This window comes from Lycorma delicatula, chromosome 3 (genome assembly GCF_047948215.1).
Source record: "Lycorma delicatula isolate Av1 chromosome 3, ASM4794821v1, whole genome shotgun sequence".
Lineage (NCBI taxonomy): Eukaryota > Metazoa > Arthropoda > Insecta > Hemiptera > Fulgoridae > Lycorma > Lycorma delicatula.
In genome coordinates, this window is record NC_134457.1 from 16,073,535 (window position 1) to 16,145,623 (window position 72,089).

Consider the following 72,089-nt stretch of genomic DNA (forward strand, 5'->3'; position numbering starts at 1 on the left):
ATGATAAATTCTGCTAGGACTTTTTATTTGTAACAAAATCTTAAATGAAGTGCTAAGATATAATTATAAGATATTTATTATCTACATACATTCCCATCCAAAATATATCTTGGGACTCGTTAAAAATGTGACAGTTTTTGGAATACAAAATACCGGATTTCTAATCACTCTGAGGCACCTAAGAATCAGGAAGACTGAATTTAGGAAATTTTAATTTTCTCACATAATTATATTTTAATTACAAATTTTATGAAAATGCTTCTTTGCCACAAAAACATTTGTGTCAAACCAGATTACAAAATTATTTTTATGCAGCACATTGCTTCAACCTGTTAGGTGCTTCACTTTTAATCTTTATTAAATTACTAACCCATCAAAATGATCTTTCGCAGAATCATTTAAAACTAAATTAAAGAATCTTCTTTTACAAAATTAACTTTATTTTTTTGGTGTATTTTAAATAATACTACAAAAAACTGAATTTTCTGTATCCTTATTTTAAAACTTGCAAGTAGTACAGACTGAACTAATTAATTCCTCCTAGATTTCATTTTGTACTGCTTTTACTTTTTATCTTCACATATTTACTTAAAAATTATTTCATACATTTATTAGTTTTAAAGATTAATAAAAATTTTACCCACTTTTTACAAAAAATTTTGTATTTTGTGATAATATTCTGATCAAGGTTTTTCCATGACTTTTCTCCATCATTCTAGGTAAATTAGAATAGTTATTTTTATTATCAATGAATTAGCATACTTATCCTTTCCAGAAGTGATTAATATAATGTATAATTGTGAATTTGAATAAAATATTTTTTTAACATCTTTTACACAAAACCTTTCATCCCTGTACTTGCATACTTAAGTTTACAGTTTGGAAAATGTATTCACCTTATATGTTTGGTTTATAAAATTATATTACCATCAGTAATCGCAAACATTAATATATTAAATGTGAGCCAAAAAAATACAGTAACAGTAATTTCATTGGTTTGTTAAACAATGTCAGTAGTATTTAATCAGGTTTATGTCAGTGTGTGCAGGTTATAATAAATAACATAAACCAGTAAACAATTTTATACTACTACAGTGGTCGGCCTAGCCTTGTGACTCATGAACTGACGATGAAAATCAACGATAAAATTTGTGAAAATCGCCGCATTACAGTTACAGAACTCTTGCTGCATTTCCCCCAGACTTGCATGAAATTGTATCAGGGAAGCTTGGTTATCACAAGTTACGTGCAAGGTGGGTGCCAAAAATCTAAGGCGGCAGATTTCTACAGAGAAGGAATTGAAAAGCTTGTGCTTTTCATAACATAAGTTACTTTGGACAGCCCTCGTATATATATAATATCTACCACCTGCCAAAATAGTGGTAGTATAGTACAAGTTCCTATTTCTACAAGCATGTAATCCACTGACAATAATTTCTCATAAATAATAACAAAAAACTGCCTTGGAAGATAAAAAAAGGATATATATATTGTATTTTTTATAATCAAAAACCAACTTGAACAACTCGAGTACAGAATTACAAAGTAAATTAAATGACACTTACCTTATTTTTCTTTTCTTTATTTCAATAGCTCTTTCACAGGATCCTGCATATCAGTTGTACATAAATTATATAAAATTATAATCAAAACAACAATTTTTTTAGAAAAAATCAAAATTAAAATTATTATCATATACAGAAAACATTAAGTCAATAAAATAAATAATTACATACATTTAAATATGACATCAATTAAGAATTAAAATTTAAAATTAACTTTAAAAATAAAATAATTATAAGATTCATACCATGTAACCTAAGACTACATAAGGTAACATTGGTAAGGTTACATGGTATAAATCTCGTAATTATTCTATTTTTATAGTTAATTTTAATTCTTAATTGACGTAATATTTAAATATATGTAATTATTTAATTGACTTCATGTTTTCTATATATGATAGTAATTTCAATTTTAATTTTTTCTAAAAAAATTGTTATGTTTTGATATGTAATTTTATATAATTTATAAATACAACTGATGTTGCAGGATCCCACAAAAGTGCTATTGGAATAAGGAAAAGAAAAATAAGGTAAATGTCATTTTGTTTACTTTGTAATTTTGTACTTGGGTTGTTCAAATTGGTTTTTGATTATAAAAAATACAATATATTGGTACAGAGGAATATGGGTCTTGTAATATTGACTTTATAAAAATTATATATATATCTCTCTGTGTGTGTGTGTGTGCACTCACACACACACACACACACACACACACACACACACACACACACACACACCACACACACACACACACACAGACAGACAGACAGAGAGCGAGAGGAAAAACTATTTTATTAAGCATTAGACAAAATTTAAATCAAATTAATAAAATGGAATTGAAAAAAAAACAATTATATAGATAAAAATATTTATTTAATATTACAATATTTTAGATAAAATGTATCTATCCATCCATAACATAATGCATTAACCATAAAATATAAAACAAATAGTAATAAAATAAATAAGTTATACAGCATTCTGTGGTTGACTTAAATTATTTTAATTACACTACTGCACTACACCTTTCAACAAAATAACTTCTGCCCACAAAATTTTTTTAAACTTTTTGCACCACAAATTTTATTTTTTTTTTTGTATTTATTAATAACTAATAAGTATTACATTTCATAATTTGTTTTCTTCTTTACCTTTTAATGACCTCTGATATCTGTAATAAAAAATTATATTAATTTTATAAAAAAATAAATAAATAGTTTTATCTAAGTATTTTTCAACACGATACTAATCACTAAGCAAATGTTTTTCTCTGAAGGTTACATCTGTAAAACATTATGAATTCTATATATTTCATACCGAAATTGATAGTTGTTCCTACTGTTATTGTTATTAAGTATTAAAATTTACTGAAGAAAATCTCCACAAAATACAGAAATTATATATACCTTTTCTTTTAATTAATACCTTTGCTTTGAAATTATATACCTTGCTTTTCTTCATTATTATAATTGAAATGTTCTATAACTTTCTTTAGAGGTTTTAATACAAGAAGTAACACTTCAGAATTAAAAATATTATAATAAAAACAAAAATTATTATAATAAAACAATTTATGATCAATTTCAACATGAGAACTATCTGCTTAGTGCTATTTCAGCTCTCATTAAAGTAATTATTTTTGTTGCAGGATACGTTTAAAAATACTATCATGATATACAGTATGAAAATAGTTTTAAAGAATTAAGCAAGAATTATATCATAGGAATTGATGAAATACATCTGAATTACCTGTTGGTATATGAAGAAGTAAAACTGGAATTTATAGATTTTAATAAGAATGCAATAGCAAAATAAAAAACAGGAGCAAATACAGGTGAGAACTATCACACAATCACTTTAATGTGCTTATAAATCATGTGAAGGTGTATTAGTTGAGGCCAGTTCAATCTCAGGAACAGTATAGAGGTACAAGAGAGGTGGTCATTCTAGTCTTTAGACCAGGGGTCTCAAAATATTCTAGCCTAAGGGCCATACTGACTCCTCCACAACTTGGAACCTTGAGAGCCTAGAGCTAACTAGCTCATGATACCATCCTACCGTAGTTTAGAAATACGTGCACATTTTCATTTCAGGACTAGCTGGCGAGTGAGATATCTATGGCACAGGGACCGAGGGTGGACTCCACTCCGTTCATAATTTCAATTGGTACTTATGAGCAAGGACATTTCATTGTGGCAGAGGTAGCCGATGAGTGTGCTGTGCATTACGTATTGTTACGACTACTTACGACCATGCTAAATGTATAGTAGTGAAATTTTGTGGAGTAGAGAAATAAGTGCAGGACGTCGAAAAACTACAGTAGTGCAGCGATCTGAAAAGTTATACGTAGTGCGACTAGTGTGTTTTGTGACTATGGTTTTTCAGTGAAAATACAGTGTGTTTAATTGTGGGAGTTTAATTTAATTAATTAATTAAAAGTGTAATTTAATAGTATTAATTGGCATTATTTTGATTTGAAGTTACGTCTCTTTTGTGTGGATTTGCATAAATATGGAAAAGAAACGAAAGATAGAGAGTGAGTGCAGAACATTTAAAGAGCAATGGGGATATCAATATTTGTGATCGAGTCAAGTAATAAGGCAATGTGTATAATTTACAATGAAACAATATCAGTTCTCAAAGAATACAATATAAAATGTCATTATGAGACTAAACATTCTCAGAATTACTCCAGATTTACAGGAAGCCTACAGGAAGCCAGATTTACTAGGCTTCCTGTAAATAATTAGTTAGAAAAATATGAATCTTTGAAATGCAAGTTGAAATCTCAGTAATTGTTGTTTAAGAAAGTAAATGCTGAACCAAAAGCAGCAACTTGGTCAATCCATTTGAAGTGACCCAAGAGTCAAAAAAAAATTAAAACTTAATTTAAACAGTACTAAGATTTTTCAGAACTTCAATTGGAAATGACTGATTTGCAGTGCAGCGATATTTTTAAAGAAAAATATTTAAATCATCATTGCTGGAATTTTATAAGCGTCTTCCACTCACACAGTTTGATCAGGTGCATAAATTTGCTCGTGTCTTTTTTTCTGCTTTCGGCACTACTCATATACGTGAAAAAATATTTTCCAAAATGAAATATATATAAAAATATTTATAGACCCAAATTAACCGATTATCATTTGAAGTCACCGTTGACAATTTCCATGAATAAACTCCACAACTGCAAACAATTGTCAGTGGAAAGTTACAGCTACTTAAATCTCAATAATCATAATTGTAATGTTTAATTTCATTATGGGAATTACCTATGTACGTCACTTACTGTTGTTTTGGAGATAAATTTCATATCATTAATTACATTAAAATATTCAATTTCATTATGTATGTTAGTTATTGTATTTCTTAATCGGTCGTTAAATAAAAACATCTGATTATTTTGTATGATTTACATACTTTTTAAATAATTTTACAATGTAATCAAAATAAACTGTAGCCGGTTATTGGGCATGTCGATGAGCTGTATTGGTGGTGCTCACAGGCTGTAGTTTGGAGACGCCTACCTTAGACTAAAAGGGAAGGTTTAAGAGTTATACCTAAAGACATTCAGAGATCAGAGAGGGGGTTTTATAATGTAGAACAAAGTAAAGTTTTGTTGATGTATTCATCATGAAATGTAGCTTAATTTCTGAAAATAAAAACTCGTTTAAAAATTCCCTATCATGATAAAACCTATCCTGTCAGTAGAAAATTCAAATCGTTTAAATTTTTGTCCTTTGGATAACCTTTCATAACATCTGAATTTTATAATCAATTAAACATAGTTGTTTTTTAAATGTAAGTGAATAGTTGTTTTTGGAACACTCAACTCTACAGAACACTTATGCGCTGATTTTTTTCAGGCTATGCAAATATTGTTTATATCTAAGTGTAGCTAACTTAAACTTAACAAATCACAAAACACACCAAATCGTCTGAATCGTAATCATGGTGACTAACAAGCTGCATACAGCTACTGAGCTTGTAACAAAGCACATATGTGCTGGTATAGAACTTGTTTACGAATCGAAAACTTTGCCATTTCTCTTTACTTTGGCATACAATTCAAGTCATGCTTGTTCCAAAACTGTAACTGGCTGCAACTTCACCATTATTTTACTGACACTGAACAAATCATGATGATAATATTTTTCCCAAAATAATTTAGAACTACATTTTTATTTTATGAATTTTTTTTAAGAACGTTTATACAGATGTAGCAAAATAATGAACAGGAGAAAACAGTAGCACTTAAAATAGTTCCATTTGCTTCACTCTGTTCAAAAGAACAGCCTAATAGTCGCACGTTTTGAGAAAATGTATTAAAAGGTGGAATCGACTGCAACTTATATCTACTAAAAGCAATAAAAGAAGATTCATACTTGCATACCTAAAAAACATCCACAATTGTTTTCCAAAAATATATGGACTAAAATCTAAAATTAATTTTACATAAAATTTGTCTTAAATAGTAATTATTACCTTACGGCTCTTGTTAGTTGATAATAATTAGTAATAGCAACAAAAACATTCACACTGAACAAACTCCAGTTCTTTGGTATAATGACAAGAGAGTATCTTGACCATACAACACCAGTTGCAGCCAATGCAGATGACTGTGAAACACTCAGTTTTTCAGCTGGACGTTGAATATCACCAAGACCAGCTATTACAAGGCCCTGACAAATAAAATAAAATCTTTTATAAAAATTTACAGTTTTGTGCATTTTTGTATGTGTGTATGTATATATATATATATATATATATAAACACGAGGTTTGTTCAAAAATAGACCAATCTTTTTTATTTACGCACCAACAAAGATATTTAATTTAGTAACATTTAGTTGACAGCAATGTCTTCTACATAATCTCCTCTGTAACCACCTGTTTTTGGATTGTTGATATCTCGTTTAGTGTTCATGTTATTGTTATTTGGGTGCAATATGTTTAAGTGTTAATAGTGATTTTTCTAACGTGCAATTTTTTGATGATTGAACTTTTGTCTCAATGTCATAGCCGTAACCCCAGCTTTCGTCTCCCATTACGATCCTTTGCATGAATGTTTCATCATCGGCTTGTTCAAGGAGTTGCCAGCATTTGTTCACTCAATGTTCTTTCTGCTGTTAGGTCATCAAACAAGGAACAAACTTTTGTAACTCTATGCATGTTCAATTTTTCAGTCAAAATGTCATGGCATGATCCAATTGAGATGCTAACCCTTTCTGAAGTTTTCTGACAGTCAATCGGCAATTTGTACACAAGAGACCATTAATTTCTTGAACAAGTGTCATCAGTTGAAGATCTTCTTGGTCGAGGGTTATCTTCAATTGACTGACAACCAGTTTTAAATTACGAAAATCATTCGTAGCATTGCATATGACCCAGAGCATCATCTCTGTAAGCTTCTTTCAAAACTTAAAGGGTTTCTGTGAGTTTTGTCCAGTTTCACGCAAAATTTTACGTTGTATAGTTCCTCCTGAAAAACGCACATTACAAAAATCACTACTAACATTTAAACATGTTGCACTCTAATAATAATAACAATAACATGAAAACTAAATGCGATATCAACAATCCAAGAACATGTAGTTACAGGGGAGGTCATGCGGAACACAATGCTGCCAGCCACACGTCACTAAATACCTCTGTTGGTACATAATTTAAAACATTCTTGTCTTAAACATATTTGTCTATATATATTTATGTACAATATATATATATTTATGTACAATATGTTTTTATTTACATTAAATATTTTATAGTCCATTTCTTTTTCTCTGTACATAACTATATATAATATAATATTTTTTCAACCTCCACAAAGTACAGAATTACAGAACACTCTTACCTTTACTTTTTTAAATTCATCAAAATGTTTTCAGGCCCAAGCCCTTCTTTGATGATATTTTTTATTTTAATAAATTCTTCTTTGTTTTCATTTAGACATTAATTTTAGCTTTTTACAATTAAAAAATTTCAGAACAATTGTTTTGAAATTTTTTAAATGTTTTAAATTTTATTAACAAGCAATTTTTACAAAATAAAATGTAAAAAGCTAAAATTAATGCGTAAATGTAAACAAAGAAGAATTTATTAAAATAAGAAATATCATCGAAGATGGGCTTTGGCTTGAAAACGTTTTGATGAACATAAAAAAGTAAAGGTAGGAGTGTTCTCTAATTCTGTACTTTGCGGAGGCTATAAAAATAATATTGTATTATATTTTTACTTTTTCAAACATTACACACCTCTTATCAAATAATTATTAAAAAATAAATACTTAAATCCACTAGGTACAATAAAAGCAGTGGCAGCTCATAGCTAAAATTAGTGGCGATGTTGCTCCAGAACATTTTTAGCTTTTGTTTCATAATTTTCTAAGAGGAAACAAACATCTATAAAATGTTAAAGTTTTCTATAAAAAAAAGAATCGATCAGAGTAACTAGAAGCAGGATAATAATTTAATTCTACACTATATCACATTCAAGAATAAGGTACATGGTTTTAAGCACAACAGATGTAGAAAAAAAAATACCTTCCACCAGCATGCAAGGGTCAGCACTGCGGGAGCGACAGTGCTCTCTCTCCCTTATAGCCTTGCGTGCAACTTCCTATGTGTGCACATGCAGAACAACCAAACACCACACTGCTGGAACTGTGAAAAGCACAGTTTCATACAAAGATTTTTGTATCTTTTTTATAAGTTGTGAAATGGCTACTAACATTAAGCTCAGGGATTATATATTGTACAAGTACATAAAAAGAATTAAAGAAAAAAGGAATTAATATCTAGTGGAAATAGGAGTGCTGCAGTTCCTAAGTGCCTATATGCAAGCCGTCACTGAATAAAAGGTACGAACACTCGTCTATCTATAGTGATTTCAGAGCTTTAACTCAATCATCAGCAGACCAATTTTTTGTAAATTTCACAATTATAAATAAAATATAGTTATTTAAAAAAAAAAAAAATAGTTAAAATTTTAGAATCATTAGTAAAAATGTCCTATATCCCATGGTAACATAGGAGTTTTCATGGTATGAGGTATTTAAAAAAAAACTTTATTTATAACTATATACAGGTGGTCAGGAAGTCACCCTTAAAGTTAATGAAAAGTATGAGTTAGGAGATTTGTTTAGAACATATGGTATTTTCATTGGGATCAGTTGGCAACAGTTTTTTACGTCACACACTCTGAGCAAAAGACAGTTGTGCAAAAATGGTTGACATGAGTAGTTACAGCATCGAGGAGTAGTTAATGATAAGTGTAAGAGGTTCATGAACAACATATGAATCAAACAATGAAGCTAATTAGCGATATGTTTCGGTAACAACCCGCCATCACAAAACAACAATGTTGGCTTGGGTAAATGTGCATTTGAAATAGGCAGTGTTAAAGATAGACCACAGAGTGGATAAAAGTTAATGCAGTTGGAAACACGCATTGCTGTTGCAGTTTCCATTGAACAATTCCTAATGAAATCAACTTGTAAACGGTCAGCTAAACTTCATATACCACAGACAACAACGCAAGATCATATGAAAAAGGACTTGAAAGTTAGGCCATTTCGGCCAATGTTCATCACTGGACTGTCAGACTGCAAACATGGAACGTCGTGCTGCATCCTGTTGAGCTTTATTAGAAAAATTCCCTGCTGCAGTGCACCGTGGAAAGGTGCTTTTTACCGACAAATTTGCAATTTATTGCAGTTCATATGCCAGAAATGTGTTATTTTGGGCGAAAGAAAATCCTATTATGCAACAGAGATGGAAAGAAATCCACCGCATGTCATGATATGAGCTGGAATGACAACTCGTCATTTGCTTGGTTCATATTTTTTTGATGGCTTAAGATGTTGAAGGCACGATTAATACCACAACTTCAAGAGAAGGATCTCATGGAACAAGTACAGTTGCAGCAGGATGGAATACCTGCACATATTGCTAAATCAGTCCACGTGTTCCAGGATGTTGGATTGGCTGCGGTATTCCAGTGTCACCAGCTCCATTATCATGACCACCATGAAGTCCTGATTTTAACACAGCATTATTTTTAGAAATTCTAAAACACCAATAGAAGATGACTTTTCACATTCGTTTTTATTTTCAATCTCAACTAACATACTTATACAGATAGAACATATTTGCATTTGAGTGGAGGTTACTTTTTGAATACATAAAGATTGACGGTAAATACAAACCCTATTCATTTTGTGTTAAAAGTTGTCTTTTGTATTCTGCATCTTATAGATAATGGTTCACTTTTTTTTCATAAAAAGGTGTGATGAATGGTTCTATAGTCACCACACTCCACAGCATTATTCTTTTTTGGCAATGCAGTAAGCATTGATTTCAGCCAATGTGTTGGAATTTCCCCTGAGCATAATATGAGTTGAAAAACTGGCCAAAACACAATAGACAATTGATCGTCCTTCAGTAGTTTTAATAGTGTGCCGTGCATTTTTTCAGGTCCGACAGCTTTACTATTTTTCATATTTTTAATTGCTTATATCATATCTTCTTTCATTTCATCTTCATCTAGACTTTCTTCTTGACCAGAATTGACATTATCCAGCATACGCTGTGCAGGCCTTGCATCACCAAATAATTCTTTGATGTATTTTTTTCCATTTAGCATTTTTGTCATTCTCCTCTAGTATCATATTATCATGTTTGTCTTTCAAGTTATTTAGTGCCACTTTACAGTACAAACCAGTGAATACTTTCATTTTCTTATGGACATTGAAAAAATCGTGTTTAGTCTACACCTCTTTGATTTTTTGACACTTCATCTTCAGCTATTCATCTTATGGATCTTTCTGCAAATAATTCTGCCCAGTCTCATGCACACATTTCCATACCTTTCGTCATTCTTTATCACTCGTAAATTCTAATATTTCAGTGGTCATCTATGCATTCCTTCTACAACACTGCAAGGCAAGGTGCCTCATTCTGAATTCTAGACTGCTCTTCCTTCTACTTTTCCCAGATGACATTTGGGTCTGCTACAGACTGCAATTCCACCATTAAATCTTTCATTTCTTTCATAGCATGCATATGAATATCTGATTCTAGCAGCTTGCGATCATTGATCAGTTGTGGTGACGGTGATTTGCCCATCTGTGGAAAATGTGATTTTAACATAATAACAACTAGGTTGTAATCAGAATTCACATCAGCGCTAGGATATGTCTGCTCACATTTAACATATTTCTTCATGCTGACCTCTACTGACTTTTGCATTCCAATCGCCCACCCAAGACTATGGTGATTTCACCTCTTAGTGAGTTTTAATAATGTTGCAATCTGTTCATAGAACCACTCGATTTCCTTGCCATCCTTGTCTGCAGTAAGTGCATAAACTTGAATAATATTCAGAAGTCAAATTAGTTAACTTGATTCTTTCCAAAAACAGAACGTAATCCAAAACCCCATTGCCAATGTGTTCAACCATCAAAACAGGAGCACCCACTCTGTGACTAGGATCATTCAAACCGGAATAGAAAATCACTGCTTTGTCCAGCTTCACACTTCCGCAGCCAACGCCCTCACTAACTCCAAGAATGTCTGTTATATAATTGCTTCCTCTCTACATCAGTGTTATGCAGTTTACCAGCTTGGAACAGACTGTGAATGTTCCATGTGGCTAATTTTACGTTCCTATTGTTACTGCAGCTTTCATTTGTCAAGGAGTTGGTGCAGCCCCATCTGGAAATCCGATTGGGGGCTGTTTTACTTCCAGCTGATGATTTTACAATAACTCATGCCATGTTGACTGTTGACAATACTCCACTGGTTTCCCGATGTCTTTTGGGGGATTTTCTATCAGGGTTTACTCCTCTACAGCATGGTCTCATTTTGAGACCTTGGAGACTCTTCTACACATCCAACACAGCATGTACTTGGCTGGGGTACATAAACGTGCCACAGGTTCTGATTGCCATTTCATTTCTCCTTCTGTGGGACTAGCACCATATGATGGTTGAATTCAAATAAGTTTTCTCAAATCTAACTTCAACTTCATTTATGTAAGCTATTTTTAAAGATTGAAGAAGTATGTTTCATAATATTTGATACAAACATCTCATCATGTAGTTCATGATAATTACTGATCTTAGATTGATTTTTAATTTTTGTATAACTAGTGTTGTTTTTTTTTTAACAAAAAATAATTTCTGAACAAACTGAAAACAGTAATACAAGTATCATCCTACTTCTTGTACCTTTGCCAGCCTGAGAGTTGAGATAAGATATTGCAGTTCAGCCAAAAGTAATCATTACGGTATCACATCCTTAGATGGCTCAGCAGTTTATAAAGAAATTCACCCCTCATTTGAAATGATATCAATAGGAAGATGACACCCAGCTATGTACAGAGTTTGTATGTATCTAAACAAAAAAATATTCATTTTTGACTACATGTTCAAATAAAACGAAAATGACAATTTCCCTTTTGTTTTCCTTCTGTCCCCTATTTTGTGTTTTTCTACAGAAATACTTATATCAAGATAAGATTTTATTCTCAATACAATGAAAGGCTTATCATGTTTGCTAATAAAACATACTTTTATAAAGCTATGATTATCAAGATATTGAAGATTAAAAAATTGACATCACCACCATTTTAGAATTAGTAAATATGATTACAAAATAGATGATAATTTTTTATTTATTAATTAGAGAAAGTTGCTTAAACATATCTACCCTGTACAAATGTTTACATATTTTTGTCCAAAGAAGAGATGGGATGGACAAAAAGTGGTAGATCCAGAAATTAATGAATTAGATACAGCAGAAAGATGACCATTATGAAAGAAATAGAAGAAAAATAATACAAATGGTTTGGTTATGACTAAAAAGAGACAGAAAGAGAAAGAGTAAACCAAGGTCAGAATGGAAAAGAGACATTTCAAGGTAGAGTCAGAAAAGAGCATAGTGGCCATGATGAAAATAAAGATTGAAAATTAGATAAATATTAAAATGATTCCTCAATCCAATCTTTAGATAAAATTTTTTCTTAGCAAACACAAAATGGCTGGCAGAAGAAAAACAAAGGGGAAATTACCATTTTTTTATAGAACTTTTTTTGTTCATTTTGAAATGTAGAGGCAAAAAAATGAATAGCCAGATACACGTTTTTGTTACACATTCCACATTTTCAGTGAAATATTACCTTCAGATAAAAAGCAGCATCAAAAAAACTTCCTTATTTTTGTGTCATAATACTCAGCATAACTGTTGTTTTATGGGTGGAGCAAAATGTTAGTTCTTATCTCTAATTTTGTTAATGCATTATAAATTTTAGATACCACATTTATAGTCTTTCATCATATAGTATGTAATCAGATTTAGAAAATGTAATATATTTTGTATTGTAATTTTGCATGACCTGGTACATTTTTTAGGTTATATTTGTTTATTAGATTTTATCATTTATTCTCATCGGTTCATATTTTAATTTATTACTTTTTCTTTAGTGTTTTTATTTTATGCACTGCTTGCTCGGTACTGATTTTTCATGTATGTACGTCTTGTGTATGTGTTATGTAGTGACCCAAGCATCAGTACAGAATAAGGAAAATTTGAATGCGGCTGCTTCCAGATCAAGTACAGAAGCGACTGGCACTAGTCATTCTGAATCGACCTCTAATAAAACATCTGGTACATCTAATATTATCAGTAATGATATCGTTAATAGCAGTGTAACTAATATTAGTGATGGTAAAGTGCCTGATAGCCCTTTACATGAATTTATTTCTGATACTTTTACGGCAAGTAAACAAGATTTATTAGAAGTTGAACAGAATATGAAGAAACTTGGAATAACTGATGATGCTCAATCAAGATCAGCTAAAAATGGTTTGTATACGGTTAACTTTTTTATATTTTTTTTATTTATTTATTTTCAGTCATTTATTTACTGAAAAATCATTTTTAAGTATCATTTTAAGTTTTCCTCTGAACATATTAACTATTTTACAGGTCGTAAATATCCATTTATTTTATCTTAACAATTTGCAATACTAAGAAAAATTAGCGAAGTCCAAGTATAGCGCAGGCTACACTTTGTATTTAAATCCTTTTGCAGTATTCTTTTTATTTCAATGAATGAATCGATCAGTCAATATTTACTCCCTCAAAATAATATATTTACAGTGGTAGTACATAAATATATAAGTATACATATCAATCGCTTTACAAACTGAATTATGCAAGTATAATAATTTCAATTAGGGATCACTAGCAGAAGAGAACTTGAATGCTAGTGATGGTGCTATTCAGTAATATAATTACAATCATTTTATAGTTACCACTCACAGTAAAACAATTGTAAATTAAACATAATATTGATTGTAAATTTAGACAACATAAAAATTTTCACACAACAATAAAATCATGAGTTCAAAATAGATATAGATTGAATAACTGCAGCGCTATCAAGACAAATTTACAAAATTTATTTTGAAATAAATTTTATCCAATATCTATTCAGTTATTTTCCTAAGTTTAAAGTTACTTAACCCCAAAAATGTAAATTCAATATGTATCTGGTGTACTAGTTTGTGACATGCACAATGAAACTGGTCTCCTACATGTAATCATGTAAACCCTCAAAACATTGAAATACACATCACATCATAAATAATATGTTAAATTTTTGTATAAAATTCTTTTTTGTTTAGATTAATATAGTTAGTTAAATTCTTTACATAAGTTAGTCTTATTATTATGACACCCATTTCCTTAAAAATTTACTTGCTAGACTATTGATTACACTTAACCAAGGCTGCTTTAAGAATATATTTTTGTATAGTAAAAAGTTTATTTAGCGAGTATCAAATGCCCCATTCCAAATTTCTATCGAATAATTTAGCAAAGAATGAGCATATGCATAGTACATTTATTTATTTAGCATATGGCACTAAAACATAACACTAATTACAGTCAAAATTACAAACAAAGATTTAACAAACTAATATATGCTACTGATTCTGGAGTCGCCATCAGGAAATCTTCAGGATTCCCTTTATACGCTGTCCTAAGGCAAACTTCTGTGATGTGTCTGACAGTTTGATTTTCACCACACTCACAAAGGGGCTTCTGTGTTTTACCCCATTTATACGTAGTACATTGATTTAATGATACGAAAAGATCTGATTTTATTGTTCAAAACTGATAAAATAAGCGTCTTTTTGTTACTTAAAAATTTGACACGAGTTTGCTATTTCAGACATGGCATCCAGATATTTTACTGTTGTAGCTTTTATTATTAATTCAGAACTGCAATTACTTATAGTATCATGAACCACCTCACAAGATGTGTAAATTCTGATCTAACTGTTATCTAATGTTCATACTGGCCAGCAGCATTTGTAGAAAACTTTATATATTTGGTTTTATCCTGGTTTAAAATACATTATGTTTGAACTTACTTCCAGTTTATCTCTTTATAATCGTTTGTTCATTTTGATTAATTTTATTTTAATTTTCAGTGTAATGTAAATTTTTTTAATTTAAGTGAAGGTATAGTGAATTTCTTTTTTTGAAGAAGTACTATCATTGTAATAAACATCGCTATTGTTTGTATTTATAGGTTATTTTATTTTATGATATCTTTTACTTTTTACTGTCTGTTTTTATCATTATATCATCACAGTTCAGCATTGGTGTATCAAAGGCTTCACTTTCTTTCCATTCTGGAGTAACTTCTTTATTTTCATCATGGTCACTGTTCTTTTCTTAATCTACCTTGAAATGTCATTTTTCTGTCATATTTTTGGTTTTCTCTTTCTTTTTCTTTCTCTTTTTAGTACATAAACAAATCATTTTGAGTTATTTTTCTTCTATTTCTTTCATTATGTTTATCTTCCTGCTGCATCTAATTCATTAATTTCTGGATCTAGCTCTTTTGTCCATACAATTGGAATCTTTAGTCATCTCTTCTCTTTTGCTACATTGCTTTATTGGTATATTCTTACCGATTATCCAGTTTTATTACTGTATAGTAATGTTAAGCAGTATAACATAAGGGAAAGTCAGAAGTAAAGAGATTTATATTTCTAATCCAATCTCTTATCTTGCAACACCAACTTCTATTGTAAATCATTACCTCATAGAGCTGTTTGTGGTTGTGATAAATTTCAATTTAAAATGAATGCTCCCCTTGTCCAATATCACTAAGGAAAAAATACTGACAGCGATATATTATCTCAATATGGGAGTGAAACTAGCTGAGGTTATTTATAGAATGCTACAGCAATTTATAGAGTGGAATTTATACAACAATTTATAGAGTTTGAGTGGAATAAAAATCTACATAAGGATAGATCACTTTAAAGAAGGTAGGATTTCTCTCTGCGATGAAAAACAGAAATTTATGCTTGCGGTCAAAGAATAGTGTCTATATCAATGCAATTATCCAAGTGATTCACAATTAACAATGAGTAAAGTTGATAAGTTGTAAGCTAGTTAAATGTTAGGCTGTGGCCTGGCATTTTTAATCCATTGTTCTTTAAACTTTTGAGACTGACTTAGTTAGTCTAACTTAAATAACATATTAGGCAAGTAGGGCACTTTTAGACTATGTAAAACAAATTGTTAGGGATCTACAATGTAAGCTGTTTACTAAAATGAAACAATTGACACTACATAGTGAATCTTGTAGAGCTGCATAGAACCAGTCAATGGACTTAAATAACATATTAGGCAAGTAGGGCACTTTTAGACTATGTAAAACAAATTGTTCGGGATCTACAATGTAAGCTGTTTACTAAAATGAAACAATTGACACTAGATAATGAAATTATGGGCTAGTACAGCACCTATGGGCTAGCAGGAATGCGCCATAGGTGAATGAGCCATAGTTATTTGGAGGGAGAAATGCAGCCTGTTCTCCAGAGGGAGTCGCATATGCTGACTAAATGAGATTGTGGTCTCTTCGTGGGACAGTGTGGGGTGTTATCTAGCCTTTTATAGTTTTAACAAAATTTAATTGTGAAAACGGTCATTTTCGCGCGGTTTCCATTTATAGGTTACACGATACACGGGCTCCTAAGCCTGGTTTGTCATTTTTTGACTCTCTTACCGCCTCTTCACGGTGGTTCGTTTAATACGGCAAGAGGCCGTTTTCTTATACCCTGTGGAGTACGGTCCTCTCGGCAGATTTCCCGGAGATGGCCGTGTTCAGACACGGCCGCTCTCCCCAACAGTCTGCGTGCCTGCACCACGCCCACCTTGGATACGGTGTGTAGTCCCGCATCGTAGCGAAGAGTGACGTTTCTGACGTACCACGGTGTTCCAAATATCGTCCGCAACGCTATGTTTTGGACGGCTTCTAATTTCTTTTGCAGCGTGGAGTTCAACAAAGCTCCCCTAGCCGGGTAAGCATATATTAGAATCGGCAGGACGTATAGCCGAAAAATGAGCAATTTGGTCGCCAGTGGATATGGGGTGGCACTGTTCAGTACTGGGTATAGTGAGGCCCTGACGGCCTTTCCCCTTTGGGTCACATGTTTAACATGTTCTCCTAAGGTGAGCCGTTTATCCAGGACTACTCTCAGGTACTTGACTGTTTTCCCAAAGGGGATTTTCTCTCCTGAGATTTCCAGCTACCTGGCTGGAGCATGTGTCTTGTATATGAACATCACTGTCACCGATTTTTCACCGTTGACCTTGATTCTTCACATATCGAGCCACGGCTCTACTAGATCCAATTGCCGTTGGAGTCTCTCGATCGCGTAATCTACACTTCCGGATTCATAATATGCCGTGTCGTCTGCTTATAGAGCTGTTTTGACTCCTTCCGACAGCGGCATATCGTTGACGTAGGCCATGTACAAGAATGGCGAAAGCACTGCTCGTTGGCGGCAGTCTATGGTTGAGGAGATTGTTTTCCCTACGCGTACAACAAATTGTCGGTCTAGTAAATAAGACCGTATCAATCTGACATAGCGACAGGGAATCGTCGTATGTGCGAATTTATACAGCAAGCCGCTATGCCAAATTTTGTCAAAGGCTTTAGCTACATCTAGAGAAATGGTTGCAGGTACCGCTTTTCTTTTTGAGGCCTCCGACAAGACTATTATTTTAACCAGTTTGAGGGTCGTCGATTGGCTCTCCCTGAACCCAAATTGCTCAGGCCGTACTCCTTTTCCCAAATGTCGCCTAAGTCTTTCCAGGAAAATCCTTTCGAATAACTTTAACAACACTGGTAATAAGGAAATCGGCCTGTAATTCTAGGGAAAGAGCAGACTTTTCCCAGGTTTGGGTAGGCATACAACCTTTGCAGTTTTTCAGCAATTCGGAAAATATCCAACGTACAAAATTGACGTGAATATTGTGGTTATGGTCGCTATAAGAGCGGGTGAAACATTCCGGAATGTGCGGGCACCGATCCCATCAACATCTGGAGCCTTGTCGGGGCTTGTGGCTTTGATTGTAGCGGAAACCTCCGCCTCAGTGACTTGGTCTATTTCTAGTGGGGGGTCCTCCACCTGTGCTAAATAATCTATGAGGAAGGACTCTACCTCGGTTGTGTGGTCGTCCTTCGAGGCGGGAGTGGGGTTTGGAGTAAATTGGTTCCCCAGGATGTCGGCGAAAACCTCCGCCCTATCCGTCTCCGAATATGCCAGAAGGATTTGTTGCCTCACAAACGGGTGGTGGGACTTCTTTCCTTCTCGTAGTTTTTTGTTTAGCCTGAACACCGAGGAGTGGTCGTCTGAGACCGAGGCGAGGTATTCATTCCGCGAATCCTCTCGATGTTGTACCAGCAGCTGTTTCACTCTGTCCGTTTGAATATAAAAAGCCCTTTTATCATCGGGGGACAGAGTGATTCGGTATCTCCTCCTCAGTCGGCGCTTTTCTGCTATAGCATCATAGACGTGAGGTGTGAGATTATTAAGGATAGGCCTCGTGGTCTTCTCCGTAGAGCTGTTGGACAGAGTCTCGGTCATTGACGATATGACGCGTTCGACCGTGTCGTCGATTTCCTTCGGTGTGGTCAGGAGTTCAGGATGCGCTGGCCTGTAATTCCGTAGGAGAGTTTCATAGAACCTTTTCCAATTCATTGACCTTCGGAGTATAGTCGGGAGGTCTCGGCCGCCCCCTGCTTGGTCCATCTCCAATAAGACAGGAGAGTGGTCCAAGCTGAGGTCTTCTATCGTTTCAATCATGACCGGAGTTGTTACCTCCTTCATAATTGCGATGTCGAATACATGAGGTCTCGATCCGCCCGTTCGATGAACGAAGGTGGGCACCTCGGGGCCTATGACGACTAACCAGTGTGCTCGTCAGTATAGCAACCTGCCATTTGCAATTCTCAGATTGCTATTCCAAGACTCGTGCTTAGCGTTGAAGTCACCCATGAGTATCATGGGCCCATCCCAATTTTCTAGCACGGCATCTAGATCTGCGTCGGGTACCGCTGAGTTTGGTTTATTATAAGCCGAAATCAGCCGATACACCGTGCTTAGATGCTCCACATGTACACAAGTCTGCTCCATCACGTTAGTGTGGAGGTCGACCCGCGTGTGTATATGGCGTCTGTGGACTAAAGTTGTGGTTCCGCCGCTGGCAGGACGTCCGGGTCGTATTGGCCTATCCGTTCTATACGTAAAGTAATTCCGAATGGTCAGTTGTTTGTTCGCGTTCAGACACGTCTCAGACAATCACGTCGATTAGTAGATTCTCAACCAGACGGCAAAGTTCTGCCGTCTTGCCTACTACTGAATTGGCGTTCCACTGTAGCAGTCTGAGAGTTTGCCTAACCGTTTCCCTTCCGTCCCTTGTCGTTAGCTTTTTAACTGAAATTGTCTCGTAACTGAGCGAGGTCAGCTCCTCTTTTACTTCTTCAGGATGCCCCGGATAACCACTTTGAGCTCGCTATCTTTTGGGAGCTGGAAGGAGTGAATGGCGACTCCCTTGGAATTCAGAAAACTCTACACTTCTCTGAAGTCGCCTTCGCTGCTTAGCTGCAGCCTTACAAAGAGCCTGGTACTTTTGGCTGACAGGCGCCCTCTTATAATGGCGGAGATTGCTCTCGCCAGCGTTGGCCACTCCTTAAGGCAGTCCAACATGTTTGTTTATAACACCAACAAACACTCCCTTGGTAGTATAAACAATACAGTCAAATAAATCGTAAAAACTGTTTATGAAGCCAACAAACTCAAGAAAGCGTAAAGACTAAAATATAGGTTTAGCACCTATAGTGTAAAAATTGTGTTTGTCTGACTATTGTTACCATCTTTATTTCTTTCTACTGGCCCAGTTTAAAAACAATTGAGCTATGACCGTAATAGAAATAACAATTAGTAGCGCGTGAAAATGTCATGCCATGCCATGCCTGACCGTAATTCGGACATCAACGTGCTACATATTTATTTTAACGAAGACGATATAGATGAAATTATTGTGAACCTTGCAAGGAAAGAAATCAGCTGATCCGGAAGCTTGAACGATGAACTACAACTTATTTTGTATTTTAGAAGAGATTTGGAGGCCTTACTAATAGTATTTTGAGATACAAATAATTTAAGTAGAAATAAGTGCCAAGAAAAATATAGATTGAGTAGAGTGAGTGAACGAACCAACAAATTGTTACCATTCACTAAGATTGCCATCCTTTATACCGTTCATTCGTGTACGAATTATCAAATAAAGGTTATGTGTACCATTACACGTGAATTCAATCTGTATATTTTATCAAGTTATGACATTTATTGAGATGGATTAACTTGCAGTTCTGTATTTTGATTACTGTTTAATTAGTAGATAATTCTGTGGATCTTTCCAGATTTTTGCTGTTTTTACAGAACTGATTATTTAACTATGGCAGCGGATAATTCAAATGTTCTGTGCTTTAAGGGCAGCAATTACATGCGACAGCGACTCTTATTATCGGTTGTCAGTGGTAAGGCTATCAGAATTACCGATATAAGAACTCGGGATGATGAACCTGGTTTAAAAGGTAAGATTTGAGTAGCTTTTAAGTATAAAATTCGAATATTTTCTAAAGGTAGTATTAAGACTAAAAATGCTTAACTTTCGTCAAGAAAGTCGAGCTTTAATTACCTTTTTTGTCAACTGATTTAATTTACTTCGTAAGGTCAAAACTTGTGAGGTAAGAATACAGTGTAAAAATCTACCCTTGTGTGTAATACTTAGTCTGGCATGTATGTATATATATTCAAGCCCAGATGAAGTTAGTCTTTCTACCGCACAGATCGGGGTTGTATTTATTATATGCTATTACTTAAATTATAATTTATTGAAGCTTATATGTCAAATATACAGGATTTTTAAAAAAATATACAAAGATTTATTAGAAAATTAATAAGAAAATGAAAAAACATTTGTTCTGTCTGTGTCTCTTAAGTCTTGTCACACAGTTGAAGTTGTTATACGATATGGTTTCAAAATCATGAAGAATCTTAAGGCAAGAACTATGTTTACATCACTTTGCTGTAATAACTTATGTATAGGTTTTTTCAGATTGGTAGAAATTTTTCTTTGAATATTGGCTATGGCCGTACACCATTTTTAACCATATTCTGCTGTAAGCTTTCACTGTAACAACCGTTTCCTCGATTGAATCAGGTATTTTAGATATACACAACTGCAAAGAACAGAACTACTATATTTAATCATGAACAGTTTATGCTGACAACATTAGAAAAAAGTAGTAACAAACAACCAATAGTAGTAGCAGGATTAAAGGTGATACTCAAAGAACTGCAGTTTGAGCTGGCTTAGTTCAGTTTTCAGTTGTTCACTTGGTATAATATCAGTGTTGATGGAAGTTTGTGCATCTTATCACTGGACAGTGCTTTCTGTATTTAAATTCTTTAAACTTTTATCTTTTGTAAATATTATTGAATTTTTTTAATGATCTTTCAGAATATGAAGTAAATTTACTGCGACTCTTAGATAAAATGTCAAATGGAACGTGGCTAGAAGTTAATGAGACTGGTACAGCATTTTCTTTTACACCAGGATCTTTGATTGGTGGTTCTCTTATTCATGAATGTTGTCGACTACGTGGTATAGGTTATTATTTAGAAGTAATTTTAGCATTAGCACCTTTTTGTAAAAAATCTCTCAATATTACACTTAGAGGGGTTACTAATAATCAAGTAAGTTTATTTTTTAAGATATTTCTATATATTTATGTATATATATTACTTTACTGAAATTAATCTTTTTTAAGATTTATGTTATTTCTCTGTACTGTTAAATTATATTTAAATTCTATTAAATAAAAGATATGTCTTATCTCAATATTCTGTACTAGGTGGTTTATTTAATAGAATGTAAATATAGATAATATTATTATATATTTAAAGTATTAAAATTACATAAGTATTGTCAAACATACGTATTGTAACACTTCCCAAAACGTATGTTCTTATATATTTGTTATTAGGATAATCATATGAACTATTGTGTTACAATCCATGTTAAACACATTTTTTTTGTGTGGTGCTCCCCTAAATAACTGCTAATTGTGTATTTTTTACAGCATTTTAGTGTAAATTTAAGCCAGAATTTACTGTTTGCTTGATCGACTATAATCTTTGTGATAACCAACCATCAATTGCAAAATTTTTAAAAACACTCATCGCAATTTATGTTTATTCTTTTTTTTTCAATTCAACCTCAATTCAGTTGAGAATTTAATGGAGCTTTTCTCCTTCTTGAAGTTCTTGATCTGAAGGGATTACAATTTTTTCTTTTGCATTTGGAATATTTTTCCCTTTTGGAGAGAGTAAATTATTCTCACAGAATTTCCTAATAAAGACCTATGTAAATTTTTGGGTCTCTCACCTTCTTAAAGTGTATATAAAATTCACACTTTATTGGAATTAATATTATCATATCTGCGATAGTAATATTTTGTTTGTTTTACAAGCAGTAAGAAATTACCAGAGAATATTAAGTATAAAATTCGCAAGAATATTTTTGTAATTATTAAGAAAGATATGACACGTATTCAAAAGTCAATAATCGTGACATAAATTGTTGTTTTGCTCCACATTGATTGCAAATATACAAAAGAAATTATTGCCTTATTGTAGTTTTTAATGTATAAAGACTTTAAAATGATTATCAAAAAATACATATTCGGCGAGAGTAATGTTTGAATTTGTATCAGTATTCTCTTGTTTTTACATTTTAAATTGCCAAATTTAATATTTAATGAGGTTAAATTAGACCTTAATGAGCGTTAGGTTATGTTGATATTATACAGAATCATTAGTTACCTAATTCTAACCATGAATTTCTTGATTTCTTAATTTCAATAAAATTGCGACAATTTCAGTTATTGATAGATTGTAATGAAACATTAACATGATTAAATTACAAGAAAACTAAATTAAACGAAACCCTTTGTATAATAATAAATTTACAATTAGCACAGTAAAAATTACAATATAAGCTAAGGTTATTGACTTTCGAATGCGCGTTATCTTTCTAAATAATTACCAATATTTTAACTGAAATATAAATCATTGGAAATCTTATGGATGTTTTTAAAAAAATTAATAATTACTTCATTTGGAAAAATTTTTAAATGAAAAAAGTTATATTTTGCATAAAATCATGAATAGTTTGCTAAATATATGGAAGTTTAGTTAAATATGAAAATAATTTTTAGTAAGTATTAATGAGAGAATCAGTTTTTTATACACTATAAAATCAAAAGGTCCATGCTTAGATTTAGGATCATGAATTTCATTAGAACAAATTAGAAAAAATTAAATATATGGCTCTTTTAAACTTCTTTTCTTAATTTTTTTTCAATGAGCAATAGAAATTTCTTTTGGCGACTTAAAATCTGTACCAGTTTTCATTTTGTTTCTTACTTGGTCTTTCTTTGAAAACATGACAACTAGTTGTTTACAACTTTCTTGTTTCTCAGTGGTTTAAAATCAATCTTTATTTCCTTTTCAAAAACAAATACACTGTTACAAAAAGTACAAACAGTGTCATTCTTACAATAGGATCAAAAAACTTACTGCATAAAGCTGTACACATTTTCATCATCACCTGCTATCTGACCATTCAATAAAATTAGATTAAAGTCATAAAAAAAGAACAACAAAGTTTCCTCATTATTTAACTCTATCTGTAAAGAGTTTCTATTAACTCTTTCCAAGTGATGAATATTAAAAATAATATTCTCTAGGATAACGTGTTGTATCACAGAGTTTTTATTAAAATTCCCCATTATCAAGAAATTCTACTTTTCACACTTAATTAAATATATTGCTTGAGAATCCAAATTCAATTCTATGATATCATTATCAGCAAAATCTAAATACTTTATCATATTTATTTCCTTTTATGATTCTGTAATTAGTGCCTCCACTTGCCTGCCTGAATAAAGAAGTTTAACAGCAGAATACTGAATTACTTCATAGGTTGAAAATTTATTTTTTAACTTTGAAATGTCTTTTGTTATAAATAAAATTTTCAAATTATAAACAGATTTGTGGTTAACTAACAGAATTTCTGTAGTTTAACTAAAATACCGGGTAAATTAAAAAAGATAATTGATATAAATGTACTTCTATTCATTGATACTTTCAGTGTTAGGTTTATCATTAATTCTAGACTGATTTACTAGAAGATACTGATCTACTTCAGAATGAAAAAAAGTTGATAATTTTCATGACCGGCCACCTGTTTTAGCAGAAATTCTTTTACTTTTCCTAAATTTTTTTTCCATATTCCAATTTCCTAAATAACATTTTTATTGAAGAAATCATTGCAGAGTTCATTGTAATGATAGAATTTTTCATCTATAAAGATTCGTATATTCTGGGATTCAGGGTATAGTATGCTTTCTGTAAATACTTCCTCTTTGAAACAAAGTTTTTAGATTGATTCACTTTTTGTTATAAAATGTAGAGATAAAAATTTTACTACCCTTAAGCTTTCCACAGTTGTGCAGAACTGTAATTTTCTTTTAAATAGTTACAAGAGCCAATGAAAAAAATCGATTCTCTTACCTGATTCAATACCTAATCTTATTACAGAATTAATTTCTGATCTTTTATGCAGACTATCATAAACTTATTACATAAATCTAATTTTTTTCCTTTTTACTTTTCACAATTATCCACATTTTTGCAATTCTGTAAAATATTGTATTGTCTCCCTCTTCATCGAATCAATTTAATGAATGAATTTAATTTTTTTTTTATAATTCTACCTGGAATTTTTTAATTTTCCATGTTCAAATCAACTAGCCTTTTGTTTTGTTCTTGGAGTAGACAATAATTACTTAAAGTAGTGTTTTCTGTTTTGATTTCCACTTTTAATTTTTCCAATAATAATGATAACTGTTGAGGTTCACTGACATTTTCAACAAATCAAACAAAATAGTATAATTGGGCATTAAAGTAAATTAAATAATTTAATGATGAAAATGTTTCTTCAACATTAAATGAACAAAGAGTGAAATTCAATAAGAATAAAGGTACTTGCGAAGTATGCCAAATAGTTAGGCAGTTTATCATAAAAAAAGTAGGAAAGTAAACAATGATAACAGTAAACAGCCCTATTTCATGTACGTCATGGAAATACAGCCCAACTGGCGTATAGCCAATTTATTCCGGTGTACGACATGTATAGCATGTAATTTTTTTTTCATAACTAACCTAAATATATTCATTTTGTTAAGTAAAATACTACTTACTGGCTTAAATTGCTTTACAAAAACACGGATGATAAAGAAACAGATGAGCATACACTTTAATACAAAATGAACTTAAAAAGTCACTTATATTTCACTGAAAAACACAAAACTTCATTGAGGAAACTAAGCATGTCCAACTTCAACCAGATGTAAACTTAATTCTTAACTCTATACATCCTATACTGTAACTCCTGCATTTGCCCCAAAATTATTTAGTAAAAAATTCTGGAAATAACATTTCATAAGCTTCAAATCATATAAGTTTTAATTTATATAAAAATCATACCGTTTTTGTAAAATTGTTTAATAGGAAAGGCATCTGTTTCTCCTGCTACTGTTCTGTAAGTACTAAATGGCTTATTTAGGAAATCTAACTGCCACCATTATAAGCCTGCCAGTATCAGCTAAAAATTCTGCCAAATTTACAATTCAAAATATTTCATTTTTACAACCTGTATTATATAAATAAAACTTTCATTAAAGTAGATTATTACATTAATATCATATTTGTCTATCTTATATATATATATATATATATATATATAGTAGCATGCAAATTAATCTGAACACAATGAATTTTTTGTTTATATCAAAAAGTGTGGTCACTACTTGACCACACACACACATTCTTTAATTGTCTGTGTAATTTGACATTATTGTTCTTTGTTTATTTAGCAGTTTTCATTTTATAGATAGTCTTTTGTGGAAGTTTATTTCATTTTTACTTCCTTCTAAGAAGTAAAGGAGGAAGTATTGTGATCTTGAAAAATTTCGGTGTCCAGATCTCAATGGATATATCTAGTTTCGGTGTGACGTCGTACGTACATACATACATTATGTATCTCGCATAACTCAAAATCAATTAGCCATAAGTTGTTGAAATTTTGGATTAAGGACTGCGGTTGAAACATCTAGTTGTGCATCTCCCACTTTGATTGAGTTTACTGGAACAAAAGTGTCTAAAAAAACCCAAAATCCAAAAAATTTAGATTTTGGACATTTTTTAACATCAGTAATAAGCCATCATTGAAAGCTTTTCAAAAATATATCATACGTAAGTGGTACTTATTTTCATTGATTCCAGAGTTATAGCCAAATAAAATTTTAATTAATGAAATATTTGGACCTTACATGGGGAAGGCACATCGGTTCACATCAAATTTCATCTCCTTTTTTAACCTTTTTTTTAAATTTAAATATATTAATTTATTAATAATTATTGATCTTTGATTGTAAAAAAAGTTTTGCAATAAATAATTCAATAGTAACAATAAAAAAAAAAAATGAAAAAATCAGAAGTTGTTAGAGAAATAAAATTTTATATGTTCTTCTCATTTTAATTCAAAAATTTTTACAGAGGTTAATTATTAATAAATCAATTTATTTAAATTAAAAAAAAAAAGTTAAAAAATAATATGTGTATATGAAGTCGGATTGGAACTGATGTGTGCATGGTTACGGTTCTGACATGTTCTCACTTACACCACATAACTACTAGAGCAATGTAAAACAAAATTAATTTATAAACTAATATAAAATGCTGATACAGACACCACAAAAAAATGTGATGCAGTGTGATATCCATCAAAATGCAATTGTGTAACTGTCTACATTATTAAAGAGTTGGAAGATCATATCTCGCTTTCAAATGAAATAAATTTAAATGAAGTACAGCAAAAAATGTGTATATATAATTTAATAGGCATACAAGGAAGTCATGTGGTGCCCACATCAGTTTTTTTATTACACAATCGTATTTTTTGTTCTGTTATCTTGAATATATAATAACAGACATAACTCCTAGAAAGCATTCAAAAGTTGTTTCTCTTTCTGCGTATACCAGTATGGCATGACAAATAGCTTCTGAATGTGATTTTGGACTAGGGACAGTGAATGGTATTTTTAAATAATTTAAAGAAACTGGTTCCTTTTCACCTCAAAGGGAAGGCGAATGAGGCTGTAAAAGGAAAACTACACCAAGACTGATAAGTTATTAGTGAGAAAAAGTAAACTTAATTCAAAATTGTCTACTGTGGACTTAAATCAAGAACTAGCAGCCAGTGAAACAGATTTACATGTGACAGCTGCTTGATGCCAACGTTCTGCAGCTGGACAGAAAGCTTGTCAGTCAGCTAAAAATTGCTTTTAACACTACAAAGTGCAAATAAAGGCTCTTGTGAGCTAAAGCACATGCTAACTGAATCAAAGAAGACTGGAAAGATGTTGTGTTTTCTGATGAGTCATATTTTTATTACAGGGGCAAAGGATTCCATACCATTATTGTAGAAAAGCATCAGATGAAAATACATATACTGGCTCATATCCAACAATCAGTTAAACATCCCCAGAAAAAAAATTTTGGAGTTGTTTCACAACTGAAGACCCTCAGATGTGGGTTGTGACACAACTTCAAAACAAATTTCTACTAGGCAATGAAGTGCTCCAACAAGATCTGGTGCCATACGATACTGCTGAAAAAGTGGAAAAATATTTTGAAGAATGAAACATTAAAGTGCTCCCATGGACTGATAACATAAACCCAGTTGAAAATATTTGAGCAATAGTTAAAAAATGACTAAAGAATTTTACCCCAAAAATGATCTCATTAAAGCAATATTATCAGTATGGTTTCGTGATGAAGAAAAAACAAGTGTGTAGTACAGTATTAAATAGATGACAAAATATGTTTATGAAGTGATGAAGAATAAAGGAGGGCATTTTAATTACTAGATACTCAAATTGTACACGTATGATTTTTTTTTAAAAATAAAGTTACGTTTTAATAAATTACTTTCTTGTGTTCGAATTAATCTGCACATTACTGTGTGTGTGTGTGTGTGTGTGTGTGTGTGTGTGTGTGTGTGTGTGTGTGTTGGCTGAGCAGCATAAAACCAAACCGATACAGTTAAACACTGTTGCAACATAAATTTTGTATTTGCATTACAAAAGTTTACATACTTACCATATTTATACAAAAGATAATCGAAATGAGCCCTGTGCAGCAGCAATTCACTTTTGTGCTCTAGTGATCATATAAAACATTTTTGTTAGTACCACCGATTTCTTGTTGAAAATTTTCCTTGAGTTCATCAGTATTATGGGGATTTGATTCATAAATTTTATCCTTCAAAGAGTCCGGAAAGAAAAAATCATAACTAGACGAATCTGGGAATTGTGAAGGCTACCACTCTCTGCAGACAGATTGTTCTTCTGTAAGAGCTACATGAATCATTTGATATTTGAGATGTTGCTCCATCTTCTGGGAGAACCCTCTTTTTCATGATTTGTTAACTGTGCATAGAATTCTTTGAAAATTGTACTGGACAATTATGTATTGACAGTCTGGTTTGGGACTTCCGCTTGTGGGGGTGACTGCGCTGCTGGGGTATGTTAACCCGTACGGCTGGGGGCGTGGCTTCCTTCCACCAATGGCGGTTGTGGTCATGAATTGGTAATGCCACACGAGACACCATGATGCGACCGGGTGGGGGTGCGGGGTTTTTCCCTGGCCCCTGCGTGGACCAGAATGGGGTTGCATTCCCCTTGTTAGGTGACCTAAATTGGTCGACTTAATTGGGTTTAGGTCTGAATGTCTATGTTGCGTAAGACATAATTTTGATTGGTATAAGTGTAGCACTGATTTAACTTTAAACTCCTCGTTCATTTTCTGAAGCATTCACAGTCACGAATGGTGCTGTCAGATTTTGACTAGGCAAGGGGTTTGCGCTTCCACAGTTTCGTCGGTTAGTTTGAGGGAATCATGTTAGGTTGGATGTGAAGATGTCCGTTTGAGGCCTATGTGAAGGCGAAATCCGATTTGTATTTTACTGATGCAAATATCTGCTGATGCATTTACATTGGTGCGTTCGACCAATGACTTTGTGATGTAATCAGTTAGCTCCCTATAGGGTTGGGATGACAATCTGGTTAAAAAATATTGACACCCCACTATATGATTTCCAGATAACAGCACTTCAACAGACACAGATTTTCTCATCTTGAAATGAAATTTTACTTAATGATGTTTTGGTTCAAACATCTGGTAAGGAATTTCAATCATCCAGTACTGGTGTGCAAATTTACTTGCCCAAATAAATGAAACCATGTCTCATCAGGCGTAAATAGAGTATCGGTATATCTCTATTCATTGTCAATGTTTTTGAATTTTACGACAAGATGTGTATTTTACATCTCTTTGTTTTGAGAACTTGCATAATAGATTTTTTTTGAACCAACAGAAATTCTCTTTGAATATTGGCTATAGCCTCTGGACCCCTAATGGAAGCTGCCCTATTTTGTTTTGCATTCTAAACCGGCCCATTGTGTAATATTTGTTAACCAAATTATGTATGCTACTCTGCTGGGATACTGGCATTTGGAAGTTATTTTATGAATATTTGACACATTTCTTAAAAAGATCCAGTGTACATAAGCTTCCACTATAATAATCATTGAATAAGCTTTTAGAAGAATACAACTGCAGAAGAAACTCCACTGCACTGAAGCATGAGTAGTTAACAATTGATAATAGTAGACAAGAGAAGTAACATTCTTAATCAGTAGTGGCAGTAGTAATAGCAGCTACGCTAGCAGCGTTTTAGATGACACTCAAATTACTGCAGTTTGAACCAATTTTGTGTGGTTTTAAGTTGCTCATCCAGTGTGTATTTATATATATATATATATATATATATACACACATACACACATAATTGATAATGTTGTTTCTGTTTTATATAGAAAGACCCTTCAGTAGATGCATTTAAAAATGGAGCTTTAGCAGTTTTACGAAGGTTTATGGTTGTTGATCCAGGTCTTGAATTGATTATCAAAAAGAGAGGAATGGAACCTCAGGGTGGTGGAGAAGTCACCTTAAATTGTCCTAACATCAAACAGTTGAAACCAATTATGGTATGGGTTTCATAATCATAATCAGTTTATGTTTACTTAATTGTACGTTTTTACTTCAATATCATAAAGAAAAAACATAGTTATTTTATAAATCTCTTACATTTAGCCATTCTGATTTATAGCTATTTAAAATTTTTAGTTTGACTAACATTATTTATCAGGCTGATGTTTTTTATAATTTTCATTATTATTCTCTTGACATGACACAACATGTTGTCATCTAGCAATATTATTGATTCAAACAAGACTTGTGTTTGAAGCCAGATTTTGTAGTTGACAAGTTATATTGCATTTCAACAAGAGAAATAATAATGAAAATAAGAAAATCAAAACCCATAATATTCATATAATATTTAAAAAATATCTCAAAATAAATTTTACAAAAAGATCTTAGCGTATGATTATGTTTTAGTGTTCTGCTTATACAACACCTAGCTTGTAAATAAAGTATCAGATTTTATGTTACTAGAATATTATTACAATCACATAAACAAATTTGTCAATAGAGTGAAGGCATCAAGGCCTTTGTCAATAGACAGCATCAAGGTGCTAATAGAATTAAAATTTAAAACACAAGTGCTTTAGCTTGATCTCAACATCAACCTTCTATTTAGAAAGTCAAGTGTTAATCCTTTGTATATCCTGATATACAACACTAGCCCTAATGTAGATCAACTCCAGCTTGGTCTAGTGGTAAATTCTTCATTGTAAATCAGCTTTCGAAGTCGAGAGTTCTAAGGTTCAAATTCTAGTAAAAGAAGTTACTTTTATACAGATTTGAGTACTAGATCGTGGATATTGGTGTTCTTTGGTGGTTGGGTTTCAGTTAACCTCACATCTCAGGAATGATCAACCCGAGACTTACAAGATTGCACTTCATTTACAGTCATATATATCATTCTCATTCATCTTCTGAAGTAATACCTTATAATGGTTCCGGAGGCTAACATAAAGAGAATCGTAATAGAGGCAGTAAGGAAGACTCAGATATAAGAAAATAAGACTATATATTTCTACTTATGATATATGTAGTTAAAGATTAACAAGATAAAGTGATCGATCTTCATAAGAGAAATCCAGTAACTGAAAAGTGGTTGGGAATAAATATAAACAAAACTGCATATACAGTTGGAAGTAAAAATGGAAACAATATTCTAACAGGGAAAGAGAGAGGGTATAGGAAATTTTTTTTGCCTCAGTCATTTGACTGGTTTGATGCAGCTCTCAAGATTCCCTATCTAGTGCTAGTCGTTACATTTCCGTATATCCCCTACATCCTACATCCCTAACAATTTATTTTACATATTCCAATCGTTGCCTTCCTGCACAATTTATTCCTTCTACCTGACTCTCTAATATTAAAGTGACTATTCCAGGATGCCTCAATATGTGGCCTAAAAAATCTGTATTCTTTTAACTATATTTTTCCAATTGCTTCTTTCGTCATCGATTTGCCGCAACACCTCTTCATTTGTCACTTTATCCACCCATCTGATTTTTTAACGTTCTCCTATAGCACCCCATTTCAAAAGCTACTTTTCTTCTCAGGTACTCCGTTCATCCAAGTTTCACTTCCATATAAAGCGATGCTCCAAACATATACATTCAAAAATCTTTTCCTGGCATTTAAATTAATTTTTGATGTAAACAAATTATATCTCTGACTGAAAGCTTGTTTTTCCTGTACTTTTCGGCATTATGTCGCATGTATATTTTTTATGCATGGCTAGTTAAACTAATTGTTCTGTATTCTTCACATTTATCTGCCCCTGCTTTCTTTGGTATCATGACTATAACAATCTTTTTGAAGTCTGACGGAACTTCCCCTTTTTCATAAATATTACACACCAGTTTATATAATCTATCAATCGCTTCCTCACCTGCACTGTGCAGTAATTCTACAGGTATTCCGTCTATTCCAGAAGCCTTTCTGCCATTCAAATCTTTTAATGTTCTCTTAAATTCAGATCTAGTATTGTATCTCCCCCTTTCATCCTCTTCGACACTCTTCTTCCTCTATAACACCATTTTCTAATTCATTTCCTCCGTACAACTCTTCAATATATTCTACCCACCTATCGACTTTACCTTTGGTATTATAAATCGGTGTACCATCTTTGTTTAACACATTATTGGATTTTAATTTATGTACCCCAAAAGTTTCCTTAACTTTCCTGTATGCTCCGTCTATTTTACCAATGTTCATTTCTCTTTCCACTTCTGAACACTTTTCTTTAATCCACTCTTCTTTCACTAGTTTGTACTTCCTGTTTATAGTATTTCTTAATTGTCTATAGTTCCTTTTACTTTCTTCATCACTAGCATTCTTATATTTCCTACGTTCATTCATCAGCTGCAATATATCGTTTGAAATCCAAGGTTTTCTACCAGTTCTCTTTGTTTCGGATAAGTTCGCTTCTGCTGATTTAAGAATTTCCTTTTTAACATTCTCCCATTCTTCTTCTACATTTTCTACCTTATCTTTTTTACTCAGACCTCTTGCGATGTCCTCCTCAAAAATCTTCTTTACCTCCTCTTCCTCAAGCTTCTCTAAATTCCACCGATTCATCTGACACCTTTTCTTCAGGTTTTTAAACCCCAATCTACATTTCATTATCACCAAATTATGGTCGCTATCAATGTCTGCTCCAGGGTAAGTTTTGCAGTCAACGAGTTGATTTCTAAATCTTTGCTTAACCATGATATAATCTATCTGATACCTTGCAGTATCACCTGGCTTTTTCCAAGTGTATATTCTTCTATTATGATTTTTAAACTGGGTGTTGGCAATTACTAAATTATATTCCATGCAAAACTCTGTAAGTCGGTCCCCTCTTTCATTCCTTTTGCCTAGCCCGTATTCACCCACTATATTTCCTTCTTTGCCTTTTCCAATGCTTGCATTCCAGTCTCCAACTATTATTCAATTTTCATCGCCTTTTATGCGTTTAATTGCTTCGTCAATTTCTTTGTATACACGGTCAATCTCATAATCATCATGGGCGCTTGTAGGCATATAGATGTTAACAATCGTTGTCGGTTTAGGTTTAAATTTTATCCTTATTACAATGATTCTATCGTTATGCAATTTCAAATACTCTACTCTCTTCCCTATCTTCTTGTTCATTATGAAACCGACTCCTGCCTGTCCAGAGCTACATTTTCTTGGAAAAAAAGCTGCTGTAGTTTTCCATTGCTTTCAGCTGCACAGTACTCGGAGGACTGAGTGATGTTGATATGGCCGTTTAAGTCATCCTGACCTATGCCCGTAACAACTACTGTAAGAGCTGCTGCCCTCTTTCAGGAATCATTCCTTAGTCTGGCTCTCAACAGATACTGCTCCGATATGGTTGCACCTTTGGTCCAGCTACTCTGTATCACTGAGGAAAAGTTAATAGGAAAGTTAAGGATATTAATTATTTAGGGAAATTATTTTTGAGGAACATATGAAAATTGAAAATGAATGCACAAATGAAAAGGGTTTTGCTATGTAATAATCTTAGTTACTTACTGAAGTGGAAGAATGTGTAAAGCAAATGTAATAAAATGTAGTAAAGTGGAAAAAATATTCGGTGATAATTTCTTGATGAGTACTAATAAAAGGGAATGAGAGAAAATTAATAAATTCTGTGAATATGAAACTGGGAGGGATGATATTTCCATTTTACAGAAAATAAAAAAGAACAGGAAATATAAGCTCTACAGTTACATTGGATTCTATATTACAAAGGTATGATTAGATTTATATTTTAAGGATAAAAAAATGAGATGGGTATGCAATTTGATAAAAGTAAGAAGTGAGAGAATACTAGAAATACAGTGACTGTGATCAGTGGGAGATTGAAAAGGAGACAGATACAGATAGAAGATTTAAACAGACAGAAGTCATCATAAACCCTTTAAGGTTTGTTGTAATCAGGTATGTGCTTAATTTATTATATAACATTGTTGATTTTCTTTCATCCATTTCTGTTTTATGTGAAAGGTATATTTTCTATAAATTTATGAATTGAAGATATCCAGAATACATTTTTATAAAGAACTAATAAAAATCTAGAAATATTTCTAACTTTTATTCTAAAATGAAAATTTTAGATTCTGATTTTTTTTTATAACCTGTTTTTCAGCATTTTATTTATTCTAGAGCTGTTCAGCATAGCTCTTACTTTTTGTTTATTTTGTATGCTTATATTATAAATTTGCTTATGTTTGGACTGTTAATTTGCATGTGTATGACAAGAATCAGTGTTAGTGTAGTAATTTTTAATCTTTATTTATAAATGAATAAAATTTTCTTATTTTGATAATAGAATTCTGACCACCACCTGAAACTGTTGATCTTTTAATAATTGTTTTTCATTTACTTAAAATGTGGATTTTGGTCAACAAATATTAATTTTTTTTTACTAATAAATCGTCGTTTGGTATGTTGTTACAGTAGATCGTTACTTTGCCATTAATACTTTGGTTAATCAGCTGTTACAATAGGTTTTTCTTAGTGCGGTTTTTTTATGAAATGTATTTTAATATTCTTCTGTAGTTCAAATTAAAATACAAAACTATCTGTTAATTACAAAATCAGTCAGCCATGTGACTCCCTCCAGAGAAGGGAGCGCATTGCTTCCTCCAAAATAACTAGGGTCCCAGTAGGTGTATTCCTGCTAGCCCGAAAGCTTTAGCACCAAAAGGACTTCAGCGAACGTACTGAAGGGGAATCACGCTTTCAGTCATGCCTTGAAGGGAAGTACGAGGCTCAAAAGCCAGTCTCCCACAGTTAGATCCAGTAAATTATTTTCATGCTGGTCCGTAAATATAACTTAAAATTTACAACCGCCTTTAGATAACACCCAATAACCCGCCTGATAGTAGAAAGATAAAGCAGCAAGGGACATAGTCCAGTCTCTGTGATCTGTAGGGAGAAATAATTAAACTCTTGCCATTCTTGCGTTCCATAATCACGAAAGTGATATTTTTAATGGCTAATTCGATATTATGTAGCAGTTATATACATATAGTTTTTTATTTTATAATACAATAACATTGTAATATTTTAAAGATAAAATAGTTGTAAATCTTCATTATAGAATTACTTTATAAATTACTTTTATGTGATCTGTGAGTATTTTTTGAGTTTTCTTATGCACTACTTTCAAAGTTTTCTGTAATTTTTTTGACTTTGCAACAAACAAACAATCACAAATTCTCCTTTAGATTCTTAAGATCATAAAATAGCAGAAATAAACCATGTTAGTCTCTCTACAGCTGTTTCTTTATTACTTGTTAAATGATTTTCATGAAATATGAAATGAATTCTGATCTTTCTTTGTAAATCTGCTTTTGGTTTTAGTTAATTGTTGTATAAAATAAAAAATATATCTGGTGTAATTGTTGGTTGTTAGTTTTTCAACCGCATTTTATAATTTTTTTTAAATAGTTAAATAGTTTTAAATTTGTATTAGTTGAATAAGAATTATAACAAAAAATTACAGCCTTTCTTCAAACAGATTTATAATTTACATTTTTTTTTTAATCTTAACCATTTTATAATTAAAGTTAAATATAAATTTTTTGTCAATTTCAAAATGTTTTGTAGTTGTATATCAAAAAGTAGTCGTCTTCATTTCTTAAGTTTATTGATTTAAGTACATAATTAAATTGTGACAATTGAAAGATTTTTACTCTCTAAATTTTCTTTCATATATTCAAAATGTTTGAATTGCTGTAGTATAGTTTACATTAATTGAAAATACAAAAAATATATTTAACTCTTAGATAAGTATGTTCATATTCTTTGTGTTAAAAGATTATTTTCATTTCAACTTAACGATAATTGAATTGTTAATTTTTACTTCCTATAATTTTTCATAATAATTTAATTACCAATGTAAGATGTTTTATTCATATAATCTATGCAGGGAAAGAATTTGTAATATCACAGCCAAATTTTATTTATATTATAATGTTTATTAATTATTTTTTATTTATATATTTTAGTTAAAGGATTGGGGAAAAATAAAACGTGTGCGAGGAACAATGTTTGCATTACGAGTTTCACCAGCACTTTCTAATCGTATGGTTGAAGCAGCAAAAGGAGTTTTCTTGCAGTTTATACCAGATGTTTTCTTTACGGTTGACCATCTTACGGGCCAGTGTGCTGGAAAATCTCCAGGTAAATTTAATTATCTCATATTTATGAGAGTTACTTAATATAGGTATATTAAATTCATAAATAGAAAACTCAAAAACTATTAACAAAACAATAAAATGTAAAATTGGATGTTCATTTTCATTGCCAAACAGTTATCATCAGTAGATACTTGGGAATTAAAGTATTACAGAACTTCAAAGAAGCAGTCAGAAATGGGAAATGATAGAATTACAGAAATAGAAATGTTGTCGTTAAAAATATGAGGGTAGATCCAGAAATAAGGTTCCCATCAATGTTACAAATAGACAACATTGTTTATTCTAATAGAAATTTACATCATTGGAAAGAAGAAACTTTGCTCTATTTTTCTACATAATCGCCATCTTTTTCTACGCATTTTTGTAGATTATGCTCCAATTTCTGTATTCCAATGTTATAGAACTCCACCACCAACCCATTGAGGAAGCATTTCACCTCTTCTTTGACTTCATCGTCACTCCGGAAGCATTGGCCACTCAAGTGTTCCTTTAACTTTGAGAACAAGTGATAATCACTAGGCACAAGGTCCGGACTGTAAGGTGGGTGGGGCATGTCAGTCCACCCAAAGTATGTTAAAAGTTCCTGGGTTTAACGGGAGATGTGAGGTCGGATGTTGTCGTGAAGTAGTGTTACACCAGCTGTCAGTCATCCTCGCCGGCGGTTCTGAATAGCTTGCCTGAGTTTTCCTAGTGTTCCACAATAACTGAGTTGATTGTTGTCCCAGGTTCCATGAAATCGATCAGCAGTATACCCTTAAGAGCCCAAAAAACACTGGCCATGACTTTGCCAGGAGAAGGAGTTTGTTTGAACTTGTTTGCAACTGGGACCCTGAGTGACGCCACTGCTTGGTTGAACAGACATACACTTGTCGCTATACACCTCTGTCAACTGACGATGAATATCGTCTGTTGGGATGGAACGAGCTGCCAATGAAGTATGTATACTTCACATTTCTTTTTTTTTTACTATTCCTAATCACTATTAAATTGTTTCTATTAAATTTGTTCCACAAAGCATTTCTAGTGATTTCAATATGACTATGAAAAATTAACTGTGATAGATATTTTTCTTGTAAACCCCTTTACAAGAAAACTATTTATATTAGGCCCATCCTCTAGTATTTGTATCTTCTAAATAGAAATTGCATCAGTAACATGTTTAGGAAGGTTACGACTCTCCTAATCTTCTGAAAACCGCTTAATTAACATATTTGCTGTTACGCTGTTATTATACATGTGTAGTTTTTATTTATTTAGATAATCCTGTAATACGTATACATATTTACATACTTATTTTAATAAAACAAAGTATTATAACAATATATTGTTTATCTGCATCTTCTTTTTTTTCTTTTTTTTTTAACTTCCAGTTTATTATTAGGTTATTGTTAGGTATTACTTCAGATGAGATGAATGATTTGTAGCGTGTATAAAAATGCCATGCCTGACCAGGATTTGAACCCGGGACCTATCCTGGTCAGGCATCTGGAATGATTGAAGCGCAACCCCTATTATTGTATTGACTTAACAATATATTAACCACATTTTTGCCTTAGATGTGTTTTTTATGGCAGAAGTTTTTTTTATTTTGCTTATATATATATATATATATATATTTATTTTGTTGTGTGTGTGTTTGCACTGATGCAGCTTATATATTGCAACATATAAGATAATTTCCCATTATAATAAGTATAAAAAGCATACAAACAGCCCATAACAGCTTGCTTGTTTCTAAAATTGAATTGCATTCAAAAGAACGTTTTTAAACAAAATATTTTAAAATAGAAAATTAGTGTACTATAATAAAATTATGTCTGTATTATATGTATATTTTAAAATGTTTTTCTATTTCTTTCATCGTGTATTTTTTACACCATAAAATATAATGTGTAGTGTAATAATATATTAATCATGTTTTGTTAAATATAGCAATTTGTTATTAAATTGTATTGCTTTCCCAGTTAATATAGCTAGAATAGTTATGGTTATCATGTCAAAAATAGAGTATAGAGTTTTTTGCATAAACTAGTTCATCTTAACTAAATAAAAAAAAAAAAAAAAAAAAAACACATGTGTGTTGCACTGCTTTTGGCCTCATATCTCAGGATTGACTGACCAATTTTCTTATTTTTAAGTAAAATATTTATGTATATAAGGCATTGACTATATTAATTTTTTTTAAATTCATTAAGGGTGATATAAAAAGCCAATTTTGATTTTCTTCATAGACATTTTAGAGAAAAGTATTAAAGCATATTTGTTTCCTAAAATGCCTATATAAAATTCAAGAGATTAATTAAAAGAAAGCAACAAAACCAAGCCCCTAAAACTAAAAGAAAAATGAACCCCTACCCAACTAATCAAGAATGAAAATTACCAAAAAGCAACTGAAAAAATAGCAATCACAGATAAACTTGAAGATCTAGTCAACAACCTTAAACAAATCGCAGAAGAATTCGCCCCAATAAAATCTCATAAAAAACATCAATGTTGGACAGCAAGTATGATGAAAAAGTGGAAAAAAGACATCAAGCATGGCTATTTCACCAATCCCAAAAATCAGAAATATCCTTTCTAAATCTAGTAAAACAAAGAAAAGAAACCACCCAAACCCTAAGGAGAATAAAAAGACAATACCATAAAGACACACTGAAGTCAATAGAAGAAGAATTCAGTAAAACATAGTTGAGATACTACAAAACCTTTAAAAATCAGCTCTAAAAATACAAACCCCCAATATTATAATAAAGAATGAAAACTGTGAACTGGCCCATAACAATAAAAACAACACGGAAATCCATGTTGAAATAGTAATAAAAGTATTAAATATTTAGCTAGGAAAAACTAGCTAAATATTTCAACAAACTCCTAAATTGCAAAGAACCGACACAACTCCTAAACTTTAAAACATCTTTTTTTCCGGCACCACCGTTAGGTATTGCTTCAGAGGCTGAAATTAATGACAAGTAGCATGTAAAAATTCCATGCCTGACTGGGATTCGAATCTGGGACAAACTTCAACACCTTTTTTTTCCTGTTTAGCCTTTCGGAATCGCCATCAGTTATTACTTCAGAGGATGATATATATGAGTATAAGTGAAGTACAGTCTCATAGGTCGACCAACCTATCATACCTCTTATAGGTCATACCATATCTCTTATAGATCGAAGATTTGTGTAATTGAAACCCAACAACCAAAGAACAACGTTATCCACAATCTTGTATTCAAAACCCTATAAAAGTAACTGCCTTTTACTAGGATTTGAACATTAGAACTCTTGACTTGGAAATTAGCTGATTTGCGAAGATACATTTACCACTAGACCAACCCGGAGGGTTAAACTTCAACACCTACACCCCAATAACAACACCACCAGAATACATAACCCTCTCACAATAAAAGAAGTCTACCCAGCACTGGGTGAGATGAAGAATTACAAAGAAGTGGGAGAGCCAGCCTCCATGGCACGAGTGAATGACAGTGTATTATATTAATGTGTTTGGAACAAAATGGTGATTGTGTAGAAAAATAAAGTAAATATGTAAGTATTTGAAACCATTATAAATTTTTTTCTGAAAATAATCAGCCTTACTTTTGAACCGTGCTTCATATTCTAATTTTAAAAATATTTTGAACAAAAGAAATACCTTAATCTAGCACTTAAAGAAAAAACATATTTTAAATTATAGTGTAATTAATGAGCTGTTAAAATTTGGAAATGAAAGTTAGCTTGGAAAAACTATGTAACAAATTTAATTTTATTATTCATTCAGTTCACAATTATCAAGATGTAATTTAAATATAAACAGTAATTTATAGACAAAATAATAGGTTACACTAGAAATAGAATAATCAATTGGCTAAGAATTCACTTTTTTCTTACATGGCTGAAGATGCATGTTTGTCTATGTTATTTTAAGATAATTTTATTAGTGTATTCCAATATTTCAAAAAATGCATTTGGATTGTATTTGGCTAACTGACTGAATTTATACTGCACAACAGTTTATATATGGCAAATGTGTACTGCAAAAAAGTTTGTACATGGCAAGTGGAAGGAAACAAGTAGCAAAAATGTAACATACTGGTGGGCCAAAAGTCACTAACCCTTGACGATTATTATTTGAATACAAAACAAAAACAAACTGAATTCATAACTAACACTTTATTGAATCTACATGATTATTTATTACATTGTTTCTTGAATTGTTTTCCATCTTTGTCTATACATTTCTCCAGATGACTTGGCAAACTTATGCATACTTGTTTGCACAGTTGTGTGTTGCAATCTATTTCTTCAAAAGCATTTTGAATAGCATATTTCAAGATCCCAATAGTTTGTGGTTTTGTAGCATAGGCTTTTATCTTTAACAATCCTCTAAAAGAGAAAATCCATGGATGAAAGATCTGAAGATCTGGGTGGCATATTTATTGTCCCTCGTCATCCAATAACTTTCCTGGCAAATAAATTACCAATGTAGTTCTGCACAGCTGTTGGATAATGGGATGGGTCTCCATCATGTATAAATTAAAGTAGGTGGAAGTACCAGAATTCATTTTTGGCCTGGGAATGGCATAGGTTGCCAACATTTCGAGGTACTTCTCTCCAGTTACTATTCCATCAAAAAAGCAAGGCTCAATTACTCCACAACATGAGTTACACCCCAAATGGTAACACCAGGTTGATTTAACTCCCTCTCAAAAACAATTCTATGGTTCTTTGAACCAATAGGTACAGTTTGTGTTGATGTGGCCTTTTAATTTGAAAGTTGCTTCATCAATCCAAATTATCTTAGAAAACAACTCATTATCATCTTCTCTTACTTCATTTAAATTATCTCGCAAACTTGAAGCCTACCATCAGGATCAACTTCTAATAGGCCATATATGAGATGAGGTATACAATATCTGAATTTAGCTTGATGTAAAATTCTTCGAACAGAGGTTCTAGAAATATTCTGTTTGAGAAATAGCCTATGATTAGACAGGGCTCTGGATAACCGCTTGAAAAATTTTAACCTTACTTTCATCACTTAATGATGGCCTACCTGACCTGAGGCAGTCCACTGCAGATGCATTTCTCCCAAAACATTTTCGTAAACTGTAAACAGCCTTCTGTGTCGGTGGAACAGTGTTGAAATGATTATTCCAGTCATTTATTATGAAATTATAACCACCTTTGTACTAGGTTTTTAAGGCTCTTCAAACTTCAACTTCAAACTAACTCTTCATTAACAAACATCTTCAAAAGTTAGAATCAAAAATGTCCAATGAACATAATAACAGCTGTATACAACAGATGTCTGATTGAACAGCAGTGCACTATGGTGTTTTTGTCAATAACTATCTGATGAAAACAAAAGGAGGTAATTTAAAATCGATGGGAAGATCATGTTTATCTTAACGTTTACAGTAGGAAGCGACTTCTGGCCCACCCGGTATATTAAATTGATGGCTAATGGCAGTGTTATTTAAAATGTAGAATAACAACCTCACAAAGCATTTAAAAAATGCTTCAACCAAAATGTTTTATATACAAAAATGAATATTAAGCTGTAAATATCTCACTAACCTACTTTAAATTTTCTGTTTATAAAACCTTTTTTACTGAAAATGACCTAACTGTTATATTTTATATAAGTATTACAATTTTAGCTGTTTATGGACAACAGTATTTTTGTACTTAACAGTAGTAGTTTGCTTTGAAATAATTACGTGTAAAACTCTAATTTTGCTAAGAGTTTAAAAGTTTGCTTATCTTTTTTAACTTTATAATTTGAATAAGAAAGGTTGTTATGAATCTCTAAATAAGAAATCAGAATCAATAAGATTACGATGTAATACTAACCTTAACTGCTTAATTTGGACATGAGATAAACTTAATGCTGCACTAAGATATGTGACTAGAGGACTAACAGATAATTTAGCGATATCAGTCCGTAGATTTCTAAGTTCTTCATCCAGTATACCGTATACAGTATACAAAGCATTTTTTGAAATATTGGAATACACTAATAAAATTCATAAAACAAGTATATTGAAGAAATTTCATATATATATGAAATTTATTCATATATATATATGAAACATTGACATGTTTACAGGGTCATTCACGGGAACCGGGTGTTTTTAAAATAATCATAAAAAATTGAATATTTACTTTAAAAAAGTTTTATTGGTACTGAAACACTTGTTAAATCAAAGCATTTGTTACTTACTCATGAACGAAAAATTATGTCCGGCAAGTGATGTCCATTTTGGGCAATACATTGTTGTAGCCTTTCACGGTAACTGGCCTCGATTCTTTGCAGCATGTCTACATCAATCTGGGTGACGTGATGACGAATTGCGATCTTCAGGTCCTCCAATGTACGCTGTTTATTGCCGTACACACGCGATTTCAGAAACCCCCGCAGAAAAAAATCACAACTACTCAAATCGGGGGACCGAGGGGGCCAAGGAATGTTGCCGAATCTGGAAACGATCCGTCCCAGAAAGAAGTTACGGAGAACACCCATCATTGCCCTCGCTGTGTGCGCTGTAGCTCCATCCTGCTGGAATAACACATTTTGAAAATCGATTCCCCAGTTTCGTAACTCAGGGATGAAAAATGTATTCAACATCGCAATGTAACGATCAGCTGTTACAGTTACGGCAGCGTCATTTTCTTCAAAAAAATATGGTCCAATAACACCGACCTTTCCTATTGCACACCAGACAGTCACCTTTGGGCTATGAAGTGGTCTCTCGTGAAGCTGATGTGGGTTTCTTTCTGCCCAATACCGGCAATTCTGTTTGTTTGATGAAGCCATTCAAATGAAAATGGGCTTCGTCAGTCATTAACAATAACAAATTTTCATTTTCTTCAAAAATGGTAAGCATTTGTTGACAAAATTGTAATCGCTGCATGAAATCTTGCTCTAACTGCTACATAACGGCTATCTTGTAAGGATGGAAATGCAGGTCTGTATGCAGAATTCATCTTACCGTACTTGAGCTCATTTGAAGCGCTGCTGAATGCCTCTGAATAGAGCGGCATGGGCTTCTGACAATGGCTTCCCTTACACATTGGATGTTCTCCGGAGTGCTAGCAGTTCGTCAGGGACCCGGTGGTTTTTTCTTCAATATTGAACCACTTGTTCGAAGGTTGTTTACCCATCGCAATATTGTGTTAGAGAAGGGACACTTGCATTACGATGGTTATTAAACTGACAGCGGAAATCTCGCTGAACAGCAGTTACAGATTCGTCATACATGTACAGGCGTTGGTCTAGCATCCACGGCTCCATCTCATCGACTAAAATGTAAATGCTATGAACACAGGAAACGTCAGACACCAGCCACGTGCCCCTCCACCACGAACGCCCGAGTACAACCCACTTCAAAAACATCTGGTTCCCGTGAATAACCCTTTATATATATGAATAATAATAATAAACTTATAAATGAACAGATCAGATTTGATAATGATATTTTATTCAAGCAAATTATACAATAATTATTAGGTTGGGTGACTGATTCAATTTATATTGCATAACAGTTGTAAATGTCTTGCTGACATTGTTTTTCATGTAACATTGACTTAATTTAACTATTGACAGTCAACTGTTATGAACATAATAATCTTAAATTTTATTTTCATTTTAATTCCCATTTATAAAAATTTAAGTGTACAACTATAAAATTGATAATTAATCAGTAATCCGTGATGATGGAGGAATAATCCGAAAGCGCTTGGATAGTCAATACTCACAATTGTTGGTAAGCGGGTACTCTATTTTTATATAAAAACATGAACATATATCCTTTACGTAATAAACAAAAAATATTATTTATGCATAATCCTCTTAAAAATTCCAAATAACACTCAACATGATAACAGATTTTGGCAGTGCAAACAGAATATTTACTTAAATTCACAATTGACTGGATTCCAGATTACCTTTCAAAATAACTAAATATTTTCTACCTTAATACAGTTACAACTATTCAAAAAAATTATATAATGAACTCATTAGTTCATCATAGAGGGATGAACTAATTGCTGTACAATCAGATCATTTAAAGGGGCAGGATTTATTAGTATTTCTTACTTAAAAAATAACTTTTGTACATTTTATTTATATGCTGTACCAAGTATGTGTGTGCATGTATGCACACATGCGTTCATTTATTGATTAAAGAATTTGAAGAAAGTTTAATTTTTTTTTTGTATATTCAGAACTTCAGTTGAACAAATGACTGGTGAGAGAGACAAATTACGTAATGATCTAGCAGAAGCTAACCACAGAGCTACACTTCTTGCACAGGAAGTTGATGACAGACATGCTCGAATGGAACGTTCTACACAAATTCAAGTAAAGTGAGTATACGAATACTTACAAACTTCTATTACTCTGTAATACTTACTGATTACATATGTAAATCATATTATATAAGATATAGGTTCTTAAATATTTTAACTATTCATTGAGAATGGGTAAATCTTCTAAGTCCAATAACCAATTTTAGGCAGTTTGATGAAAACACAGGTCTTTCACAAGTAATGTGAAACTACCAGGCTTATTAGAAAATAGTGAAGCTGTTTCCCATTGCCTGAACTACATGCAAATTCAACTCTGAATCATCCTACTTTGAATTTAGATCACAGGAAATATGCAGATTTGTACACAATGGTAGAGAGTGTAACATTTGGTAACCTGAAAAATATGTCAGCATAAAACTAAGCATTAGTTTATTTTTCAGCATAATGTTCATACTTTTTGTACTCAAAAATTGTTGATAATATGTACCTACTAAATTAAATGTCATGTTTTATAGTCTAAAAATTGAAGTTTTATAGAAGAAAAACAATTTTTTTAGTAGGAAAACCAACCCATTTATTTAAAGTAAAATAAAATATCTATCAGTACATTTTACTTAATGATGTATATATTTTTAATTGTAAAAAATTATAATGTTTCTGAAATAGTCTTTCAGAATTTTTTGTAATGTGAATAAAATGAATTATGAAAATACATTGTTTTGGTTTCAAGAAAACAAGAAGTTGAACATTATTATTTTCTTATGCAGACTTTATCACAGTTAGTTGTCCACATCAGAAAATTCTCTCGCCTTTATTGCTGCCGTCTAGTTGTGATAGCAATGGATTGAGTCATTCACATTTTGAAATTCCTTTTTTTAAGCCACTGTCCCCTTTTTATAGTCATCCTACCTTTTTATTATCAACCAAGAGTTCTATCTTTACCACACTCTGTCAGTTGATGTTCAGCATTTGTCAGCCAGTTCATTTAAAGATGATTTAAATTGTCTTTGATTGATGTGTTTGAACACACACATTGAGGCTGAAAAATGAATGAATGAAAGCCTACCAGGAATGATTATTTGGTTGTTTTTCCGCCATAAAAGTTATTTTAATTCTTAAGTAGCATGACATTAGAATATGTTGATAACCAAAACTACTAAACTTTTAGTTCTTGTTATTCCAGACTGATTTGACTTGGTTGATCATTTTTTGGAACCATCCCTATGTGTTCAAATAAGAATTTACTATAGCTGTTTAAGAATCTTGAACATCATCTCTGTGAAAATTATGTAAGCTGGTAATTTTTCACATTACCATCACAGTTAAAATTAGACAGAACATACTCTTCCATGTTTATGGTTGACGACTCATTTTTTGCAATGGTTATATAGTATTTGGTTTGTCAAAATTCATTGCAGTGTTGCCTATTTATGGCAGTAAGTAGCATTGCTTCCTTGTCATTTACATAAAACTATGAACAATGAGTTGTGCTACTGCATAGTCTTAAGCATTCAACCATGACTTCCTCAGACTGTTCTTTAGAAGTATTTTTATATTTTTTTACTTCACAGACCTCACATAGAATAATAAACTAAGAGAAAAAAAATCATTATGATTAGAAACTGTCCCACACCATACTTTTGTAAAGGTTAACTCTTACTTATTTCCACATGAAGGTGCGGGAAAGTTTCGCATGGTATGTAGATCTAACCTTTATAAAAGCATGCCTAGAAGCATTCATATCCTAATTTATCTTTACTTTTTCCTTCGCCAGCATTTCACTAACAAAAAACTGTCAGTTTGTTATTATTAGCAAACAGCAGTCTTATACTGCGTTACCGTATAGCAATTTATATAATTCACCATTTTTGAAAACCATGTAATAAATCAGAAAAAGTGCAAATAAACAAACAGGGTTTTAAGACCTAATAGACACTGAGAAACTTGACAAATATACATTACTGAAGTGGTAGGTGTTAATGACCTCTGTTATTTCATCCTCACGTTTGAGATTGAGGTAGAGGCACTATTTACCAAAGTCCTTCTGCTGGAAATCATTCTTGCTGGATTGATGACTTACTGACAGTTTTCTTTTTGTCTTTCAATTCTAAGAAAACTGTATAGATGGCAATCTCTAATGTAATTTTTTGTTTATGTATATTCTGAGATTTATTAGTTTCATTTAGGTATGATTTCATTTAGGTAATATTTCTGATTGCAAGATATTGTACAGTATTACTTAACACTTATGCATTCTTATCTTCAGAAGTGACAGAAATCTATATATTGTGTTGCCAGAATCTCATTAGCTTTGTGTCTGAAACAGAAATTTTTTTTAAAATTAAAGAAATATGTGTCGCATCAATTGAGTTTTATTTAAAAATTTCATTTTATTTACATTAAATATCTGTCACATAACCTTGCCTTGTTCTCTTAAAAAAAGTTAAATGTCTGGTGAAAGGAAAGTGTCTTTTTATAAATAGAGGATTTAAGGGGAAATAATTTAAAAAGCTGTAACAGTAACATTTGTAGTCATTGTGATTTTATTAATAGAGACTATTATCTGTACAGAAACTTTTAATGAATATTTTTACGGATGTTAAAATGAATTTTTCACTTAACAAATCTTTTTTGGGAATCAGGTACTCTTTTACAGAATTAGGTAGAATATTTAAATATAATATTGAATAAACTTAAAATATTGATAATTTAATGATAAGTTTTAATTTTGTTTTGCAGTATTTTTTTTCTTCCTCAAAATATATTGCGGTAAATTTTTTATTAAATATCAAAATATTTATTTGATTTATAATAATGTCGCTTACCATTTTGATGTTTTAGATTGTTGGAGCAAAGACATGCAGAACAAGTAAAACAATTAGGTTTGCAACTTGTATCTGAACGTGAAAAGCTTACTGCAACTACTCTTAGATTAGAGAAAAAATTAGCTGATGTACAAGAAGAAGAAATTCGATTACGTTCTGAATTAGCAGCTTTACAATCTGTAAGAAATTTTTTCATATCTAATGAAATTTTTCAGTCATATCTAAATATAAATTCGATCTGTTGTGCACTTTCTTAATTAACCCAATTGTTGCTATAATTTGTCATGAAACCTGATATACTAACAACTTTACTAGGATGTTGTTAAACATTCTGTGCAGTTTAAAAAATATTTTGCTTTTTTAACTCAACAACATCTTCGAACACATGTTATTATATCAATTATAGTTATTCAAAATATGAACGTAACATTTTAGATAAACAATATTGGATTTTTGCTGTATTTGAAAAAAAATATATATATATATATATATATATATCAGGAAACAACAACTTAACCATCAAAGTAACAGAAAAACTTTTAAAAAATCTAATACCAAAAGTCGACTTTCACAGGATCCCGCATTATCAGTCAGTACATAATTCTAGAATTATATCACAAAAACAAAAAAGAAGTAAAAACTTAAAAATTTAGAAAACAAACCCTAACAACCACAAAACATAAACAACACAGCTTCACTGCCATATTGGGATGATATAAATTTAAAACATCACACAATTTCATAAACATTGTTGTAAACTGCTACAACCCACTATGACTTTAATTAAAGCATCATCTTCATAGCAATCTAATCTGTTGGTGAATAATTTCATATTTTTGTTTAAATTCATAAATGTATTATTTTTCAAGAATACTAATTTTTTATTGTTAACAGATTTCAAAAATTTCTAAATTATATTTATAATCAATAATACTATACTTATATTGCAACAAATGGTTGTTGTTTTTCACTTTGATTGGTATGGTGGTCAGTATGTTGATAGATTATTTGGATTTTCAGAAAGTTTTATACATATATATATTCTTTTTTTGTGATTTAAATCTTCAAATTTCTTTTTCTAAAAAAATGTTTAATTAATAGGTAAGAATATTTTAATTTTTACTTTTTTATAACATTTTTATTAATTCTCTACTGCCTGTATTGTACTAATCAGATTTGAGTTTATCTCATTATGAAAATTATACTTTTCAATTTAGACATATTATAAATAAAATTTATTTCTTCATAAATACTACAATGAAACCTTCCTTGTTAGATCATTTTCTGTGAGTTAATTTTCTGTACAGGAGTGACCGTGTAGACACTGACAGCTCAGTAAAAATTGATCAGCAATAGGGTTACATTTATTCTGTAATATTTATAAAAAAATCTTATTTTTTATTTACTTTTGCATTACTGTTAAGGTTAGTTAATTAATAATTAGTTAGATAAATTTTGTAAATAAAGTCTTTAGCTGTTTTAAATAGCAAAGAATTAAAAATTTTAATTAAAAAAACAAAACAAATTATTTTATCAATAATAAAAAGTACTAATTGTTATTAAAAAATTAAGTTGTTGTGTAATGATAACATTGAAAACATATGGAACTTGTGTAAGTTTACAATTTTTAGGTTAGTATTAAATGGATTAAGAATTAAGTGATTAACATTACTTTTTCTGATCTGTTAGATTGCTATTACTAATAATTTAGTATTCATTATTTAAGTTAAACTATTAATATAATTCAATTAATTAAGTAGCTTGTTAGCTATGTCTTTAATATTTTACCTCCAGTTATGCTTTTTTTTAAAGGAATGTGCAAATATGGAAAAGGAAAATAGAAGTCTAGTTGAGCAGTTATCAGATTATGACATGGCACAAAAACGAGCAGAAGAACAAGAACAAAAAATGGAGGCCTTGCAGTTAAGAGTTAGTATTTTTTTTTAAATTTATTTTTATCTTGTTAGCTTATATAATTGCAGATGCTTTTCCCCTCCTGTGGACAAAACTTTTCCTCCTTTTATACCCTCACATTACTGTATTACACTTACTTCAACTACAAAAATTTCAGTACAGGTGTTATTTACAAATTTATAGATAATTAGAAAGGTGTTTTGCATTAAAACATTATTAATGAACCTTTTTTCCATTGTAATCTGTTGTTTTGTTTTTATATAGTTTATTCTATTTTCAATCTAGTTATCAGAGTTGGAGAGTAACAGTGACCAAGTTGCTTCGCTTGTGGAACAGTTGGCTGAATTGAAAGAAGAGAATACAAAATTGCGTGATAGAAATGATGAACTCACTATTCAGGTTGAATCTCTGTCTACACGTCTTTCTAATCGGAAGTAAGTTAAATTTCTTATGTACTTTATGCCTGTATTGTATTCCCTGCACTCAGGATTATGGATTAATTAATATTTAATGTACCATATTTGTAACTTTTAATTTTTAACTTTAAATGAAAAGTGCTTATTATTAGACTGACAATATCCGATTTTTAAAAATCTTTTTTTTTATTTTGATTATTTTATACTTTTTGGTAGTCCATAAATATTCTGTAAGTTATTTGTATTTTCTGTCCAGTAGATAAAGCATTCTTAATTAAGAAGTTACATAAGAAAGTGTATGTTTCCAGTTCTCATTTAGAAACCTTTTATGATCTATATTAATGCTTATGTTGATTTATGTTATGTTTGTGATGATGTAAAAGATAAATAGATATTTATTAATTTGAACCTAACTTTTTCTTTTAAAGTTTGTTTCTTAATCATTTATAAACTGTTACTTGTTTCTATTTCTACTGAGTAACTCAAAAGCATTTTATGTTTCCTTATATGGAAGAAAACCCAGATCAAATTTTTTTCACTAGTACTGTTTTCTAATGTTTAGATATTCTTCATCTAATATTTTTTTTGCGGTTTTATAAAATTGATTCATCAGTTCACTTCCAACTTTCTCTTACAGTTAAACCCAATTGACAACAACAAACAAAATAAAATCCATCTTTCTAATATTTATATTGCTGATCCTGTTCTTAATGTTGTAGAATTGTTTAAAAAAATAAATAATTCAATTTCATTGAAAAATGAGAAAAAAATTTTCTTTTATAAAAAACTTAAATTATGTAAAAACTTATCCTTTAGTGGACTACTTTTTCCCAAAATTATATTAATATTTTTTTTAATAATATTTATTAAATTGTCAATAGTAATAACTATGTATTTGAAAGCAAGTTTGGGTGTTCCATCTTTATTTTATCTTCTTTTGTTAATTTCTGCTTTGTGCCTCAGAGTTACCTCATTTTACTACAAAAATAGTCCCTAAGAAAAAGAGATATTCAAATTTCCTATGAAATTGTGTGAAATTTTTTTTACTATAAAAGCACTATTCAAATATGTTTGTAAAAGCTTATTTTAACAGAAACACCTGTTACAGTAATAAGTACTGATTGTCAGTATCACTATCTAGCATTTTATAAATCCATTGTTAACCACTACAATCGTACTTGCTTACGTATTGACGATGTGTTGTGCTTAATGGAACAGTTCATACATTTTAAATATGATGTATTTTTAATATGTTAGTTAATATTTTTCTTATGCTTCACTAAATGTTTTTAAATGTCACTTTGTTTTGAATGATTATCTTTGAGAAATTAAGAAGGTGTGCATGCAGCCTTGCATACTGCATTATAAAGCAGGTACAGTAAATTGAGGAGGGAATAGACAAACAATCTGTTTACCAACAGCTGGATTCTCTGACATGACAATCCTTGATTACATACCATTCTGTTTTGTAACAGGTATTGGATCTCAAAAGTGTAATGGTTGACTGAAACCTTGCCTTTGCACTGGATGTCAAGATTTTCCCTAGTGTTTAAGGGATTGAGGTTAAAGAACCAATGATTTAAAACAAAATGATACAAAAACAGTTATTAAATGCCCTGAAAATACTAATAATGATTGATGTTCTGGGAATATTCAGCAGTGAGTGATAAAGAAAAAAAATTTTTAGATTATTATTAAATAGGAAAGCTGTATGTGGAGGTTATAAACTGGGAAAATAAGTTTTTTTATCAGATAAAAAGCTGTTTTCTATTTCTTAAATTTGATTTTTATTTACATTTACAAGCTCCTAGCTCGTTTAAGTTATAAATTAATATATTACAGTTTAATTTCTATTTAATATAATCAAAATACTTTTTGCTTATATTAATTTTTTAGATAACTTACTTTTTATTTTAAAATAATATTTTAATGCAAATACCTGCAGCAATAGAAAAGAAATGGATTTACATTATTTGTAACATTTACATATTTCACTTATTAACATCAGTTCGATAAACAAAATTATTTTAATTTATTTATTCCAAACAAATTCTCTTTGTTAATTTATTATGTAGTTATACAAATGATTTATTTGATTTGTATATAGTCTAATAATGTACTTCTAATTCATCATACCTTTTGGGTCCAACAAATTAATAAAGAAACATTAAAAGATTTAATTTTTTTTTTTTATTTAGCAATTTTAATAAATTTCATGACCACCATGTAATTTGCCAGTCATTACATTCACTGTAATGAATCTTAAAAGCATGATCATTATGAAATGAATTCTTATTTGTCAATACAATGAGAGAGGTTTTAGGTTTTAGCATAATTTTGGGGCATGAGTTTTTTTTTTTTACTTATAGTATATCATAAAGACATAATTTGTTTTATATCTTAATAATAATAAAAAATGGATCCAATCTGACCTTATTCCATACATTTGTTCATAAATAGAAATCTCTTATCTGCTTTTTGATTTATTATTTCACTAGAATCTAAAATTGCCCATTATATAGAAGAAAAAGGTTTTTATCACTATTTGGAGGCCCATATATGATGTGTTATATTTATTACTGGAGGCTATCTCCCACTTCGCATGAGTACTATATGAAAAGTTAGACTTTAAAATTTTGTTTAAAGGGGTGTAAAACAGGGGTGAGGATAGTTTTTTTTCAAAATAAAATGTAGATTACAATTTTTCTCAGTTTGGATCTGTTGCGTGCAAAATTTCATCACAATGTGAATAAAACTGTAGATTTCTATAAAAGACAAGCAGACACTAACATTCTTCTTTTTACACACACTTTTTAGTGTAAAAAGATGTGTTTTATTTATAATGGAATATAATGTTCATAAGAATGTGAACATTTTTTTCATTGTTTCAACCAAATTGAAATAAAAGTAAAAATAGATGATTTTGTTATATAAATAAAATTACAAATATGTTGTATAAACAAAATGCATGGTTTCATGCATGTTCATATACATTCATTTAATTCTTTCATTAAAATATGAAATACTCTTTTTGCATTGGATTAAAAAATTCTTCAGAAACATTTTATTAATTATTGACTTAACCTTGTGCATAGCAGTTAACTATTTTATCCTTATAACTGAGGTGTGCTAGTTTATTATTTACCCAAAAAAAAGATTACTAAGTTTGGAGGCATAACATTTAAAAAAAATATCACTACTACTTCATTCAAAATCCTACTTTTTGGTATTAGTTTTAAATGTAATTTCTGGATACTATAATAATTGTACTTTTCTCTTAATCTTCTAATTAATTCCATTACTAGGAATATTTATTCCCCATTGTCTAGAATTATCCATTTTGCAAAAGCTAATGCAAGTCTCCACCAAACATTGTGGGGAACATGCGCTGTATTTTCGCTTAGAAATTCTGTAGCTTGGTCTTCCTAGTAACCTTGTTAGATCATCAAGAATACAATCTCCCATTTCTGTTTAGAAGAATAGATGATATTACTGATCCAATTGACTGCAGAGTTTTGAGCATCTATAAATTAGAAATATGCACCTTTTTTTTTCAGTATGTGACATGTATAAGCTTAAGTTCTTTATTTTTATTCGTAATTTGTTAGTAATAACCTTTTCTGTTATTCATTTTACAGACAAGGAAGCTGTGTATCATTGGAAGGAGGAGGGGGTGGTACAAAGCACAGAGGTCATTCTCCACCTGGTACGTTGTTGGATTCTGGCAGTTGGTGCTCTGTGTCTCCCAGTCCTCGTCAGGGTAAAGTTAGACGATGTTGTACAGAAAATGATCTGTCCCTGGATAATGTTCGAATGGAAGGTATTTCCATCTTTCTGATTTTTTTATTTTTATTTAAAAAGTTATAACTAATATCTCATTAAAGGTTTTTAATGCTATATATATATATATATATATATACTAGCGGACCCGACAGACATTGTCCTGACGTGGCATTGTTCTGTAATAAATGCACAACACATAAATATAAGTAACTTATTTAAGTTAAAATTAGCAGGAATGTGGATGAAATTTCATTAATATGACTATTATCAGTTTGTGATTGTTGCATTATTGTAATGGGTATATTGATTAATTATGTGTAGTATGGTTAATATTTATTTTCACTAAATATTGAGATATCTGATGAAAATCGAAACATCGTAAAATTAATAATTAGTGTAATTAATAAATTTTGGTACTTACTTATTAACGCCACCGCAGCTACAGCTTTATTTAAAAACAAAGTAGTCAATCGGATTTCGGTGTAAAATGGGCCGATATAGAGTTTAACATAGATTCAAAACAGTCTCTTTGTTAATTTTAATAATGGTTATTTATATTTATTTATTTTATAAATATAATTTAACCAAACTTAGCCTACGCTCGCTAACCTTGACTAATTAACAGGAGTGTTTTGATTATTTAAATAATAAATAATTGCAATAATTACTGAATTTATTAAATAAATACTCAAAAAATTACGGTATTAATTAATCAAGGATAGCAAGCGTAGGTTAAGTGTGGTTAAATTATATTTATAAAATAAATAAATATAAATAATCATCTATTAAAATTAATAAAGAGACTGTTCATTTTCCACCGAAATCTGATTGACTACTTTTTTTAAAAATAAAGCTGTAGCTGTGGTGGCGTTAATACGTAAGTGCCTAAATTTTCATCCACGTTACTTCTAATTTTCACTTAAGATCATTTTAAAAAAGTACCTCCTGCATTTTTTTTTAATTTAATAATTTTAAAGTTTCATAACCATGTGATAGCTTAATTAATCAATTAATAAAAAATTAAAGCACTGTAAAAAAAGCAACGTTGTTAAAATTTTAGTAGAAATTTTTCTCATTCTTTATTTTAATATCTATTTTACCAAATTTTAGATAATTGTAAATTAAAAACAATTTTAGAAAATTTTTTATAAAATTAATCAGCTACAAAAATTATAACTTCAATTTTTTAAATATACTTTAAACTATAATTATTATATGTAAATTATATTTTAATTTTATAAATGTTATAATTTATTTTACAAACTGACATTTTTATTTTCAAAGAGCCCGTTCAATACTTCATAGAATCAAATGAGAACTGACAATTTAAATTTGTAGGTTAAGTTGATTGTTATTGAATGCAGGGGTATACATGATTAAAATTCATGAAAAATCATGTAAAATACTCACTTCAATACTGCATCTTACAAATTTGCACAATGTATATTTTTTAATTACACTTTAAAACGTTATTTAAATAAATAATATTCTCAATAAGCGTGCAATTCTAGCAGACTCGGCAATGTTTCGCTATTGCTAGATTTGAGTATACATACAAATTAAATGAACACAATTGAAAATTTCATAAAACCTTAAAAACAATGAACATTAGGAACTTCACAAAATTTAACCTTTCACTTTATAAAAGTCAGAAGGTAAATAAATCCAAATGGCAAAACAACAGCAGTACCTATCGGATTTAATTCACACCACTCTCTAATCACAGTATTTGGTGGAAAATAATTTTTTAACGAAAAGGGTTGTGGCTGCAAAATCATTACAATTAATACTCAACATTAAGAAACTTACAAAACATTACGAACTTCATAAAATTTAACCTTTCACTTTATAAAAGTCAGAATGTAAATCCAATTGTCAGAACAGCACTACCTGTCGGATTTAATTCAAACTACTCTCTAAACACAGTACACTGTTAAGAATACGAATTTTAATGTAATAACAACATTAAGCTATGACGCAAGTAACTGATATGCGAAAAAGCAACAAAATAAAAAAATTTCCTAGAATCCGATCGCACCACCAACTACTGGTTCTGACTGATATGCCAAAAATTAAGAAAAAATTCTAAAACGCGATCGCAGCGCTGCCTACCGGATTTAATTGTGAACCTTAACCATCGCAAGATCAGCAACAACACATAAATAAATAAATTAATTAAAAAAACATTTTCTATCGGATCAAATTGTGAATCTAAACCATTCTTGAATCAACTTAATCACACACACAAAATTTCATCAAAATCAGTCCAGCCGTTTAGAAGTTCAGTGACATACACATGCACAAAAGAAATATATATATATATACTTATTCTTTCAGTTTTAATTCTGCTCTAATGTGTACATGGACTTATAAAGTTATCAATCTGAGACTTTTTAATTTACTGAAATGAATTTCTTTTAAACTTAACACCTATAAAGTATTCTACCTTAAGGCAGGTCCATAATAGTAGTTTTGTGCTTTGTAAATACTTTGTCTTCATAAAACTGGAAATGAAAAACTATTACATACCTATAGAATTGTTAATAATAGTATAGCTATGCATTTTTGGTGGATTCGGAACTGAATCCAAGGGTAGCGGGAGTTTTTAATTATCTCTTTACTAATTGCAGAACCTGGACAAATGTCTATTGCTGCTGTGTCTTTCGTTTGTCTGACAGGTCATTATTTATTTAGTGGCGATTATAGATATTTTTGTGTTTTATTTATGGATGGAGTTGGTGTTTTTCATTCTGGTCCTGTAGACTAGGAGAAGTAATTGACTGTGGCAGATTGTGGGAGACTATTCGCAGATGAGCTTCATGCTCCCAGCATGATTCCCCTTCAGTCCGTCCTCTAAAATTCTTTTGGTGCTAGCACCTTTCGGCCTAACAGGAATATGCCTTTTGGGGGCCCTAGTGTTTAGAGGAAGCAATGCGCTCCTCTTTTCGATGGGAGATGCATGTGCCAGCTGGGGCCATATTTGTAAGTGTTTAGGTAAAGTGGATTGGGGATAATAGGTGAGGTGAAGGTGAAGTTGAAGTTTGTAGTCTTACTTCACTCAGGCTGTCTTCACTGCTACATCTCTGCTGGGCTCTGTCGTGTCGATTCCTCTTCATGTTAGCAGGCCAGTTTTCATTCTTCTTTCTTTTTTTCTTCTGTTCTTTTACAGCCAGCCTTTCTGTAAACCTTGAATAGTCCCATGGCTCTCTTCTGTCGGGCAGCTTCTGGACTTTTCTCCCATGATCTTCGCTGTCCGCCAGTAATCTTCTTCTTCTTGCATTTAAATAAAGTCAATAAAAATAAATAATAGTGTAAGAAAATTCTTTTTTCTTAATGCAGAATTATATGTGTTAGAAGTACATATTAGTTCTTGTTCTAAGTTAAACATTCTCTAAAAGTAATGACAGCTCATTTTGAAGAAAGTTCAGGCAGTAGACAATTGCCTTTGAGTCTACTGTTTAAAATGTGAGGTCTGATAAGAATATTACCTATTATCCCACACCAGATATTTAATAAAAAAGAAATTAGTTTCAGTTTCATGAGGATTGTCGTGTTTCCAAAAATGTTTGTTTTGTGTATTGTTTTTCCAATCTCATATAAGTGTTGCTTCATCTGTAAATAAAATCAGCAGTGGAAGCACATTGTTTTGTAATAACCATTGTCAATAATTCAGCCACAGATTGTAGTCACCTTCAAGACATTGAACTGTTTGAGGATGATATGGATAAATCTTCACTGTGTAATCCACCATATACTGTTGTGTGAATATTAAATGTTCTGCTTTCCCTTAGGTGCCAGTGAGTATCTGCAAAACTTGCCGGTTAGGAATGTTTCAACTGGGAAATCTCTTGACTATATTCTTCAACAGCTCATGTAGCATTGCTGTTACAGAAACCATAGATGAAATTAATGTCAACATATTCCTGATTTGTAAATTTATACAGCATTTCTCTTTTACCACAGAACAGATCAATTGCTAATTGTTTTCAATAGCTTAAATCAATGCAAATGAACTTTTTAAAAACACATAATTCACAAATGCAAACTTCACAAATTAAATAGAATTTTATACTGAAAATAACTTCTTAGTAACAAATATAGCACACCGAAGCAAGATTCTGAATCATAACCATAACAATGTTTGAAAATTTTGTTTGTTGAGCATTGCTCTCTGGTAGGTAAAACACAGATTACTAATATTGTACATCATTACAGCACCCCCTAATGGAGAATTAATGCACTAATAATTAAGAAATAACATCATAATACTGCAGACAGACAAATATATATTGTTGCGTGTTCATGGCTCGATCAGAATATCAAGAGGCTGACAATTGAAAATGTTTAATTACAATTTATTAGTTAAAGAATATAAGTAAAACAAGACAAATCAATAATAATAATAAGCGACAATAATAATTAGAATAACAATAATTGCAACAACAAACAATAATAATAATAAATGTCAATAATAAACGAAATAATAATTTTTAGTAATCACAACAACAATAATAATAACAGACAGTGATTACATACAAAACAGAATTGTATTACATATGATTTACATATCCCATGAAATTCCTACCCTGATAACCCATCTTATGGAGCAACATCTGTTTAGGTATGTCAGTGGGCAGTATTATAAAAGACGATTGTTAAACAAACCTTTAGTAAAAGGGTCTCTTTTAGCTCCTTTCCGGATTTCTCCCGTTATTATATTTTCTACTACTTTCTTCTTAATTGGTAGGAATTCGTTACTCAGTTCGTGTTACACTATTAATGTATTTTTTCTGTTATTGTTTCTCATGGAAGTACTACTAAATTGCTGTTGTGGAATGTGTTGGTAGATAATTTACATCAATTTTCTCAGAATTAAATTCTCTATCAGTCTAACCAATAAGTTTTATTTGTTTAGTTACAATTTAACAAAGCTATTTTACATCAAAGCTAAAAAAATGTGTTTTTCAACTTAATTTTTTTGTTTGTTACACCCTGTTTCATATAAAATAATGGTGATACAGTTCTTAGGCCCATTTTTTTAATGAGAGAAATACACCTTTGAAGCAGAATCCTCCCGGACACTTTATATATTATTTCATGAGTCTGTATTGTTAATTTTTTTTTTATGTTTGTGAAATAAACTTTATTTTTTTATTGTCTAGGCTCTAAAGTGTTTTATTTTATCTTATGCTGTAAATTTATTCTAAATTTAGCTTTATTTTTATTAGTCTCTTTACTATTGTAACCATTTGTTTAATTGCATGTTTTTATGTCCTAATTTAATTTGTTGCAAACACATGTTATATAATGCTCATACATAATATTAAAATGTCCTACCATTTTATGTGAGTGTAGATGGGATGATTTTTCTTGTTAATTATTCTTTTTTTTATTGTATCAGTTGCTGTAAGGTTATTTTATCATTTTCCATTTTTGTAGTGATTTAATTTTTAATAAAAGATTTTATTTTTTAATAAATTTAATCTATTTAACAAAATAATGTGTTTAATATGACATATGATTGTATTAGATATCATTTCCAGATGTTTGGATACTTTAGATAAAATATTGCTTAAAAGGACTCCCATTATTAACTGGTTTAATAAAAATATTTCTTTATAATGCCTCCAGTTAACTATGCATAAATACTTATGTAAATTTTCTAAATTATTGACCTTATATGGTTATTTAAATTTAAATGAATATCAGTTAAAAAATATTTAATTAAGATTTATGTTACCATCTCTATTAATAAAAATAATCAACTGCTTTGAACCATAATGTTCAGTTTGAATTTTCTGGCCAAATGTAAACATTCTCTTATATTTTTAATGTTCATTTAGAAATTATGCCTCCAAAGATGATGGGCCACCACAGGACCTTAAGTTACTACTAACTCTATTTTAGCAATTTAAGAAAGTTATATATATGATTTGTCATATTGTAAGAAAAGAGTTTAAAAACCAATTATTATTGAGCATTTTTTAGTTGACATAAACAAAATTTTATATTAGAAAAGGTACATCTGGAATTTTTTTCACTGGTTATCTCTTTCATCTTATCTTCCTAATGGAACTACATGTAGAATTTGAACTTGTTATAATTAAATAAATTTGTTCATATTGATAAAAATATAATCTATCATTATTTCTAAACTTTTTAGTGCATTATTTATTTACTTATAAATGTTATTGTTTGTAATAAGTTTGTCTAAATTATCTTATCACTTGCAATGTAGATGATAAATTATGCACAAGATTTTCTGTATTATTAAAGTAAATAAAAGATAAAATTATCATTGCTCTTTATAAAGATTTAAAAGAAAAAAATCAGTGATGATTACATTTGTATATAAGTAGAATTATTTTAAGTATATGAAGTGGTATTAAAAATATTATATATATTTATTACATATTAACTCTGAATAAGCATACTTACATTGTAGAATTCTATATTCCTATATGAAGATTCTATGCTTTTTTGTCTGTAAAGAATGAGGTGTAATCAAAAAATAATGGAAGTTTTAATTTTATCAAAAAAACTTTATTTATTCTCATTGACATTTTTCCCTTCAATCCCCCAGAGTTGCTACATGTTTATGCCCAGAGTGTTTTGTGATCTTCAACACAGTTGTGGAAAGCATTTTTTGGTATGGACTTTTAAGTTCACCAAGCAATGATTTTTTTTCCATCTATCATAGAAAATAATCCTTTCAGTGTTCTCTTAATTAGTGGGGATAAAAAAAAAAGTTGCAGAGTCCCATGTCGGGAGAATGTGGAGGCTGTAGTATCAGTGTGATGTATGTTTTAGCTAAATTAATAGCAAATTAGTAGTGAAGTGTAAACAGGATCATTGTTCTGGTGCAAATTCCAAGAATAATTTGCGCACATTTGTGATAGTTTTCTTTCAGATTGTCTCATGTAAACTTACTGTCAAATGACTAAGTAATGCTGTTTAGTTGATACTTTACGTAGTAGCAATTCGAAATGGACAATACTATTGCAGTCGAAAAAAATGGGAAGAGAATCTAAACATTTGATCAAACTCCACATGTTTTGTAAAGTCTCATTTCTGTTGGAAACTTTCATTGGGATGATTGAATCTTTGTTTCAATGTCATAACTGTACACCCACCTTTTGTCATATGTTAAGACACGTTTGAATAATTCTGAGTTATCAACTATGTCAGCAAACAATTGTTCTGCAATGTTGCCCTTGTTGAAAAGTCTGGAATAAAATTTGCTGCTACTCATTTCATACTCAAAATGTCAGTCAAAATTGTTTTATATGGGCCATAAGATATTCCCATCTTTTCAGCAATTTGTCAAATAGTGATTTATTATTGGTTACAATGATGTTTATTTTCTAATATTTTCTTCAGTTATTGATCTGTTCAGATATTCTACCCTTTTATTTTCCATGGCCTTGAAACCACTTTTACCACTCAAAACCCTTAGTGTTGACGTAACATCCTCACTATTTTACTGCACTCTATCCCATTTTTAATGCAAAACTTAATGCAGATCTAGTAGGTTTTTCCTGTCATTTTCAAACAAAATAAATCACCACTCGTAATAAAAATATCCTAATTACTCACTTGACATATTTGAAGTGTCCAAATGAGCTAAAAACATTGATATGCATATAAGACAATGCTGCTGTCATGACACAAAGACAAATTTAGTCGAAAAGACATAATGCACATTGTCTTAAATTAAAAAGTTGTCATTATTTTTTGATCACCCTTTTATGTAGGCAGAACTGCAACTGGTAATTTTAAACTTACCACTATGTGTTGAGTAAACATTTGTTTACTTATGACTGATATTTATTGTACTCCAAAATGAGGTTATTATAAAAATGTATAAATATGTGGCTGATAAATAATCAGTAAAATTTATGTTTTGTGGAAGTCAAAAATATCATGCTTATTTGGAAAAATTACCTTAAACTTTTGTAGTTTACCTTGCATTAATTTATAATTATTGTTTATCCACGTGCAATAAGTAACAATAAACAATAAAGCAGTAAACTTTAAAATCTAATTTCTAATATTTATAAGTGAAATATATTTAATGACTGATTAAAAAAAAAAATCTTCAAAATTTGTACGTCCAAGTAAACACAACAAAAAAAAATCACTCTGATAAACAATACATTGAAGAGTTATAAATAATTAATGGAAACTTTTTATGATCATTCCATACAGTCTATGTAAGAACTATTAAACTTAATAGCACATTTGTCATAAAATTTGCTATTACTTCATTGTTATACATAGTGATATAACAGTCCTATATGCTGTGGCAGAACTAGTGTACATGTTAGTCATTTTTATGAGCTTATATTTTTTTTATCATAAACTAAATATAGAAAATGTGTTATCTAACTTGCTTAAATGAGTTTAAATTTCTTTTATTCTTATTACAAAATTAGATTGCAAATGTATTGCATCTGCACATAGTTGTTTATTTTCTGCTAATCAGTATTTTTTTATTAATATCTCCCTGTTAATAGTATATTTATTGATCTTTTATCAGTAATAAAAAAGATTAATATGTACATGTTAATTAATGTAAATAGAATTTAATATATATATATATATATATATATATGTTTATATATGTCTTAGAAACACATCAGTGTTTATTTATTGGCAGGTCTTGCTATCTGTCAACCACTGCGTCACAGTGAAAGTGGTTTGGGTGCTGATCTTGATACTTTGGATGATTCTTTAACACTTTCTAACTGTAGTGACAATACGGTAAGTAATTTTTTTTTTTTACACATATATGTATAATTGTTACTTATGAATTTTTTTTTTATATAAAAGTTATAACATCAGACTGTTTATTATATTCATTATCAAATATGGTGTATCAAAATGCTGTAAAAGAAATAGTACACTTTATATTATATTTAGTATCTGATCAAGACATGATTTGTGCACACTAATACTTCCAGGGAAGACAGACATTCTCCTCTTTGGTCAGAACTTCTAATGATAATACACTACACTGTTGTCGAAAATTTAAGAAAATAAACTCACTATGGAATGAAGGGGTTTTCAATTTTGCAAGATCCTGAATTATATGTTAATTCTAATGTAGTATGCTCAAATAACCCTCAAGGATAGTGGTACAAATTTTCTACCACTAATTTTTCCAAATGTTGAATAGTGGTACAGATAGTGTACTACCTATATAAATTCTTACATAAACATGGTACGGTGGATCATTTTTTATACCACATAAAACTGAAATGTTCCTGAAACTGAAGTGTTATAGTAATGAACATCACCTTACAACTTATAATAATTTAACAATAGCTTAGTCATTTTATATGTATTCATAGAACAGCTAAGCAAGTTTTTTTTTGCATTGTTTACTAATATTCAATACTAATGTTACTTTTCATTTTTAATAAAATGATTTAGTTCAGTTCTTGACGTGTCCTTGTACGAATGTACAGTTGTTTCCTTCTATAATATGTGACGTGCTAGTTAATGTTTTGTATGCATTAATGAATTAGTATGTTTTTTGCACATCTGTGTTAGTAAATTTTTTTTTAGAATGGCAGAATTTAAATCCATAATTAAGTATAAAAAGTTTGTAGTCAAGTTCATGAAATAGTTAATAACAAATATGATTTTATAAAGTTGAAAGACAAACAAAAATGTGTAGAAAGAACTGCTGTAGCTTGTGGAAATTCAATATCATAAGTTGTAAAACTGTGAAAAGAAAAGAGGAATGTTCTTAAATCTAAATTGCAGCCAAAAAAAGTCTAAACAATATTCAAAACCAGTTAGTGGATTAGACAACTTTGATTGACTGCCTAAATTAAATAAATTACGTGAAGAACTTCAAAAGAGTATTCAATTTAAAGGTTCTAGAACTACACTAGCAGCTATCCTGAAAGAGTTAGGGCTTAAGTGATGTAAAATTGATGATAATAATGGGAAACTTTTAATTGAAAAAGAAGACATCTGATGGAAGAGGATAGAATATCCCTCAATCCATAAAAGTAAAATGACTTTATTGCAGAAAAGGAAATTCTTTGATTTTTTTATTTGATCGAATGATAGTGCTAGAGAGTAAAAGTGCTGATTAATAAAGGTGATCTATATTAATTCACACTGTAGGAGAAGTGGGATTCATTCTGAATGCAATGTTAACTGGGAAAATGAGTTCAAAAAGTGGTAACTATCACGACAGCATTAACATTTGAAAAATTAAGGCATCTGAAAAATTAATTCCTGGTCTTTCTCCCCAGTCAGTGGTTCTTTTTGGTTATGCGCCATACCACAGTTCACTTCTAGAGAAGCCTCCGAATTCAGATAATAAGAAAAGTGGCATGATTAATTGGTTAGAAAAGAACAATATTCCATTTAATAAAGCAATGTTAAAACCGCAACTGTGTGACATAATTAAAAAATTATGTACTATTTTTATGAACTGTTAAAAAAACACAGGCATTAGGTTCTGCAACTTTCATTTTATCATGCCGATTTAAATCTGATCAAGATATTATGATCAGTTCTGAAAACATAAATGTGATAATATTATCACATTTAAAAATTAGCTTAGGAAAAATTCAATAAAATAAATAAGGATGATTGGATATCAAACAGTAAACATGTAAAAAAAAAAGCTGAAACTGAATTTAGGAAGATGGAACTACTAATTGATAAAATGATGGATAAATTTACCACATCTAGATAGTAGTGATGAAAGTGACTATTCTGATGAAGACAGAGAAGATTATGAAATTGCAGAGGAACTGGACATATAATGACATGGACATATAATGCAAACTTCAAGTAAGTGTTGATAATAATAATATTACAGTCAACAATGAAATGAAAACAACCAACCATACAAAAAAAAATTGAAAATTCTAAATATTATAAAAAAAAGAATTGTACAATAGTAATAATAATAATAATTATACATCTAATTTGGTCCATTTACAGATACACATTCAAGCACTAGTTAAGATTTTTTTAAATTTAAAAATACACTTAAATTAAAATTCTTGTTTTTTCTATCTATTTATTGAATTATTAATACTAATTATATAATAATATAACTAATAAAACATGAAAACTGTAATAAATTGAACATGCATAAGTGAAAGTACAATTATTATTGTTATCCTATTAGATGGGTGTAAATGTTTCTAGGTTCAGTAATAATTACGTATTAATCTTTTCCAGTACAAGCTTTTATTTTCATTGTACGCACTTGAAAAGAATACAGTTTTTATTAAGTTGTGTTCATTGATTAAAAAAGATATTTTTTACAAAGTTTTATATTTAATTGGTGACATATGTTAGTGTTAAAAATTTGAACTTCTACTTTTTCTAATCCAAGTTCATTTATATCCCAACATATATGGAAAAAAATCGAAGGTTATACCTTTTTTATAATGAAAAAAATTGCTACATATTTATCCATGGGATAAATCTACTATTTATATACTAAAATCTCAAAGAATGTATAATGTAATACAGGTGTCAAAAACAGATTGGCACAAGCGACAGAAAGCTTCCTTGCAGAGAAGAAACTTTCAGTAACAAATATAGATATCTAATTATTACCGATGTATAAAGTATAAGAATATTTAGAAAAAATTCTTGAAAATATTTTTATGGGGTTTAATACTTCATGATAGTGAAACGTGGACAATTATGATAAACTGAAAAGAAAAGAACAGGAACCTTTGAAATATTGAGTTATGAAGAATATTGAAAATTAAGGTAGTTAATAAAATTTGAAATGAAAATGACTTCGATAACTATGAAAGGTGAGAAATTTGTAAAAAGATGAACTGTTGGTGGACTGTGTGTTAAGATATTCAAATTTAATTAACTTAATGATAGGATGTTTAGAAAGCAATAACTATAGAAAAATGGAAGAAAATCATTTCATTACAGAAAAATGGAAGAGGAAGTGATTTTATTAAACAAGCAATAAGGATGTAGTAAATATATTGAAGTAATATAATTAGCTTAAAACAGAAAGAAATTGAGAATAGCATGTTGTCTCATTTTTGTTGTTTTTCTTTTGGGTGTTGAAATATCAAATTTATGCATTATCCAGATTATAATGTCTCAATTTCATTTCACAAAAATGATTTTTAGTTTATTAAAAATCTGTAAAGTTAATGCTTTGTAATGTAAACCTCATTGGAAATATGATGACTAAGATCAGTTGTTCATAATTATCTCACTTTGTTATTCATTTTTATATGTACCATGATAATGGTACCATTTAAACGATGATAATTTATGTTTTAATGGGTTATTATTTATCTTTGGATAATCTTTATTTATTTATATAATTTTTAAAGAACTTTTCATTAAATATAACATTTTTTTCTTTCTTAATTTCAGATAAGTTTTAAAGTTGGAAGTGATGCAAGCAAGGATGCAGATGTTGGAAAACTTCAGGCACATATTATTGAACTAGAACATATGGTAGAACAATATCGACTAAAATTAGCGGTAACTAATAGTAATGATATCTAATAATTTAATTTTATAGTATTTATTATGTATTGATATTTTATAGTGTTATATTTTATATATTGACAGCATTGTAAGCTAGTAAAATTTTATCATACACTTTAATGACATGTTATTTCTATAAATATTTATATTCTGTTTTCTAAATTATATTTATATACATAGAACTTTTCATTATATAAATGATAATAATTTGTTTTGATCATATATAGTATATAATTTTTTTAACAATTTAACAAAAAAATAAATGATGAACCAAAGTTTTATTAATTGATATCTTACTTTTAAAATTATTTTAACTACTAATTAAAAAAAAAGTGGTTTTTACATTTATCATGGCCAACACCTTTACAACTGTCGAATTAAGGATAAATATCTGAAAATTTTTAATTTCTGAAAATTACAAGCTTAAATTACTTATTAATTTTTAATACTGTATTAAAAAATTGTTCTTACTTTAACTGAATATTGATGCATGTTGTGTATGTAAGTTTCTTTTTATTATTTATTTAACTTGTTTATTACAGCTTTATAGCTAGTTGTAATATTTCAATAATGATAGATTAAATAATTTTGAATTTTCATTGCTGTTGTATAAATGTATATCATACTGAGCAGATGTTTTATAGTGCTTAGATCCGATGATAATTGCACAATTTTAATTCATTTGTTGGTTCTTTTCTACACTTTTCTTCCATGAATGATTTTAGAATAGTAATTCAATCTTTTAATAAAAATAAGTGGTAGCGATTAGCAAGGATATTCTTCCACTGCTGACCATTTCATGATAATCTCATATTACCTAGCATATTATAAACCATTGTTATGATCTAATGTTTATCATTTATACAACATGACTTTGTTATAGTCTAACTTATCTTAAAACGTTTTTATCCTTTTACTTCTAATAAAACAATAAAATACTCTTTTATCCATTTATTTGTGAAAACTGTTTTAGAATTGCTAGTCATGAGAAAATCTCACATTTTTCATCCATTTCAAAAATAAAAACCAAAACGTTCAGTTCTTCAGTTAGAAAGATGGTTCTTATCATTTTTTTGTTATCTATTATTATATTATAGATATATTATGGCTTTGATATATGGATATAGATATAGATATATTACACTTTTGTAACTGTAACTCCATTCTGGCTACTTGTCAGGAGAGGAGAAATAACTGTGCTGCTTAACATTTTTTGATGTTCAAAGAGCAGCTGTTGACTTATTATCTATTTTTATTGCTTACTAGATGATAAAGATTTAAAAAATTTTATTTAATCAATAATTTTAATTAATTTTTATTGTTACATTTGGAGTTACGTTTGTCTGGCTCTAAATATTTATGCCATACATAGCAGATAATGCTAGAGTTATAGTGTAACTGAAAGAATTTCACTAAACAATTTATTTCTGTTAATTGCTTATTCTTTAAATTATTCCTTGAATTCCCTTTAATATGACAACACAAAATTATTGTAAATAGAAACAAGTCATAAGATATATAAATATTAAAAGAATAATGTAGTTGCATTACAGTAAAATTTATTTAAAACATAACAGTTATGTACAATATTATGAAAAAGTATAATGATTTTTATTATTTTAATAAAGAAAAACAAAATTTCTAAACAGAACCAAGTCAAAAAATGTTATAAGAAAGAAATATAATAAAATAAATGAAAATATAATAAAAAGAAAGAAATATAATAAAATATAAGAAAATATAACAACTAGGATAATCTAGTTGTATTAAAATTAGATTTATTTAAGAGTAACATTAATTACATACAATGACAGTATTATTTTATTAAAGAAAGAAAAAGTTTCTGATCATAACCCCCCCCCAAAAAAAAAATACAATGCTATATGACAAAATACAATTTTTATTAGTTAAAAATACTTATTATTGTTATGAAAAATATTTTTTCTTATTCTTTTACTTCGAGTTTGTTTAACACAAATTTAACAGTATTAACATCATCACTTTTTAAAAGAGGCAAAGTTGTGAGTCATGTCAGTACTATCAGATTTTTTTATTGATATAAAATACAAATATCATGATAAAAATACCATGATTGTTAATTATTTAAAAACACAATCATTATTACAAAAATTAGTTTATATTCATTAACATAATCTCTTTGAATATATAATACTATACTAAAAATTAAAAATAGCAAAAAGCTTTTTAGTCATCGTCTTCATCAGAGCAATCAAATTATCATTTTCACAGCCTTCATTCAGACATTTATAAAAACTATGATGTTCTTTAATCAAATCTGACTGGCATAAAACCATCAAACCATTTATTTTATCATTATGATTCTGTAGTGGTTCATGATAATCAGGCTGCAGCTAAAACACTAACGAGGACGAGCAACATTTTCTGTGAATACAGATTTTCCTAAATTCTTCCTTATTTTTATACTGTGTATTGCAAATCTTTTTTTTTAAAATTTGAAGTGTACTATCTGAAACTAGTGAATTTGATTACAATCAATATAATTTTTTTTCTTTTTTATTAGGACTTTCTTTCTGCATTGACTTGAAATCTAAAAATTCTTTTTGTTCCATTTCTATTACATCATGTTTTCTATTTTTAGAAGCCATTCTTACAAGAGTGAAACTATCCTGATGGATCATAAATATCTACATTCTTTGAATATTTCACATTCCATTTGTGAATGATCCAGTTCAAAATAACACTGATCAGTAGATTGAATTTTTAAAGATTGTACAACATGAAAAAGCATAATGATATTGTGATTTTGTCCCCTGCAACTGTCGGAGAACAGATTAATTGGACGTCTATCAGCAACATATTGCAGTTTTATATATATATATATATATATATATATATGATACTTCAATAAAACCTCATGTAGCCATCCCATCATTATAGATGTAATTTGTATTATGTTTTGTAACCACATTATATACAATAAGGTTGTAAACAGCCAATCTGTGTTTGTAAAAATTTTTTAAGAAATTGAACAACAGTACCAGACTTCTTTGAGATCAAATAAATGTCATTTTCTTACAGATTTCTTCCTTATATTTGTTTTTCAGTGACAAGCAAATGTTTTTGTTTATTTGTCTTCATAAAATGTTTTTCTTGTGCTTGCTGATCAATGAGTAAATTTCTGTAGCAAAAACATTGATAACTTTCGTCTTTTCTTGCTTTGTGGAATGTAAAATTAAATTTAGTATTAAAGATTTCTCTGTGTAACCATAATTTTTCTGCATTCACACTGCGTTCTTTACATTGCTGTGTATACAGCTCGTACATAATATTGATGTTTAAATCACCAGCCAACTACTTCTTGAAGCTGTCAACATGGCAATAATGCAATTGAATTGAGGGAAATGAATTTACATGTTCTTTACTATTTTCCCTACATTCTTCAGGTCTCTTTACACTTGGACATGACTTACGTTGTATTATTTATATCTCATTTCTTTATTATATTTCTGGGAAATGTTTTTGACATCAAGAATGCTAAGAAAAAATGTCAAACATACTTGTAGTACTTTGTTAATTTTGAAAAAATGATAATTTTTTATTACTTTTTGAAAATCTACAAAAGTTGCACAAATTCTTTCCTTAGGAACTTCCTTCATCAATGAAGCAAAATACTGTTTGTTTATTGATATCTTTCACAGCCCAGAATTTTTCAAAAATCAGTCTATTCTCATCTTCAGTTAAAAGCTGAGATTACACTTTCTTGAATATTTTGAACAGTTCTTATTAACAAATTTCTGTTCTGAAACTATTACTGAAGATGGAAACATATGCCTTTCCTGATTGACACAATTTTCCCAGATTTTTTTTTCCATGTAAGAGAGTTTCTACAACTTTTCGTACTTTTTTTATCTCTTGTATTTACAACTTGTTCTGCAAACAATTCCCCTCTTGTGTCCTTGATGGAAGCATCTGTTGTATTAGCTACTGTAAATAAATAAAAGCCTTTACTTGCAGCAACTACATCATCTGGACTTTGTACTTTCTTTCCCAGTGTTGTGACTACAGTAACTGTTAAGTTCATTAGAAAGTAACATTGCTCTCCATGTTTTTAATCAACTGCCTTTCATCAGCTACCCTCAACAACTTCCAGCATTTTCTACATAAGACACACCTTTCTACATTTGTCCTGAATTCATTTTTTTAAAGATCTGTACAAAGTATTGTTGCTGGTATTATATTTCGGAATCTTATAACTAATAATAAAAACTGTATTAATGCACAACTTCCTTTATTTTTTTTTTAGAGAGGTAGATTATCTTTCTTTATTTTCCTATGTTTGTTGATTTTAATTTTTGAATGCACACACAAATCTATAGTCTATTAAAGCACACGTGGGGTACCACAGCACCCCAAGGTAAATAATTGATAATATTTTTTATAAAAAATATTTTATTGTTACATATCATTAAAAAAACATCAAACACATTTCCAAATGTAATAAAAGGTATATGATTACAAACTGTTCATGTTTTAATCAACACAAAATTTGCAAACCTCTCTCTTGTGTTCTGAGAATATTGGTTTCTTACACTAGATGTAGGTCTTCCTATCTCTGTTTCTTGGACATACAGCACATCTTGCTTGTTTTGGACGTCCCTTTTTTGGATCACGCTGAGGTTGTGGTTGAGCACAAAGACTTTTTTGTATGCCTTCAGAGTTCTTTTGAATTCAGTGTCTTGAGCCTGTCCAATATGTAAGGTTTAGCAGCAAGTTGTAAGCCAAGAATTTTGAGAAAGTTCTTTCATTTTGCAAGTTCACTGTTGTGTTTATTCCTAAACAACACGAGTACATTAACACTTGCCTGGTCCAACATACCATATAAATAACGAAGAGGCCATCTTCGAGTTTTTCTTGAAACACTGAATGAATGGTTGAGCTGGTTGAATATGTCGAACCCTCCTTTTGTTTTATTATAAAAATGAATCATCTCTGGCTTTTCTGTTGTCTGATTTACAGCTCTGTCATTATACATGTTTGATACGAGTATGACAGTTTTGTTTTTCTTTAGACAGAAACTTACAAGTGTTTTTTCTTGATCAAAGCAAAATTTTGATGAGAGTATCTCACAGCTTTTTGAAGGAAGAAATGAAGGAGGAATTTCTTTCTTATTTCTCTGTAAGTCCCTACAAGTGTCTGCTTGTAGGGACTAGAGAATAGAGGTAAACCAATTATCTACCTTAATATTATGTTCAGTATTATTTGTTGCTTCTGTTATATTTGTCACAAGATTCAGTGCTTGTGGCTGTCACTGGCGACCCACTTTACCAATGTAGGGTATTGCATTTACCATGAAGTACATTCTGGTATCACAAAGACAAACTATTTTTATGCCATATATTTCTGGCTTTGAAGGTATATATTCTCTAAAGAGGCATTTACCCTAGAACCCAAGTAGCTGTTCATCTACAGTGCAATATGAATGAGGAGTATAGCTTTCTTTACAGTTTACTATAAAAATATTCCAAAAAGCTCAAATTGGTGTAAATTTATCATTGTCATCTCGTGTCAATCGATCATCAAATCGTAAACAATTTAGTAAGAATTTGAATCTATTTTGTGACTGTTATGTCACAAAACTTATAAAGGGGAATACCATATGTAGAACTCCACATTTCTTCTGTGCTCAAATGTCCTGCTTTCAAAACGCCTGTAGTTTACAATAAACCAAAAAGACATGAATTTCATCACTATTTGTTACCTAAATTCTGTGAATCAGATGATTCACTCAATTATAAGTATATTTTTTATTTAATTTATTTAAATAATAATTTATTTTCTGAATATTTATTTCAATATTTGTAAAATTTACAATCACATCAATGATTTCTTAAATAACAACTACCAAGCATCAAGTTCACTGACAATATTTCTAGCCTTGCCTCTATTTCATGGTATTTGCACCACAATATTTCTACTTGCAGT

The 72,089-nt window shown here is 30.4% G+C and overlaps 3 protein-coding genes across 3 annotated transcripts; 2 read left to right on the plus strand and 1 right to left on the minus strand.

The window, feature by feature from the left end:
• Positions 1-2,428: 2,428 nt before the first annotated feature.
• Positions 2,429-9,782, minus strand: LOC142320805 (mitochondrial pyruvate carrier 2-like). The gene is made up of 3 exons (XM_075358784.1): positions 9,774-9,782; positions 6,054-6,250; positions 2,429-2,739 (listed from the first exon to the last, which is right to left on the minus strand). The coding sequence occupies exons 1-3, from the start codon at positions 9,780-9,782 to the stop codon at positions 2,697-2,699; spliced, it is 249 nt and encodes an 82-aa protein (XP_075214899.1). The 3' UTR covers positions 2,429-2,696.
• Positions 9,783-20,249: 10,467 nt separating this feature from the next.
• LOC142320806 (putative RNA 3'-terminal phosphate cyclase-like protein) lies at positions 20,250-36,388 on the plus strand. Its single transcript, XM_075358785.1, has 4 exons — positions 20,250-20,536; positions 21,466-21,701; positions 30,011-30,181; positions 36,176-36,388. The coding sequence occupies exons 1-4, from the start codon at positions 20,398-20,400 to the stop codon at positions 36,386-36,388; spliced, it is 759 nt and encodes a 252-aa protein (XP_075214900.1). The 5' UTR covers positions 20,250-20,397.
• An 8,206-nt stretch (positions 36,389-44,594) lies between these two features.
• On the plus strand, positions 44,595-66,179 carry LOC142320856 (ninein homolog). The gene is made up of 7 exons (XM_075358829.1): positions 44,595-44,734; positions 47,519-47,681; positions 49,315-49,431; positions 49,702-49,850; positions 53,471-53,652; positions 62,275-62,378; positions 66,009-66,179. Exons 1-7 carry the CDS (start codon positions 44,610-44,612, stop codon positions 66,141-66,143), a joined length of 975 nt encoding a protein of 324 aa, XP_075214944.1. The 5' UTR covers positions 44,595-44,609; the 3' UTR covers positions 66,144-66,179.
• Positions 66,180-72,089: the final 5,910 nt, after the last annotated feature.

What these genes read in the sequence shown, in the direction of transcription:
- LOC142320856 (XM_075358829.1), top strand. Translation starts at nt 44,610, where the DNA reads ATGACTGGTGAGAGAGACAAATTACGTAATGATCTAGCAGAAGCTAAC. An exon ending in TGGAGGCCTTGCAGTTAAGA is followed by an intron (nt 49,432 to 49,701) that starts GTTAGTATTTTT and finishes TTTTCAATCTAG; the next exon opens with TTATCAGAGTTGGAGAGTAA. An exon ending in GGATAATGTTCGAATGGAAG is followed by an intron (nt 53,653 to 62,274) that starts GTATTTCCATCT and finishes ATTTATTGGCAG; the next exon opens with GTCTTGCTATCTGTCAACCA.
- LOC142320806 (XM_075358785.1), top strand. Translation starts at nt 20,398, where the DNA reads ATGGCAGCGGATAATTCAAATGTTCTGTGCTTTAAGGGCAGCAATTAC. An exon ending in TGATGAACCTGGTTTAAAAG is followed by an intron (nt 20,537 to 21,465) that starts GTAAGATTTGAG and finishes ATGATCTTTCAG; the next exon opens with AATATGAAGTAAATTTACTG. An exon ending in GAGGGGTTACTAATAATCAA is followed by an intron (nt 21,702 to 30,010) that starts GTAAGTTTATTT and finishes TGTTTTATATAG; the next exon opens with AAAGACCCTTCAGTAGATGC.
- LOC142320805 (XM_075358784.1), bottom strand. An exon ending in CAACTAACAAGAGCCGTAAG is followed by an intron (nt 2,740 to 6,053) that starts GTAATAATTACT and finishes TTTTTATTACAG; the next exon opens with ATATCAGAGGTCATTAAAAG.